The following is a 52,947-nucleotide window of genomic DNA, read 5'->3' as shown; positions in this document are numbered from 1 at the left end:
TTTCATGACCTTTCCTAGATATGTGCGTTCTACCCCCCAGTATCCTTACATTTTCAAAATCTAGCTAGTATAAAGTTATTTTGCAGTATTTGTGTGTGTTTGTGTGTGATTGTTTTTATATCATCTGTGTGAATATGCAGCTTGGAGTATTCAAAGCTGATACAACATGAAATTAATTAAATGACAGTACTATCTATGGGTCATCGTGCATTAAATCAAGAATTTAATCATGCTTGTAACATGTGTACTTTTAAAAAACGTATAGAAAACACACTGCCACCTAGCGATGTGACGGTGTAATTGCAGCGCGGCCTACGCAGAAGTGTAAAGTGCGAGAGCCCTTACGTAGGGAACGTAAGCACGTAAATTAAAAAAAAAAAAAAAAAAACTTAAATAGGCCTTTCGCAGCAATACCAAGCGGGTTAGCTGTCTTGGTGTAGTGGTTAGAGCGGTCGGTTGGTATGCGGGAGATCGGGGTTCGACTCCCGCATGGAAGGAAGTGAATCAGCTCCGCCAAGGGAGTAAACTCTTTTGGTGTTTTTAACTCTTTTGGTGTTGTGGTAAGCGCGGCCGGCTATTGCAAAACGTCACGTTTGACGTCAGGCTTAACAACCGGATAGCAACGCATTACATTTGCTCACCTCTAATAGATAGATATAGATAGACTTTATTTGTCATTGTTACAGTACAGCTACCAAACAACGAAATTTAGGAGGGGAGGCTCCCCTGGTGTTTAAGAAAAGGAAAAAGAAACACATTTTGGAAAAAGCATAGATGCATAAAATCACAAGAAGATAAGGAGCTGGTTTACATCAATAGAGGCTATGTACACAATCCACTGTACTATACTGCACAGATAGTCAACTAGGGTTGTCATATTGCACAAGAAAGTATTTTTTCACATTTTTTTAAAGTGTCACAGTTTGCAGGCTTGAAAATGTACATGTTTGTGCCTCAGCACTAGCTGCCATTACAATCCGTCCGGACTTGTCCTGGGCCCAGAACTTAGGCCTTTTCTGTGTTCAGGGCCTTGACGGCCCTGTGGTAGAAGCTGTCCTTCAGTCTGTTTGTCCTAGCGGCCGGGGTCCTGTACCTCCTGTTCGAGGGCAGCTTGACAAAGTGTTCGTGCCCAGGGTGGGTCGGGTCCTTGGAGATCTTGGAGGCCCTCCTGAGACAGCGTGTTTCGTACAGCTCCTCCAGAGAGGGGAGGGTGGCGCCGGTGATCCCCTGTGCTGTTCTCACGACTCTCTGTAGATCGTTTCTCTCCGCTGCCGTGCAGCTGTGGTACCAGTTGGAGATGCCGAAGGTGAGGATGCTCTCCACTGCGCCGTGGTAGAAGGCCACCAGCATCTCCTGCTTGCTGTGTTGTTTCTTGAGGCATCTCAGGGTGTATAGCCGCTGTTGTGCCCTCTTGATGGTGCCTTTAGTGTTGTCCTTCCAGGCCAGGTCATCCCGTATGATGTGTCCCAGGAAACGGAGGTTTGAGACCATCTCTACGCTCTCTCCGTCGATGAGCAGGGGCAGGATCTCGGACTTTTTCTCTAATGGACTTTTTTTATTTTATTTTTTTAATCCTTTTGTTATCAAAAAATACATTTTACATTTGATAGTTGACAATGATTTACAAAAAGACAGTCAATGACGCAAAGCATAAAGACTTTTGACGACTGTGAGTAAAAATAAATCTTTGCACTCGATCAAATTTCAGGACCCTCCTTTCATGACCTTTCCTAGATATGTGCGTTCTACCCCCCAGTATCCTTACATTTTCAAAATCTAGCTAGTATAAAGTTATTTTGCAGTATTTGTGTGTGTTTGTGTGTGATTGTTTTTATATCATCTGTGTGAATATGCAGCTTGGAGTATTCAAAGCTGATACAACATGAAATTAATTAAATGACAGTACTATCTATGGGTCATCGTGCATTAAATCAAGAATTTAATCATGCTTGTAACATGTGTACTTTTAAAAAACGTATAGAAAACACACTGCCACCTAGCGATGTGACGGTGTAATTGCAGCGCGGCCTACGCAGAAGTGTAAAGTGCGAGAGCCCTTACGTAGGGAACGTAAGCACGTAAATTTAAAAAAAAAAAAAAAAAAAAAAAAAAACTTAAATAGGCCTTTCGCAGCAATACCAAGCGGGTTAGCTGTCTTGGTGTAGTGGTTAGAGCGGTCGGTTGGTATGCGGGAGATCGGGGTTCGACTCCCGCATGGAAGGAAGTGAATCAGCTCCGCCAAGGGAGTAAACTCTTTTGGTGTTTTTAACTCTTTTGGTGTTGTGGTAAGCGCGGCCGGCTATTGCAAAACGTCACGTTTGACGTCAGGCTTAACAACCGGATAGCAACGCATTACATTTGCTCACCTCTAATGGACTTTTTTTATTTTATTTTTTTAATCCTTTTGTTATCAAAAAATACATTTTACATTTGATAGTTGACAATGATTTACAAAAAGACAGTCAATGACGCAAAGCATAAAGACTTTTGACGACTGTGAGTAAAAATAAATCTTTGCACTCGATCAAATTTCAGGACCCTCCTTTCATGACCTTTCCTAGATATGTGCGTTCTACCCCCCAGTATCCTTACATTTTCAAAATCTAGCTAGTATAAAGTTATTTTTCAGTATTTGTGTGTGTTTGTGTGTGATTGTTTTTATATCATCTGTGTGAATATGCAGCTTGGAGTATTCAAAGCTGATACAACATGAAATTAATTAAATGACAGTACTATCTATGGGTCATCGTGCATTAAATCAAGAATTTAATCATGCTTGTAACATGTGTACTTTTAAAAAACGTATAGAAAACACACTGCCACCTAGCGATGTGACGGTGTAATTGCAGCGCGGCCTACGCAGAAGTGTAAAGTGCGAGAGCCCTTACGTAGGGAACGTAAGCACGTAAATTTAAAAAAAAAAAAAAAAAAAAAAAAAAACTTAAATAGGCCTTTCGCAGCAATACCAAGCGGGTTAGCTGTCTTGGTGTAGTGGTTAGAGCGGTCGGTTGGTATGCGGGAGATCGGGGTTCGACTCCCGCATGGAAGGAAGTGAATCAGCTCCGCCAAGGGAGTAAACTCTTTTGGTGTTTTTAACTCTTTTGGTGTTGTGGTAAGCGCGGCCGGCTATTGCAAAACGTCACGTTTGACGTCAGGCTTAACAACCGGATAGCAACGCATTACATTTGCTCACCTCTAATGGACTTTTTTTATTTTATTTTTTTAATCCTTTTGTTATCAAAAAATACATTTTACATTTGATAGTTGACAATGATTTACAAAAAGACAGTCAATGACGCAAAGCATAAAGACTTTTGACGACTGTGAGTAAAAATAAATCTTTGCACTCGATCAAATTTCAGGACCCTCCTTTCATGACCTTTCCTAGATATGTGCGTTCTACCCCCCAGTATCCTTACATTTTCAAAATCTAGCTAGTATAAAGTTATTTTGCAGTATTTGTGTGTGTTTGTGTGTGATTGTTTTTATATCATCTGTGTGAATATGCAGCTTGGAGTATTCAAAGCTGATACAACATGAAATTAATTAAATGACAGTACTATCTATGGGTCATCGTGCATTAAATCAAGAATTTAATCATGCTTGTAACATGTGTACTTTTAAAAAACGTATAGAAAACACACTGCCACCTAGCGATGTGACGGTGTAATTGCAGCGCGGCCTACGCAGAAGTGTAAAGTGCGAGAGCCCTTACGTAGGGAACGTAAGCACGTAAATTTAAAAAAAAAAAAAAAAAAAAAAAAAAACTTAAATAGGCCTTTCGCAGCAATACCAAGCGGGTTAGCTGTCTTGGTGTAGTGGTTAGAGCGGTCGGTTGGTATGCGGGAGATCGGGGTTCGACTCCCGCATGGAAGGAAGTGAATCAGCTCCGCCAAGGGAGTAAACTCTTTTGGTGTTTTTAACTCTTTTGGTGTTGTGGTAAGCGCGGCCGGCTATTGCAAAACGTCACGTTTGACGTCAGGCTTAACAACCGGATAGCAACGCATTACATTTGCTCACCTCTAATGGACTTTTTTTATTTTATTTTTTTAATCCTTTTGTTATCAAAAAATACATTTTACATTTGATAGTTGACAATGATTTACAAAAAGACAGTCAATGACGCAAAGCATAAAGACTTTTGACGACTGTGAGTAAAAATAAATCTTTGCACTCGATCAAATTTCAGGACCCTCCTTTCATGACCTTTCCTAGATATGTGCGTTCTACCCCCCAGTATCCTTACATTTTCAAAATCTAGCTAGTATAAAGTTATTTTGCAGTATTTGTGTGTGTTTGTGTGTGATTGTTTTTATATCATCTGTGTGAATATGCAGCTTGGAGTATTCAAAGCTGATACAACATGAAATTAATTAAATGACAGTACTATCTATGGGTCATCGTGCATTAAATCAAGAATTTAATCATGCTTGTAACATGTGTACTTTTAAAAAACGTATAGAAAACACACTGCCACCTAGCGATGTGACGGTGTAATTGCAGCGCGGCCTACGCAGAAGTGTAAAGTGCGAGAGCCCTTACGTAGGGAACGTAAGCACGTAAATTTAAAAAAAAAAAAAAAAAAAAAAAAAAACTTAAATAGGCCTTTCGCAGCAATACCAAGCGGGTTAGCTGTCTTGGTGTAGTGGTTAGAGCGGTCGGTTGGTATGCGGGAGATCGGGGTTCGACTCCCGCATGGAAGGAAGTGAATCAGCTCCGCCAAGGGAGTAAACTCTTTTGGTGTTTTTAACTCTTTTGGTGTTGTGGTAAGCGCGGCCGGCTATTGCAAAACGTCACGTTTGACGTCAGGCTTAACAACCGGATAGCAACGCATTACATTTGCTCACCTCTAATGGACTTTTTTTATTTTATTTTTTTAATCCTTTTGTTATCAAAAAATACATTTTACATTTGATAGTTGACAATGATTTACAAAAAGACAGTCAATGACGCAAAGCATAAAGACTTTTGACGACTGTGAGTAAAAATAAATCTTTGCACTCGATCAAATTTCAGGACCCTCCTTTCATGACCTTTCCTAGATATGTGCGTTCTACCCCCCAGTATCCTTACATTTTCAAAATCTAGCTAGTATAAAGTTATTTTGCAGTATTTGTGTGTGTTTGTGTGTGATTGTTTTTATATCATCTGTGTGAATATGCAGCTTGGAGTATTCAAAGCTGATACAACATGAAATTAATTAAATGACAGTACTATCTATGGGTCATCGTGCATTAAATCAAGAATTTAATCATGCTTGTAACATGTGTACTTTTAAAAAACGTATAGAAAACACACTGCCACCTAGCGATGTGACGGTGTAATTGCAGCGCGGCCTACGCAGAAGTGTAAAGTGCGAGAGCCCTTACGTAGGGAACGTAAGCACGTAAATTTAAAAAAAAAAAAAAAAAAAAAAAAAAACTTAAATAGGCCTTTCGCAGCAATACCAAGCGGGTTAGCTGTCTTGGTGTAGTGGTTAGAGCGGTCGGTTGGTATGCGGGAGATCGGGGTTCGACTCCCGCATGGAAGGAAGTGAATCAGCTCCGCCAAGGGAGTAAACTCTTTTGGTGTTTTTAACTCTTTTGGTGTTGTGGTAAGCGCGGCCGGCTATTGCAAAACGTCACGTTTGATGTCAGGCTTAACAACCGGATAGCAACGCATTACATTTGCTCACCTCTAATAGATAGATATAGATAGACTTTATTTGTCATTGTTACAGTACAGGTACCAAACAACGAAATTTAGGAGGGGAGGCTCCCCTGGTGTTTAAGAAAAGGAAAAAGAAACACATTTTGGAAAAAGCATAGATGCATAAAATCACAAGAAGATAAGGAGCTGGTTTACATCAATAGAGGCTATGTACACAATCCACTGTACTATACTGCACAGATAGTCAACTAGGGTTGTCATATTGCACAAGAAAGTATTTTTTCACATTTTTTTAAAGTGTCACAGTTTGCAGGCTTGAAAATGTACATGTTTGTGCCTCAGCACTAGCTGCCATTACAATCCGTCCGGACTTGTCCTGGGCCCAGAACTTAGGCCTTTTCTGTGTTCAGGGCCTTGACGGCCCTGTGGTAGAAGCTGTCCTTCAGTCTGTTTGTCCTAGCGGCCGGGGTCCTGTACCTCCTGTTCGAGGGCAGCTTGACAAAGTGTTCGTGCCCAGGGTGGGTCGGGTCCTTGGAGATCTTGGAGGCCCTCCTGAGACAGCGTGTTTCGTACAGCTCCTCCAGAGAGGGGAGGGTGGCGCCGGTGATCCCCTGTGCTGTTCTCACGACTCTCTGTAGATCGTTTCTCTCCGCTGCCGTGCAGCTGTGGTACCAGTTGGAGATGCCGAAGGTGAGGATGCTCTCCACTGCGCCGTGGTAGAAGGCCACCAGCATCTCCTGCTTGCTGTGTTGTTTCTTGAGGCATCTCAGGGTGTATAGCCGCTGTTGTGCCCTCTTGATGGTGCCTTTAGTGTTGTCCTTCCAGGCCAGGTCATCCCGTATGATGTGTCCCAGGAAACGGAGGTTTGAGACCATCTCTACGCTCTCTCCGTCGATGAGCAGGGGCAGGATCTCGGACTTTTTCTCTAATGGACTTTTTTTATTTTATTTTTTTAATCCTTTTGTTATCAAAAAATACATTTTACATTTGATAGTTGACAATGATTTACAAAAAGACAGTCAATGACGCAAAGCATAAAGACTTTTGACGACTGTGAGTAAAAATAAATCTTTGCACTCGATCAAATTTCAGGACCCTCCTTTCATGACCTTTCCTAGATATGTGCGTTCTACCCCCCAGTATCCTTACATTTTCAAAATCTAGCTAGTATAAAGTTATTTTGCAGTATTTGTGTGTGTTTGTGTGTGATTGTTTTTATATCATCTGTGTGAATATGCAGCTTGGAGTATTCAAAGCTGATACAACATGAAATTAATTAAATGACAGTACTATCTATGGGTCATCGTGCATTAAATCAAGAATTTAATCATGCTTGTAACATGTGTACTTTTAAAAAACGTATAGAAAACACACTGCCACCTAGCGATGTGACGGTGTCATTGCAGCGCGGCCTACGCAGAAGTGTAAAGTGCGAGAGCCCTTACGTAGGGAACGTAAGCACGTAAATTAAAAAAAAAAAAAAAAAAAAAAAAAAACTTAAATAGGCCTTTCGCAGCAATACCAAGCGGGTTAGCTGTCTTGGTGTAGTGGTTAGAGCGGTCGGTTGGTATGCGGGAGATCGGGGTTCGACTCCCGCATGGAAGGAAGTGAATCAGCTCCGCCAAGGGAGTAAACTCTTTTGGTGTTTTTAACTCTTTTGGTGTTGTGGTAAGCGCGGCCGGCTATTGCAAAACGTCACGTTTGACGTCAGGCTTAACAACCGGATAGCAACGCATTACATTTGCTCACCTCTAATGGACTTTTTTTATTTTATTTTTTTAATCCTTTTGTTATCAAAAAATACATTTTACATTTGATAGTTGACAATGATTTACAAAAAGACAGTCAATGACGCAAAGCATAAAGACTTTTGACGACTGTGAGTAAAAATAAATCTTTGCACTCGATCAAATTTCAGGACCCTCCTTTCATGACCTTTCCTAGATATGTGCGTTCTACCCCCCAGTATCCTTACATTTTCAAAATCTAGCTAGTATAAAGTTATTTTGCAGTATTTGTGTGTGTTTGTGTGTGATTGTTTTTATATCATCTGTGTGAATATGCAGCTTGGAGTATTCAAAGCTGATACAACATGAAATTAATTAAATGACAGTACTATCTATGGGTCATCGTGCATTAAATCAAGAATTTAATCATGCTTGTAACATGTGTACTTTTAAAAAACGTATAGAAAACACACTGCCACCTAGCGATGTGACGGTGTAATTGCAGCGCGGCCTACGCAGAAGTGTAAAGTGCGAGAGCCCTTACGTAGGGAACGTAAGCACGTAAATTAAAAAAAAAAAAAAAAAAAAAAAAAAAACTTAAATAGGCCTTTCGCAGCAATACCAAGCGGGTTAGCTGTCTTGGTGTAGTGGTTAGAGCGGTCGGTTGGTATGCGGGAGATCGGGGTTCGACTCCCGCATGGAAGGAAGTGAATCAGCTCCGCCAAGGGAGTAAACTCTTTTGGTGTTTTTAACTCTTTTGGTGTTGTGGTAAGCGCGGCCGGCTATTGCAAAACGTCACGTTTGATGTCAGGCTTAACAACCGGATAGCAACGCATTACATTTGCTCACCTCTAATAGATAGATATAGATAGACTTTATTTGTCATTGTTACAGTACAGGTACCAAACAACGAAATTTAGGAGGGGAGGCTCCCCTGGTGTTTAAGAAAAGGAAAAAGAAACACATTTTGGAAAAAGCATAGATGCATAAAATCACAAGAAGATAAGGAGCTGGTTTACATCAATAGAGGCTATGTACACAATCCACTGTACTATACTGCACAGATAGTCAACTAGGGTTGTCATATTGCACAAGAAAGTATTTTTTCACATTTTTTTAAAGTGTCACAGTTTGCAGGCTTGAAAATGTACATGTTTGTGCCTCAGCACTAGCTGCCATTACAATCCGTCCGGACTTGTCCTGGGCCCAGAACTTAGGCCTTTTCTGTGTTCAGGGCCTTGACGGCCCTGTGGTAGAAGCTGTCCTTCAGTCTGTTTGTCCTAGCGGCCGGGGTCCTGTACCTCCTGTTCGAGGGCAGCTTGACAAAGTGTTCGTGCCCAGGGTGGGTCGGGTCCTTGGAGATCTTGGAGGCCCTCCTGAGACAGCGTGTTTCGTACAGCTCCTCCAGAGAGGGGAGGGTGGCGCCGGTGATCCCCTGTGCTGTTCTCACGACTCTCTGTAGATCGTTTCTCTCCGCTGCCGTGCAGCTGTGGTACCAGTTGGAGATGCCGAAGGTGAGGATGCTCTCCACTGCGCCGTGGTAGAAGGCCACCAGCATCTCCTGCTTGCTGTGTTGTTTCTTGAGGCATCTCAGGGTGTATAGCCGCTGTTGTGCCCTCTTGATGGTGCCTTTAGTGTTGTCCTTCCAGGCCAGGTCATCCCGTATGATGTGTCCCAGGAAACGGAGGTTTGAGACCATCTCTACGCTCTCTCCGTCGATGAGCAGGGGCAGGATCTCGGACTTTTTCTCTAATGGACTTTTTTTATTTTATTTTTTTAATCCTTTTGTTATCAAAAAATACATTTTACATTTGATAGTTGACAATGATTTACAAAAAGACAGTCAATGACGCAAAGCATAAAGACTTTTGACGACTGTGAGTAAAAATAAATCTTTGCACTCGATCAAATTTCAGGACCCTCCTTTCATGACCTTTCCTAGATATGTGCGTTCTACCCCCCAGTATCCTTACATTTTCAAAATCTAGCTAGTATAAAGTTATTTTGCAGTATTTGTGTGTGTTTGTGTGTGATTGTTTTTATATCATCTGTGTGAATATGCAGCTTGGAGTATTCAAAGCTGATACAACATGAAATTAATTAAATGACAGTACTATCTATGGGTCATCGTGCATTAAATCAAGAATTTAATCATGCTTGTAACATGTGTACTTTTAAAAAACGTATAGAAAACACACTGCCACCTAGCGATGTGACGGTGTCATTGCAGCGCGGCCTACGCAGAAGTGTAAAGTGCGAGAGCCCTTACGTAGGGAACGTAAGCACGTAAATTTAAAAAAAAAAAAAAAAAAAAAAAAAAAACTTAAATAGGCCTTTCGCAGCAATACCAAGCGGGTTAGCTGTCTTGGTGTAGTGGTTAGAGCGGTCGGTTGGTATGCGGGAGATCGGGGTTCGACTCCCGCATGGAAGGAAGTGAATCAGCTCCGCCAAGGGAGTAAACTCTTTTGGTGTTTTTAACTCTTTTGGTGTTGTGGTAAGCGCGGCCGGCTATTGCAAAACGTCACGTTTGACGTCAGGCTTAACAACCGGATAGCAACGCATTACATTTGCTCACCTCTAATGGACTTTTTTTATTTTATTTTTTTAATCCTTTTGTTATCAAAAAATACATTTTACATTTGATAGTTGACAATGATTTACAAAAAGACAGTCAATGACGCAAAGCATAAAGACTTTTGACGACTGTGAGTAAAAATAAATCTTTGCACTCGATCAAATTTCAGGACCCTCCTTTCATGACCTTTCCTAGATATGTGCGTTCTACCCCCCAGTATCCTTACATTTTCAAAATCTAGCTAGTATAAAGTTATTTTGCAGTATTTGTGTGTGTTTGTGTGTGATTGTTTTTATATCATCTGTGTGAATATGCAGCTTGGAGTATTCAAAGCTGATACAACATGAAATTAATTAAATGACAGTACTATCTATGGGTCATCGTGCATTAAATCAAGAATTTAATCATGCTTGTAACATGTGTACTTTTAAAAAACGTATAGAAAACACACTGCCACCTAGCGATGTGACGGTGTAATTGCAGCGCGGCCTACGCAGAAGTGTAAAGTGCGAGAACCCTTACGTAGGGAACGTAAGCACGTAAATTTAAAAAAAAAAAAAAAAAAAAAAAAAAAAACTTAAATAGGCCTTTCGCAGCAATACCAAGCGGGTTAGCTGTCTTGGTGTAGTGGTTAGAGCGGTCGGTTGGTATGCGGGAGATCGGGGTTCGACTCCCGCATGGAAGGAAGTGAATCAGCTCCGCCAAGGGAGTAAACTCTTTTGGTGTTTTTAACTCTTTTGGTGTTGTGGTAAGCGCGGCCGGCTATTGCAAAACGTCACGTTTGACGTCAGGCTTAACAACCGGATAGCAACGCATTACATTTGCTCACCTCTAATGGACTTTTTTTATTTTATTTTTTTAATCCTTTTGTTATCAAAAAATACATTTTACATTTGATAGTTGACAATGATTTACAAAAAGACAGTCAATGACGCAAAGCATAAAGACTTTTGACGACTGTGAGTAAAAATAAATCTTTGCACTCGATCAAATTTCAGGACCCTCCTTTCATGACCTTTCCTAGATATGTGCGTTCTACCCCCCAGTATCCTTACATTTTCAAAATCTAGCTAGTATAAAGTTATTTTGCAGTATTTGTGTGTGTTTGTGTGTGATTGTTTTTATATCATCTGTGTGAATATGCAGCTTGGAGTATTCAAAGCTGATACAACATGAAATTAATTAAATGACAGTACTATCTATGGGTCATCGTGCATTAAATCAAGAATTTAATCATGCTTGTAACATGTGTACTTTTAAAAAAACGTATAGAAAACACACTGCCACCTAGCGATGTGACGGTGTCATTGCAGCGCGGCCTACGCAGAAGTGTAAAGTGCGAGAGCCCTTACGTAGGGAACGTAAGCACGTAAATTTAAAAAAAAAAAAAAAAAAAAAAAAAAAAACTTAAATAGGCCTTTCGCAGCAATACCAAGCGGGTTAGCTGTCTTGGTGTAGTGGTTAGAGCGGTCGGTTGGTATGCGGGAGATCGGGGTTCGACTCCCGCATGGAAGGAAGTGAATCAGCTCCGCCAAGGGAGTAAACTCTTTTGGTGTTTTTAACTCTTTTGGTGTTGTGGTAAGCGCGGCCGGCTATTGCAAAACGTCACGTTTGACGTCAGGCTTAACAACCGGATAGCAACGCATTACATTTGCTCACCTCTAATAGATAGATATAGATAGACTTTATTTGTCATTGTTACAGTACAGGTACCAAACAACGAAATTTAGGAGGGGAGGCTCCCCTGGTGTTTAAGAAAAGGAAAAAGAAACACATTTTGGAAAAAGCATAGATGCATAAAATCACAAGAAGATAAGGAGCTGGTTTACATCAATAGAGGCTATGTACACAATCCACTGTACTATACTGCACAGATAGTCAACTAGGGTTGTCATATTGCACAAGAAAGTATTTTTTCACATTTTTTTAAAGTGTCACAGTTTGCAGGCTTGAAAATGTACATGTTTGTGCCTCAGCACTAGCTGCCATTACAATCCGTCCGGACTTGTCCTGGGCCCAGAACTTAGGCCTTTTCTGTGTTCAGGGCCTTGACGGCCCTGTGGTAGAAGCTGTCCTTCAGTCTGTTTGTCCTAGCGGCCGGGGTCCTGTACCTCCTGTTCGAGGGCAGCTTGACAAAGTGTTCGTGCCCAGGGTGGGTCGGGTCCTTGGAGATCTTGGAGGCCCTCCTGAGACAGCGTGTTTCGTACAGCTCCTCCAGAGAGGGGAGGGTGGCGCCGGTGATCCCCTGTGCTGTTCTCACGACTCTCTGTAGATCGTTTCTCTCCGCTGCCGTGCAGCTGTGGTACCAGTTGGAGATGCCGAAGGTGAGGATGCTCTCCACTGCGCCGTGGTAGAAGGCCACCAGCATCTCCTGCTTGCTGTGTTGTTTCTTGAGGCATCTCAGGGTGTATAGCCGCTGTTGTGCCCTCTTGATGGTGCCTTTAGTGTTGTCCTTCCAGGCCAGGTCATCCCGTATGATGTGTCCCAGGAAACGGAGGTTTGAGACCATCTCTACGCTCTCTCCGTCGATGAGCAGGGGCAGGATCTCGGACTTTTTCTCTAATGGACTTTTTTTATTTTATTTTTTTAATCCTTTTGTTATCAAAAAATACATTTTACATTTGATAGTTGACAATGATTTACAAAAAGACAGTCAATGACGCAAAGCATAAAGACTTTTGACGACTGTGAGTAAAAATAAATCTTTGCACTCGATCAAATTTCAGGACCCTCCTTTCATGACCTTTCCTAGATATGTGCGTTCTACCCCCCAGTATCCTTACATTTTCAAAATCTAGCTAGTATAAAGTTATTTTGCAGTATTTGTGTGTGTTTGTGTGTGATTGTTTTTATATCATCTGTGTGAATATGCAGCTTGGAGTATTCAAAAATGATACAACATGAAATTAATTAAATGATAGTACTATCTATGGGTCATCGTGCATTAAATCAAGAATTTAATCATGCTTGTAACATGTGTACTTTTAAAAAACGTATAGAAAACACACTGCCACCTAGCGATGTGACGGTGTAATTGCAGCGCGGCCTACGCAGAAGTGTAAAGTGCGAGAGCCCTTACGTAGGGAACGTAAGCACGTAAATTAAAAAAAAAAAAAAAAAAAAAAAACTTAAATAGGCCTTTCGCAGCAATACCAAGCGGGTTAGCTGTCTTGGTGTAGTGGTTAGAGCGGTCGGTTGGTATGCGGGAGATCGGGGTTCGACTCCCGCATGGAAGGAAGTGAATCAGCTCCGCCAAGGGAGTAAACTCTTTTGGTGTTTTTAACTCTTTTGGTGTTGTGGTAAGCGCGGCCGGCTATTGCAAAACGTCACGTTTGACGTCAGGCTTAACAACCGGATAGCAACGCATTACATTTGCTCACCTCTAATGGACTTTTTTTATTTTATTTTTTTAATCCTTTTGTTATCAAAAAATACATTTTACATTTGATAGTTGACAATGATTTACAAAAAGACAGTCAATGACGCAAAGCATAAAGACTTTTGACGACTGTGAGTAAAAATAAATCTTTGCACTCGATCAAATTTCAGGACCCTCCTTTCATGACCTTTCCTAGATATGTGCGTTCTACCCCCCAGTATCCTTACATTTTCAAAATCTAGCTAGTATAAAGTTATTTTGCAGTATTTGTGTGTGTTTGTGTGTGATTGTTTTTATATCATCTGTGTGAATATGCAGCTTGGAGTATTCAAAGCTGATACAACATGAAATTAATTAAATGACAGTACTATCTATGGGTCATCGTGCATTAAATCAAGAATTTAATCATGCTTGTAACATGTGTACTTTTAAAAAACGTATAGAAAACACACTGCCACCTAGCGATGTGACGGTGTCATTGCAGCGCGGCCTACGCAGAAGTGTAAAGTGCGAGAGCCCTTACGTAGGGAACGTAAGCACGTAAATTAAAAAAAAAAAAAAAAAAAAAAAAAAAAAACTTAAATAGGCCTTTCGCAGCAATACCAAGCGGGTTAGCTGTCTTGGTGTAGTGGTTAGAGCGGTCGGTTGGTATGCGGGAGATCGGGGTTCGACTCCCGCATGGAAGGAAGTGAATCAGCTCCGCCAAGGGAGTAAACTCTTTTGGTGTTTTTAACTCTTTTGGTGTTGTGGTAAGCGCGGCCGGCTATTGCAAAACGTCACGTTTGACGTCAGGCTTAACAACCGGATAGCAACGCATTACATTTGCTCACCTCTAATGGACTTTTTTTATTTTATTTTTTTAATCCTTTTGTTATCAAAAAATACATTTTACATTTGATAGTTGACAATGATTTACAAAAAGACAGTCAATGACGCAAAGCATAAAGACTTTTGACGACTGTGAGTAAAAATAAATCTTTGCACTCGATCAAATTTCAGGACCCTCCTTTCATGACCTTTCCTAGATATGTGCGTTCTACCCCCCAGTATGCTTACATTTTCAAAATCTAGCTAGTATAAAGTTATTTTGCAGTATTTGTGTGTGTTTGTGTGTGATTGTTTTTATATCATCTGTGTGAATATGCAGCTTGGAGTATTCAAAGCTGATACAACATGAAATTAATTAAATGACAGTACTATCTATGGGTCATCGTGCATTAAATCAAGAATTTAATCATGCTTGTAACATGTGTACTTTTAAAAAACGTATAGAAAACACACTGCCACCTAGCGATGTGACGGTGTAATTGCAGCGCGGCCTACGCAGAAGTGTAAAGTGCGAGAACCCTTACGTAGGGAACGTAAGCACGTAAATTTAAAAAAAAAAAAAAAAAAAAAAAAAAAAGTTAAATAGGCCTTTCGCAGCAATACCAAGCGGGTTAGCTGTCTTGGTGTAGTGGTTAGAGCGGTCGGTTGGTATGCGGGAGATCGGGGTTCGACTCCCGCATGGAAGGAAGTGAATCAGCTCCGCCAAGGGAGTAAACTCTTTTGGTGTTTTTAACTCTTTTGGTGTTGTGGTAAGCGCGGCCGGCTATTGCAAAACGTCACGTTTGACGTCAGGCTTAACAACCGGATAGCAACGCATTACATTTGCTCACCTCTAATGGACTTTTTTTATTTTATTTTTTTAATCCTTTTGTTATCAAAAAATACATTTTACATTTGATAGTTGACAATGATTTACAAAAAGACAGTCAATGACGCAAAGCATAAAGACTTTTGACGACTGTGAGTAAAAATAAATCTTTGCACTCGATCAAATTTCAGGACCCTCCTTTCATGACCTTTCCTAGATATGTGCGTTCTACCCCCCAGTATCCTTACATTTTCAAAATCTAGCTAGTATAAAGTTATTTTGCAGTATTTGTGTGTGTTTGTGTGTGATTGTTTTTATATCATCTGTGTGAATATGCAGCTTGGAGTATTCAAAGCTGATACAACATGAAATTAATTAAATGACAGTACTATCTATGGGTCATCGTGCATTAAATCAAGAATTTAATCATGCTTGTAACATGTGTACTTTTAAAAAACGTATAGAAAACACACTGCCACCTAGCGATGTGACGGTGTAATTGCAGCGCGGCCTACGCAGAAGTGTAAAGTGCGAGAGCCCTTACGTAGGGAACGTAAGAACGTAAATTTAAAAAAAAAAAAAAAAAAAAAAAAAACTTAAATAGGCCTTTCGCAGCAATACCAAGCGGGTTAGCTGTCTTGGTGTAGTGGTTAGAGCGGTCGGTTGGTATGCGGGAGATCGGGGTTCGACTCCCGCATGGAAGGAAGTGAATCAGCTCCGCCAAGGGAGTAAACTCTTTTGGTGTTTTTAACTCTTTTGGTGTTGTGGTAAGCGCGGCCGGCTATTGCAAAACGTCACGTTTGACGTCAGGCTTAACAACCGGATAGCAACGCATTACATTTGCTCACCTCTAATAGATAGATATAGATAGACTTTATTTGTCATTGTTACAGTACAGGTACCAAACAACGAAATTTAGGAGGGGAGGCTCCCCTGGTGTTTAAGAAAAGGAAAAAGAAACACATTTTGGAAAAAGCATAGATGCATCAAATCACAAGAAGATAAGGAGCTGGTTTACATCAATAGAGGCTATGTACACAATCCACTGTACTATACTGCACAGATAGTCAACTAGGGTTGTCATATTGCACAAGAAAGTATTTTTTCACATTTTTTTAAAGTGTCACAGTTTGCAGGCTTGAAAATGTACATGTTTGTGCCTCAGCACTAGCTGCCATTACAATCCGTCCGGACTTGTCCTGGGCCCAGAACTTAGGCCTTTTCTGTGTTCAGGGCCTTGACGGCCCTGTGGTAGAAGCTGTCCTTCAGTCTGTTTGTCCTAGCGGCCGGGGTCCTGTACCTCCTGTTCGAGGGCAGCTTGACAAAGTGTTCGTGCCCAGGGTGGGTCGGGTCCTTGGAGATCTTGGAGGCCCTCCTGAGACAGCTTGTTTCGTACAGCTCCTCCAGAGAGGGGAGGGTGGCGCCGGTGATCCCCTGTGCTGTTCTCACGACTCTCTGTAGATCGTTTCTCTCCGCTGCCGTGCAGCTGTGGTACCAGTTGGAGATGCCGAAGGTGAGGATGCTCTCCACTGCGCCGTGGTAGAAGGCCACCAGCATCTCCTGCTTGCTGTGTTGTTTCTTGAGGCATCTCAGGGTGTATAGCCGCTGTTGTGCCCTCTTGATGGTGCCTTTAGTGTTGTCCTTCCAGGCCAGGTCATCCCGTATGATGTGTCCCAGGAAACGGAGGTTTGAGACCATCTCTACGCTCTCTCCGTCGATGAGCAGGGGCAGGATCTCGGACTTTTTCTCTAATGGACTTTTTTTATTTTATTTTTTTAATCCTTTTGTTATCAAAAAATACATTTTACATTTGATAGTTGACAATGATTTACAAAAAGACAGTCAATGACGCAAAGCATAAAGACTTTTGACGACTGTGAGTAAAAATAAATCTTTGCACTTGATCAAATTTCAGGACCCTCCTTTCATGACCTTTCCTAGATATGTGCGTTCTACCCCCCAGTATCCTTACATTTTCAAAATCTAGCTAGTATAAAGTTATTTTGCAGTATTTGTGTGTGTTTGTGTGTGATTGTTTTTATATCATCTGTGTGAATATGCAGCTTGGAGTATTCAAAGCTGATACAACATGAAATTAATTAAATGACAGTACTATCTATGGGTCATCGTGCATTAAATCAAGAATTTAATCATGCTTGTAACATGTGTACTTTTAAAAAACGTATAGAAAACACACTGCCACCTAGCGATGTGACGGTGTAATTGCAGCGCGGCCTACGCAGAAGTGTAAAGTGCGAGAGCCCTTACGTAGGGAACGTAAGCACGTAAATTAAAAAAAAAAAAAAAAAAAAAAAACTTAAATAGGCCTTTCGCAGCAATACCAAGCGGGTTAGCTGTCTTGGTGTAGTGGTTAGAGCTGTCGGTTGGTATGCGGGAGATCGGGGTTCGACTCCCGCATGGAAGGAAGTGAATCAGCTCCGCCAAGGGAGTAAACTCTTTTGGTGTTTTTAACTCTTTTGGTGTTGTGGTAAGCGCGGCCGGCTATTGCAAAACGTCACGTTTGACGTCAGGCTTAACAACCGGATAGCAACGCATTACATTTGCTCACCTCTAATAGATAGATATAGATAGACTTTATTTGTCATTGTTACAGTACAGGTACCAAACAACGAAATTTAGGAGGGGAGGCTCCCCTGGTGTTTAAGAAAAGGAAAAAGAAACACATTTTGGAAAAAGCATAGATGCATAAAATCACAAGAAGATAAGGAGCTGGTTTACATCAATAGAGGCTATGTACACAATCCACTGTACTATACTGCACAGATAGTCAACTAGGGTTGTCATATTGCACAAGAAAGTATTTTTTCACATTTTTTTAAAGTGTCACAGTTTGCAGGCTTGAAAATGTACATGTTTGTGCCTCAGCACTAGCTGCCATTACAATCCGTCCGGACTTGTCCTGGGCCCAGAACTTAGGCCTTTTCTGTGTTCAGGGCCTTGACGGCCCTGTGGTAGAAGCTGTCCTTCAGTCTGTTTGTCCTAGCGGCCGGGGTCCTGTACCTCCTGTTCGAGGGCAGCTTGACAAAGTGTTCGTGCCCAGGGTGGGTCGGGTCCTTGGAGATCTTGGAGGCCCTCCTGAGACAGCTTGTTTCGTACAGCTCCTCCAGAGAGGGGAGGGTGGCGCCGGTGATCCCCTGTGCTGTTCTCACGACTCTCTGTAGATCGTTTCTCTCCGCTGCCGTGCAGCTGTGGTACCAGTTGGAGATGCCGAAGGTGAGGATGCTCTCCACTGCGCCGTGGTAGAAGGCCACCAGCATCTCCTGCTTGCTGTGTTGTTTCTTGAGGCATCTCAGGGTGTATAGCCGCTGTTGTGCCCTCTTGATGGTGCCTTTAGTGTTGTCCTTCCAGGCCAGGTCATCCCGTATGATGTGTCCCAGGAAACGGAGGTTTGAGACCATCTCTACGCTCTCTCCGTCGATGAGCAGGGGCAGGATCTCGGACTTTTTCTCTAATGGACTTTTTTTATTTTATTTTTTTAATCCTTTTGTTATCAAAAAATACATTTTACATTTGATAGTTGACAATGATTTACAAAAAGACAGTCAATGACGCAAAGCATAAAGACTTTTGACGACTGTGAGTAAAAATAAATCTTTGCACTCGATCAAATTTCAGGACCCTCCTTTCATGACCTTTCCTAGATATGTGCGTTCTACCCCCCAGTATCCTTACATTTTCAAAATCTAGCTAGTATAAAGTTATTTTGCAGTATTTGTGTGTGTTTGTGTGTGATTGTTTTTATATCATCTGTGTGAATATGCAGCTTGGAGTATTCAAAGCTGATACAACATGAAATTAATTAAATGACAGTACTATCTATGGGTCATCGTGCATTAAATCAAGAATTTAATCATGCTTGTAACATGTGTACTTTTAAAAAACGTATAGAAAACACACTGCCACCTAGCGATGTGACGGTGTAATTGCAGCGCGGCCTACGCAGAAGTGTAAAGTGCGAGAGCCCTTACGTAGGGAACGTAAGCACGTAAATTTAAAAAAAAAAAAAAACTTAAATAGGCCTTTCGCAGCAATACCAAGCGGGTTAGCTGTCTTGGTGTAGTGGTTAGAGCGGTCGGTTGGTATGCGGGTTAAAGTGTCACAGTTTGCAGGCTTGAAAATGTACATGTTTGTGCCTCAGCACTAGCTGCCATTACAATCCGTCCGGACTTGTCCTGGGCCCAGAACTTAGGCCTTTTCTGTGTTCAGGGCCTTGACGGCCCTGTGGTAGAAGCTGTCCTTCAGTCTGTTTGTCCTAGCGGCCGGGGTCCTGTACCTCCTGTTCGAGGGCAGCTTGACAAAGTGTTCGTGCCCAGGGTGGGTCGGGTCCTTGGAGATCTTGGAGGCCCTCCTGAGACAGCGTGTTTCGTACAGCTCCTCCAGAGAGGGGAGGGTGGCGCCGGTGATCCCCTGTGCTGTTCTCACGACTCTCTGTAGATCGTTTCTCTCCGCTGCCGTGCAGCTGTGGTACCAGTTGGAGATGCCGAAGGTGAGGATGCTCTCCACTGCGCCGTGGTAGAAGGCCACCAGCATCTCCTGCTTGCTGTGTTGTTTCTTGAGGCATCTCAGGGTGTATAGCCGCTGTTGTGCCCTCTTGATGGTGCCTTTAGTGTTGTCCTTCCAGGCCAGGTCATCCCGTATGATGTGTCCCAGGAAACGGAGGTTTGAGACCATCTCTACGCTCTCTCCGTCGATGAGCAGGGGCAGGATCTCGGACTTTTTCTCTAATGGACTTTTTTTATTTTATTTTTTTAATCCTTTTGTTATCAAAAAATACATTTTACATTTGATAGTTGACAATGATTTACAAAAAGACAGTCAATGACGCAAAGCATAAAGACTTTTGACGACTGTGAGTAAAAATAAATCTTTGCACTCGATCAAATTTCAGGACCCTCCTTTCATGACCTTTCCTAGATATGTGCGTTCTACCCCCCAGTATCCTTACATTTTCAAAATCTAGCTAGTATAAAGTTATTTTGCAGTATTTGTGTGTGTTTGTGTGTGATTGTTTTTATATCATCTGTGTGAATATGCAGCTTGGAGTATTCAAAAATGATACAACATGAAATTAATTAAATGATAGTACTATCTATGGGTCATCGTGCATTAAATCAAGAATTTAATCATGCTTGTAACATGTGTACTTTTAAAAAACGTATAGAAAACACACTGCCACCTAGCGATGTGACGGTGTAATTGCAGCGCGGCCTACGCAGAAGTGTAAAGTGCGAGAGCCCTTACGTAGGGAACGTAAGCACGTAAATTAAAAAAAAAAAAAAAAAAAAAAAACTTAAATAGGCCTTTCGCAGCAATACCAAGCGGGTTAGCTGTCTTGGTGTAGTGGTTAGAGCGGTCGGTTGGTATGCGGGAGATCGGGGTTCGACTCCCGCATGGAAGGAAGTGAATCAGCTCCGCCAAGGGAGTAAACTCTTTTGGTGTTTTTAACTCTTTTGGTGTTGTGGTAAGCGCGGCCGGCTATTGCAAAACGTCACGTTTGACGTCAGGCTTAACAACCGGATAGCAACGCATTACATTTGCTCACCTCTAATGGACTTTTTTTATTTTATTTTTTTAATCCTTTTGTTATCAAAAAATACATTTTACATTTGATAGTTGACAATGATTTACAAAAAGACAGTCAATGACGCAAAGCATAAAGACTTTTGACGACTGTGAGTAAAAATAAATCTTTGCACTCGATCAAATTTCAGGACCCTCCTTTCATGACCTTTCCTAGATATGTGCGTTCTACCCCCCAGTATCCTTACATTTTCAAAATCTAGCTAGTATAAAGTTATTTTGCAGTATTTGTGTGTGTTTGTGTGTGATTGTTTTTATATCATCTGTGTGAATATGCAGCTTGGAGTATTCAAAGCTGATACAACATGAAATTAATTAAATGACAGTACTATCTATGGGTCATCGTGCATTAAATCAAGAATTTAATCATGCTTGTAACATGTGTACTTTTAAAAAACGTATAGAAAACACACTGCCACCTAGCGATGTGACGGTGTCATTGCAGCGCGGCCTACGCAGAAGTGTAAAGTGCGAGAGCCCTTACGTAGGGAACGTAAGCACGTAAATTAAAAAAAAAAAAAAAAAAAAAAAAAAAAAACTTAAATAGGCCTTTCGCAGCAATACCAAGCGGGTTAGCTGTCTTGGTGTAGTGGTTAGAGCGGTCGGTTGGTATGCGGGAGATCGGGGTTCGACTCCCGCATGGAAGGAAGTGAATCAGCTCCGCCAAGGGAGTAAACTCTTTTGGTGTTTTTAACTCTTTTGGTGTTGTGGTAAGCGCGGCCGGCTATTGCAAAACGTCACGTTTGACGTCAGGCTTAACAACCGGATAGCAACGCATTACATTTGCTCACCTCTAATGGACTTTTTTTATTTTATTTTTTTAATCCTTTTGTTATCAAAAAATACATTTTACATTTGATAGTTGACAATGATTTACAAAAAGACAGTCAATGACGCAAAGCATAAAGACTTTTGACGACTGTGAGTAAAAATAAATCTTTGCACTCGATCAAATTTCAGGACCCTCCTTTCATGACCTTTCCTAGATATGTGCGTTCTACCCCCCAGTATGCTTACATTTTCAAAATCTAGCTAGTATAAAGTTATTTTGCAGTATTTGTGTGTGTTTGTGTGTGATTGTTTTTATATCATCTGTGTGAATATGCAGCTTGGAGTATTCAAAGCTGATACAACATGAAATTAATTAAATGACAGTACTATCTATGGGTCATCGTGCATTAAATCAAGAATTTAATCATGCTTGTAACATGTGTACTTTTAAAAAACGTATAGAAAACACACTGCCACCTAGCGATGTGACGGTGTAATTGCAGCGCGGCCTACGCAGAAGTGTAAAGTGCGAGAGCCCTTACGTAGGGAACGTAAGAACGTAAATTTAAAAAAAAAAAAAAAAAAAAAAAAAACTTAAATAGGCCTTTCGCAGCAATACCAAGCGGGTTAGCTGTCTTGGTGTAGTGGTTAGAGCGGTCGGTTGGTATGCGGGAGATCGGGGTTCGACTCCCGCATGGAAGGAAGTGAATCAGCTCCGCCAAGGGAGTAAACTCTTTTGGTGTTTTTAACTCTTTTGGTGTTGTGGTAAGCGCGGCCGGCTATTGCAAAACGTCACGTTTGACGTCAGGCTTAACAACCGGATAGCAACGCATTACATTTGCTCACCTCTAATAGATAGATATAGATAGACTTTATTTGTCATTGTTACAGTACAGGTACCAAACAACGAAATTTAGGAGGGGAGGCTCCCCTGGTGTTTAAGAAAAGGAAAAAGAAACACATTTTGGAAAAAGCATAGATGCATAAAATCACAAGAAGATAAGGAGCTGGTTTACATCAATAGAGGCTATGTACACAATCCACTGTACTATACTGCACAGATAGTCAACTAGGGTTGTCATATTGCACAAGAAAGTATTTTTTCACATTTTTTTAAAGTGTCACAGTTTGCAGGCTTGAAAATGTACATGTTTGTGCCTCAGCACTAGCTGCCATTACAATCCGTCCGGACTTGTCCTGGGCCCAGAACTTAGGCCTTTTCTGTGTTCAGGGCCTTGACGGCCCTGTGGTAGAAGCTGTCCTTCAGTCTGTTTGTCCTAGCGGCCGGGGTCCTGTACCTCCTGTTCGAGGGCAGCTTGACAAAGTGTTCGTGCCCAGGGTGGGTCGGGTCCTTGGAGATCTTGGAGGCCCTCCTGAGACAGCGTGTTTCGTACAGCTCCTCCAGAGAGGGGAGGGTGGCGCCGGTGATCCCCTGTGCTGTTCTCACGACTCTCTGTAGATCGTTTCTCTCCGCTGCCGTGCAGCTGTGGTACCAGTTGGAGATGCCGAAGGTGAGGATGCTCTCCACTGCGCCGTGGTAGAAGGCCACCAGCATCTCCTGCTTGCTGTGTTGTTTCTTGAGGCATCTCAGGGTGTATAGCCGCTGTTGTGCCCTCTTGATGGTGCCTTTAGTGTTGTCCTTCCAGGCCAGGTCATCCCGTATGATGTGTCCCAGGAAACGGAGGTTTGAGACCATCTCTACGCTCTCTCCGTCGATGAGCAGGGGCAGGATCTCGGACTTTTTCTCTAATGGACTTTTTTTATTTTATTTTTTTAATCCTTTTGTTATCAAAAAATACATTTTACATTTGATAGTTGACAATGATTTACAAAAAGACAGTCAATGACGCAAAGCATAAAGACTTTTGACGACTGTAAGTAAAAATAAATCTTTGCACTCGATCAAATTTCAGGACCCTCCTTTCATGACCTTTCCTAGATATGTGCGTTCTACCCCCCAGTATCCTTACATTTTCAAAATCTAGCTAGTATAAAGTTATTTTGCAGTATTTGTGTGTGTTTGTGTGTGATTGTTTTTATATCATCTGTGTGAATATGCAGCTTGGAGTATTCAAAGCTGATACAACATGAAATTAATTAAATGACAGTACTATCTATGGGTCATCGTGCATTAAATCAAGAATTTAATCATGCTTGTAACATGTGTACTTTTAAAAAACGTATAGAAAACACACTGCCACCTAGCGATGTGACGGTGTAATTGCAGCGCGGCCTATGCAGAAGTGTAAAGTGCGAGAGCCCTTACGTAGGGAACGTAAGCACGTAAATTTAAAAAAAAAAAAAAAAAAAAAAAAAAACTTAAATAGGCCTTTCGCAGCAATACCAAGCGGGTTAGCTGTCTTGGTGTAGTGGTTAGAGCGGTCGGTTGGTATGCGGGAGATCGGGGTTCGACTCCCGCATGGAAGGAAGTGAATCAGCTCCGCCAAGGGAGTAAACTCTTTTGGTGTTTTTAACTCTTTTGGTGTTGTGGTAAGCGCGGCCGGCTATTGCAAAACGTCACGTTTGACGTCAGGCTTAACAACCGGATAGCAACGCATTACATTTGCTCACCTCTAATAGATAGATATAGATAGACTTTATTTGTCATTGTTACAGTACAGGTACCAAACAACGAAATTTAGGAGGGGAGGCTCCCCTGGTGTTTAAGAAAAGGAAAAAGAAACACATTTTGGAAAAAGCATAGATGCATAAAATCACAAGAAGATAAGGAGCTGGTTTACATCAATAGAGGCTATGTACACAATCCACTGTACTATACTGCACAGATAGTCAACTAGGGTTGTCATATTGCACAAGAAAGTATTTTTTCACATTTTTTTAAAGTGTCACAGTTTGCAGGCTTGAAAATGTACATGTTTGTGCCTCAGCACTAGCTGCCATTACAATCCGTCCGGACTTGTCCTGGGCCCAGAACTTAGGCCTTTTCTGTGTTCAGGGCCTTGACGGCCCTGTGGTAGAAGCTGTCCTTCAGTCTGTTTGTCCTAGCGGCCGGGGTCCTGTACCTCCTGTTTGAGGGCAGCTTGACAAAGTGTTCGTGCCCAGGGTGGGTCGGGTCCTTGGAGATCTTGGAGGCCCTCCTGAGACAGCGTGTTTCGTACAGCTCCTCCAGAGAGGGGAGGGTGGCGCCGGTGATCCCCTGTGCTGTTCTCACGACTCTCTGTAGATCGTTTCTCTCCGCTGCCGTGCAGCTGTGGTACCAGTTGGAGATGCCGAAGGTGAGGATGCTCTCCACTGCGCCGTGGTAGAAGGCCACCAGCATCTCCTGCTTGCTGTGTTGTTTCTTGAGGCATCTCAGGGTGTATAGCCGCTGTTGTGCCCTCTTGATGGTGCCTTTAGTGTTGTCCTTCCAGGCCAGGTCATCCCGTATGATGTGTCCCAGGAAACGGAGGTTTGAGACCATCTCTACGCTCTCTCCGTCGATGAGCAGGGGCAGGATCTCGGACTTTTTCTCTAATGGACTTTTTTTATTTTATTTTTTTAATCCTTTTGTTATCAAAAAATACATTTTACATTTGATAGTTGACAATGATTTACAAAAAGACAGTCAATGACGCAAAGCATAAAGACTTTTGACGACTGTGAGTAAAAATAAATCTTTGCACTCGATCAAATTTCAGGACCCTCCTTTCATGACCTTTCCTAGATATGTGCGTTCTACCCCCCAGTATCCTTACATTTTCAAAATCTAGCTAGTATAAAGTTATTTTGCAGTATTTGTGTGTGTTTGTGTGTGATTGTTTTTATATCATCTGTGTGAATATGCAGCTTGGAGTATTCAAAGCTGATACAACATGAAATTAATTAAATGACAGTACTATCTATGGGTCATCGTGCATTAAATCAAGAATTTAATCATGCTTGTAACATGTGTACTTTTAAAAAACGTATAGAAAACACACTGCCACCTAGCGATGTGACGGTGTAATTGCAGCGCGGCCTATGCAGAAGTGTAAAGTGCGAGAGCCCTTACGTAGGGAACGTAAGCACGTAAATTTAAAAAAAAAAAAAAAAAAAAAAAAAAACTTAAATAGGCCTTTCGCAGCAATACCAAGCGGGTTAGCTGTCTTGGTGTAGTGGTTAGAGCGGTCGGTTGGTATGCGGGAGATCGGGGTTCGACTCCCGCATGGAAGGAAGTGAATCAGCTCCGCCAAGGGAGTAAACTCTTTTGGTGTTTTTAACTCTTTTGGTGTTGTGGTAAGCGCGGCCGGCTATTGCAAAACGTCACGTTTGACGTCAGGCTTAACAACCGGATAGCAACGCATTACATTTGCTCACCTCTAATAGATAGATATAGATAGACTTTATTTGTCATTGTTACAGTACAGGTACCAAACAACGAAATTTAGGAGGGGAGGCTCCCCTGGTGTTTAAGAAAAGGAAAAAGAAACACATTTTGGAAAAAGCATAGATGCATAAAATCACAAGAAGATAAGGAGCTGGTTTACATCAATAGAGGCTATGTACACAATCCACTGTACTATACTGCACAGATAGTCAACTAGGGTTGTCATATTGCACAAGAAAGTATTTTTTCACATTTTTTTAAAGTGTCACAGTTTGCAGGCTTGAAAATGTACATGTTTGTGCCTCAGCACTAGCTGCCATTACAATCCGTCCGGACTTGTCCTGGGCCCAGAACTTAGGCCTTTTCTGTGTTCAGGGCCTTGACGGCCCTGTGGTAGAAGCTGTCCTTCAGTCTGTTTGTCCTAGCGGCCGGGGTCCTGTACCTCCTGTTCGAGGGCAGCTTGACAAAGTGTTCGTGCCCAGGGTGGGTCGGGTCCTTGGAGATCTTGGAGGCCCTCCTGAGACAGCGTGTTTCGTACAGCTCCTCCAGAGAGGGGAGGGTGGCGCCGGTGATCCCCTGTGCTGTTCTCACGACTCTCTGTAGATCGTTTCTCTCCGCTGCCGTGCAGCTGTGGTACCAGTTGGAGATGCCGAAGGTGAGGATGCTCTCCACTGCGCCGTGGTAGAAGGCCACCAGCATCTCCTGCTTGCTGTGTTGTTTCTTGAGGCATCTCAGGGTGTATAGCCGCTGTTGTGCCCTCTTGATGGTGCCTTTAGTGTTGTCCTTCCAGGCCAGGTCATCCCGTATGATGTGTCCCAGGAAACGGAGGTTTGAGACCATCTCTACGCTCTCTCCGTCGATGAGCAGGGGCAGGATCTCGGACTTTTTCTCTAATGGACTTTTTTTATTTTATTTTTTTAATCCTTTTGTTATCAAAAAATACATTTTACATTTGATAGTTGACAATGATTTACAAAAAGACAGTCAATGACGCAAAGCATAAAGACTTTTGACGACTGTGAGTAAAAATAAATCTTTGCACTCGATCAAATTTCAGGACCCTCCTTTCATGACCTTTCCTAGATATGTGCGTTCTACCCCCCAGTATCCTTACATTTTCAAAATCTAGCTAGTATAAAGTTATTTTGCAGTATTTGTGTGTGTTTGTGTGTGATTGTTTTTATATCATCTGTGTGAATATGCAGCTTGGAGTATTCAAAGCTGATACAACATGAAATTAATTAAATGACAGTACTATCTATGGGTCATCGTGCATTAAATCAAGAATTTAATCATGCTTGTAACATGTGTACTTTTAAAAACGTATAGAAAACACACTGCCACCTAGCGATGTGACGGTGTAATTGCAGCGCGGCCTACGCAGAAGTGTAAAGTGCGAGAGCCCTTACGTAGGGAACGTAAGCACGTAAATTTAAAAAAAAAAAAAAAAAAAAAAAAAAAAACTTAAATAGGCCTTTCGCAGCAATACCAAGCGGGTTAGCTGTCTTGGTGTAGTGGTTAGAGCGGTCGGTTGGTATGCGGGAGATCGGGGTTCGACTCCCGCATGGAAGGAAGTGAATCAGCTCCGCCAAGGGAGTAAACTCTTTTGGTGTTTTTAACTCTTTTGGTGTTGTGGTAAGCGCGGCCGGCTATTGCAAAACGTCACGTTTGACGTCAGGCTTAATAAACGTTTAGCTGTGACATTCGACACGCCGACTTCCGTCTCTCGGCACTACACTGGTGACCCCGACGTCAGTCCCGTTGAAGTATCCGAGACTGAACCGAACATGGCAAATAACGCCGTTATTTATTCTCAAATTGTCGGAGTTTTAGGAGACGTCCGCGGCAGCATGGTTCGCGCAGACGGAGGCGCAGTTCTCCCTCCGTGGGATTGCAGACGACGCCGCACGCTACTACCATGTCGTCTCGGCGCTGGGGAGCTCCACTGCAGCCAGAACGATGGGCTTCATTACAGCTCCCCCTGCCCTGAATAAATATACAGCATTTAAGGCTCTCCTCCTCAAGACCTTCGAACTATCACGGTCAGAACGAGCCCGACGTCTGTTCGCAATTCAGGGGCTGGGAGACAGCAAGCCTTCCCAGCACATGGACATGATGCTGAACCTGCTAGCTACGGAAGAACCACATTTTCTATTTATTGAACTGTTTCTTTGGCACATGCCCGCACATGTACAGACAGCGCTCGCTAATACGACTATTACGGAACCCCGTGAGTTAGCAGAAGAGGCTGACCGCTTCTTCCTAGCTACCCAGCGTTTTACCCCTGAAGTGCTAGCCCCGACACACCACTCCCCCTGGCAGAGACAGGCTAGCTAACAAGGGCCCACCTACCACCGATAGCCGTGCTAGCCCAGGCATGTGCTATTTTCACTCAGGCTTTGGCGCGAAAGCGAAGAGGTGCCGCTCCCCTTGCAAAGATGTGACCTGTGGCATCTGCATGGACAAGGTATATGAGAAGACGTACTGAGGACCGTCGTTTTGGCATCCTACCAAACTGCAGTAATTCCTTCTGCCTGGAATGCATCGTTACCTGGAGGAAAACCAAAAACTTTCAGGAGGAAGTTATCAAGTGAGAGGAGGGGGGGGGGGGGGGGGGGGCCTGCAACAGGTTGTGTAGTTTTCATTTTAAACCAACTCAAAAGAGAAAGAAAAACTAACATTACCTGCTATTGGTGTAAATATTTGTTTTCTGCCACTTTTTGCTAAAGTAATATTGTATCTTAATATGCAGTTATATATATATATATTAATATGCAGGATTAAATATATATTAATATGCAGTTATATATATATATTAATATGCAGTTATATATATATTAATATGCAGTTATATATATATATATTAATATGCAGAATTACATATATATTAATATGCAGTTATATATATATATATGCGTATAACTGCATATTAACAGAGAAGCAACAACAGTAGAGTCTTGTGAGGGAGGACCAGCCAGCCGCATACAGGATGTCCCAGACAGTCAGTCACCCTATGGACCCTAACGACTGGCGGGATTGGAGGCGGAATGGGGGTGGAGTGGGGGTGGGGGTGGGGGTGGAGTAATAGATCCGCCCCACCCTGAAGCCCCGAACCCCCCCGCGCCCCCTCTCGAGGAAGAGGACTGGGAGAAGGAAACGAGCAACCTCTCACCCCCGGACTACCAACAGTGGCTGTATGGACTGGATCCCTACGGCCCTGAGGATGTGGTGTCTTTCGCCCTCCGGGGGGGGAGCCTGCAACACACCGAGCCCCACCGCCACCTGCCAGGTTATGCCTACAGACCAGCGCGCCACCACGTCCCCCCGGTGGTGGTCCCCTGGGTCCCCCGCCGCGGCCGCATCGTGGACGGCCAGTTCGCTGACACTGAGGAGTTAAGATGAGGAGTGACGGTTGTGTTTCGGTTTCCGACCCAGTGGTCCCGGGGGGAGGCCTCCCAGAGGGACATACCTAACCTATGGGGGGAGGCAGGAACTTCTACAGGAAATTAATATGAGGATCATCTTAAGTCTATATGAAGGATAATCTTTATTATCATAATTCATTCTTTGTCAACAGCGGGAATCTCCTCACTCGCGGTCTTTCCTGAGGGGATTTAGGAGAATCATAGCAACTAATTTGAAACCTGAACAATTAATTAATTCCGAGATCAACCCCGTTTCCTTGGCATTTTTGTGAGAGTTGGATGGTAACAATGGCCAGAGAAAGAGAAACTACTATTTTGCCAAATGTTATTCGATGTCGCAGCGGCTGCTTTTTCACCATTTGGTAAGTCCATGACAAAGTGTAGCTAGCTAGCTAAGAGTTTAGCTTGATGTTAACAAGTTACCTCTGTAGCTAGCTTCTCATAAAAACCTCAATGAAAGGGATCTTTGTGTATCGTGCTAACTCAACTGGAAACTGAAGCCTGCACCTTTTCAGTTGCACATTTATTTATTATTATATTATCACTTGGTGGGCAACAGAGGATGTGGATCTATTGAGGCTGTATCTGCTGAGGGGGCATTATTGCCATGCCGAGTTTGCACATACGTGCACTAGAACCTGCCAAGATGGGGCCATCCACTTTGTAGGACTGGATGTGCTGTTAGAATGGATGCACATATCTGAAAGCTTTCGTACTACCTGGATGCATTTGATCGTAATTTCTGGCGTAATTTCTGATTATTTTTGTATGTTACTAAGTTTGATTTTCCTCTTAATAAATAAATGCTATGAAACTTATTTTTGGATCTCAGCAAATTGTTTTGGCTCGTCATTCAAGCACCATCAAGATCCTCCTTGCGTCTCTCAGCGACTTTTACGTGTGGTTCCATCTAGTCGCGACAAATATCCTCATATCCTCTCACACAGAGAGTAACGGTTTTCTTGGTTTTTTCTCTGAATGAATCATAGCAACCGCAAACTGGTGTTAAATACTGACCAAAGTTAGACAATTCGGAGAAACAAAACGTATATTTCATTGAAGATGCATTTACTGATGATAGAATTTGAAGATTTCCTAGTGAGTGCTGTGTCCTGGATTCGTCTGTCCGTCTGCTGGGTCCTTTGGAGTAAGAACCAGAAGTGAAAGACAAAGATATAATTAAAAGGGTGCTTTCTACAGAGTGCAGAACCGAGCCGAGCCTGTCCCGTAGCGGTGTGAAATGCGTGTGTCTCATGCCCAATGCGTGAGACTTGAGAGCCCTGCTAACCTATGCTGTTCCACCAACCCCCCCGGGGAGAGGCCGACCCAGTGGTCCCGGGGGGAGGCCTCCCAGAGGGACACACCTAACGGCAGGAACTTCTACAGGAAATTAATATGAGGATCATCTTAAGTCTATATGAAGGATAATCTTTATTATCATAATTCATTATTTGTCAACAGCGGGAATCTCCTCACTCGCGGTCTTTCCTGAGGGGATTTAGGAGAATCATAGCAACGAGTTTGAAACCTGAACAATTAATTAATTCCGAGATAGCTACCCATCAACCCCGTTTCCTTGGCATTTTTGTGAGAGTTGGCTGGTAATTTCTGATTATTTTTGTATGTTACTAAGTTTGATTTTCCTCTTAATAAATAAATGCTATGAAACTTATTTTTGGATCTCAGCAAATTGTTTTGGCTCGTCATTCAAGCACCATCAAGATCCTCCTTGCGTCTCTCAGCGACTTTTACGTGTGGTTCCATCTAGTCGCGACAAATATCCTCATATCCTCTCACACAGAGAGTAACGGTTTTCTTGGTTTTTTCTCTGAATGAATCATAGCAACCGCAAACTGGTGTTAAATACTGACCAAAGTTAGACAATTCGGAGAAACAAAACGTATATTTCATTGAAGATGCATTTACTGATGATAGAATTTGAAGATTTCCTAGTGAGTGCTGTGTCCTGGATTCGTCTGTCCGTCTGCTGGGTCCTTTGGAGTAAGAACCAGAAGTGAAAGACAAAGATATAATTAAAAGGGTGCTTTCTACAGAGTGCAGAACCGAGCCGAGCCTGTCCCGTAGCGGTGTGAAATGCGTGTGTCTCATGCCCAATGCGTGAGACTTGAGAGCCCTGCTAACCTATGCTGTTCCACCAACCCCCCCGGGGAGAGGCCGACCCAGTGGTCCCGGGGGGAGGCCTCCCAGAGGGACACACCTAACGGCAGGAACTTCTACAGGAAATTAATATGAGGATCATCTTAAGTCTATATGAAGGATAATCTTTATTATCATAATTCATTATTTGTCAACAGCGGGAATCTCCTCACTCGCGGTCTTTCCTGAGGGGATTTAGGAGAATCATAGCAACGAGTTTGAAACCTGAACAATTAATTAATTCCGAGATAGCTACCCATCAACCCCGTTTCCTTGGCATTTTTGTGAGAGTTGGCTGGTAATTTCTGATTATTTTTGTATGTTACTAAGTTTGATTTTCCTCTTAATAAATAAATGCTATGAAACTTGTTTTTGGATCTCAGCAAATTGTTTTGGCTCGTCATTCAAGCACCATCAAGATCCTTAATAATGTGACGAGGCCAAGGCTGCAGACCTGCCTCACATGGACATAGAGGCCCTCAAAAAGCTCAACAAGAACAAGAAGCTGGTCAAGAAACTAGGTAGGGAGATTAATAGCTAGTCGACTTCTATTTCAACAGCACTTACAAACTTACTTATTTTGAAGGCATTTTTATTTATTGCCACAAAAAAGTTTATCACACAAACTGTGTGAGTATTAGTGATGCTTGGTGTTGCTTGAATTTAGAGGGTTGAGGGTGGATTAATAACCCCTACTTGCATTTCTGTCTCATAGCCAAGAAATATGATGCCTTCCTGGCCTCTGAGTCTCTGATCAAGCAGATCCCTCGTATCCTGGGCCCTGGCCTGAACAAAGCCGGCAAGTTCCCCTCCCTGCTCACCCACAACGAGAACCTCAACACCAAGGTAGACGAGATCAAATCCACCATAAAGTTCCAGATGAAGAAGGTATGTCACTCCTGTCTCAATGCTTACACCTACAATCATGTCAGTGATCCATTCAAACTATGACTGTATTTTTAAGGTCACAAATGAATGCTTGTACAGTAGTACATAGGTTTTATTCTAAACCTCGATTCATGTGTGTGCTAGGTGCTGTGTCTGGCTGTGGCTGTGGCAGGGTTTCCGTTAGAAAAAATTGCCGTCGGACATCGTGTCCGGGAAGATTTCGATTTACCGGACAAACGTCAGATATTCCGGTCATCATATTAAAATATAATATAGCTGTTTGTCGCGGTGATTACTGTTGTGTAGCGGCCTATATATGCCAATTAATGTCTATTTCTCATCCGATACGATTAGATGCGAGCTATATAATATATAATAATATAACATGATTGTTGGGTTCTGGTTAGGGTTAAATGCTATATTCTGTTCAGCTTGGTTGTAAAGCAAGCCATGCTAACCCATCGCTAGTTCAAACAGACCGTAGTAGACTTTAAACAACAAAGAGACACGGAATCAATCATGATTATTATTTACTTGCAAGGAGGACGAATATAAGGCCTCTCCTGAGAGAGAGACCCCATATTCATACTAATCTCTCCTCCTGTGAGCCAGTCTTTTATTATCATACAGAAAGGAAAGGAGGAGGCACTTTTCATGAGGAAGTGCAGCGTAAGCACGAACACTTTTCATGGGAAAGTCATCATAAGCAGGTTCTCTGCTGGGCGACTCAGGCAATACAATGCCAGGAACACACATGTTCAGGAGGAGGGGGTTTCATGGACATTTACGACAGGGCCCCTCTGACAACACAATGCCAGGGCCCCTCTGACAACACAATGCCAGGAAAGGGGAGGCACAGCTGGGACCGAAGATAAGGTTTTGTATAATGATGAGCCCGCAAGTCTGTGCCCAAGAAGCACACAGTTGAACTCTCAGAACAGAACAGGAATGCATAGAGTTCATGCACTCCTCAAAATGTACTCTTCATTATGTACTCCTCAACAGACATTAAACATTTATGAAAACCTCATTCAGCCCTATCAATGATTCGCATGCGCGCTATGCCATTATGTCCAGCGCTGAACGGGCGCCTCACTGGGAACTGAACAGACAGCATCGATCAATGAACGGACTCCACATTACGTTAACTGAAGTTTGTTAAATTGTTTGGGATTAATGTGAGTTTTCTATTTTCTCTTTCCAGTTTTACCCTTTTTTTATCAATAAAACAACGTCATTTCTATAACCAGGTCTCGCTGGTTGGGAAGGCATTTCGTTTAGCTGCCTGTCAAATCATACTTAATCGGACTCGGGAGTATGACAATGAGGAGAACATAACTGTTTATTGAGAAACGATTGATAGGCAGGCTGGGATACGTATATAAAGAAATACCACAATGTCTAGATGTATAACATTTTGCTCAAATATGCAACCAGCAGTAACTTGGGAGTGTCCAGTTCACAAACTCAAAAATGCTCAGTCCACTGATTCACAATCAATTCAACAGTTCATCAAATCCCCAAAAGTTCAGTTCAGCTCAATCACAGTCAATTCAACAGTTCATCAAATCCCCAAAAGTTCAGTTCAGCTCAATCACAGTCAATTGTATCCAAACAGTTTCACTCTTCACCCCGCTCCCACACAACGAACGCAAGACTTACAGTTTTTAACAGTCTGTCAGTCCGATAGGCTTAGTGGTGTCGGGTTACCCGCGCTGCTTAAGATGAGCAGCTCCTGCTCTCTCCCCAGCTTCGGTGCAAGCGTATGACATTCCCAACGGCCTTGTATCCAACTGTATCCTTACGTTTCATCCAGCTCTTCACGGTCCGAGTAGGCTAAAACATTTACCGAGACGCAGACAGCGGACGCGACCTGCGGCACAAACACGAACGGACGGAATAATCCACTTCCTGGATTGTTTGAATCATCCCGCCCTCAGCACTCGGTGAGAGACACCTTATCATTTCGCGTCGTCTGTAGAGAACGGGGATTGGATGATTTACGATTGGATACCGGCAGCGTGTGACGTGTGACAGCGTGTGAAAAAATCGTGGAAGTGACAGTCGGCGGCGGAGACATGGCGACTTCGGTCCGCAGTTTTAATTCGGTTACAGGCACACTGGAGAATACGGGGATTTTTTAAAATAGAAGGAATCAGAATGTGAACTTAGAGGGAATTATTTTCACCGGACATTATGTCCGACGAGTTTTCAATTTGTCGGACTTCAACAAATTTTACCGGACAAAGACCGGTAATTACCGGTTAACGGAAACCCTGGGCTGTGGGTCATGTGAAGATGACTGAGGAGGAGCTTGTCTACAACATCCACCTGGCGGTGAACTTCCTGGTGTCTCTACTGAAGAAGAACTGGCAGAACGTGCGTGCTCTCTACATCAAGAGCACCATGGGCAAGCCCCAGCGCCTCTACTAGAGAATCAAATGGCCCCTTGTTTCTGTCAATAAACCTGTGGAAACCTATCTTGTCTTTGATTTGGTTTTGAACGACTATCTGCTTTTAAGGGCCTCTGTCCTTGTGAGTGCTTTTCGTCCAAGATGCAATATCTTCACTAAAGTAGACAGATGGGTGTCATTGTAGAGACATTACATTTCACTTTTACATGGTCACGTTTGAATATGTTCATCATGTTCTTATTATCGAAGATATACACAAAGTCTTAAGGTTTTGGATGGCTCAATGAACATGTTAGATCGAATGCATTCTGAAATATCATGATTCTATTACAAATGAAATCATTAAGAAAGGTCACTTTGCCCTTTACATTGTGGCCTCTCCTCTTTGTCAAGCCTCTGACCATCAATAATGTCACTATGGGTGACTAAGATGTCAAGCTATGTCCCACATATGGTATGTTTATTATAAGATATAGGGTAAACACGATGTGTTTCATATGATCTGGAGAAAGGAATTCTAACAGTATATTTTGTCACCTCTTACAGTGTTCTGCGAATTCTGTGGTAATCATATCAAAGTGGATTTTTGTAATGTGTTTACAGTTTTATGCTGTGATCCTTCTAATAGTAGTGGGAAGTATTGGTAATATAAAGAATGTGGAAAAGGATTACGTATATATTTAATTCGTTTTTATTTTGTAAGATAATGAAAATATGCTCATGCCCATTCACATTATTGGTAAGAAATGTAATAAGTTATCTATCCTTCTCAAATTAAATATAGGTATAATACAAAAAACAACTTGCATCTATTTTAACATTGTTTGAGATTTGTGCTTGGTCAATCATGATGGGCCTCATTATAATATAAATTGTGAACAAGCACATCCTGGTCTCTTCACACAATAAGCAATTGCAAGTGGCACCAGACCTTACAGTGCTATAAACTGAAATATAATATGTCCAAGGGAAATAAGATTAGTAAGGAGGAGGAAGACAGTTCCTTGACTAATTCTCTAGGGTCAACCCTGCTGTCTGTGGTTATGTAACTCAGATACACCACAACAATCTCTGAGCTGCTTTAGGAACCTGTCCTGGTCCTTTATCCTTGACGGTGGATCTCATAATGAGATTAGCTACGTCCTGAATGCAGTTCTGGAGAGAGGCAAAGGGAGAAATCAATACACGACTGACGGTAAGATATTGCAGATATGTGACATATCAGCAGATTCATTCTCAAATTTGAACTGTTCTGAGCTGACCGTATAGAATGGGTGTCACATCCTGTGTCTCTGCCATTAACCTGTAGGATCATTCTGCTTGTCTGCTGCCAGACTACTATGAACACTTCATAGAGCATGAGTCAGACTGTCTGTCGTTCTCTGATGCTTGGTTTTGCTCTATTCCTCAAGCCTGAAGGAATCAGACCAGGATGCCCGCCAGTGAAGACAGCGAGGAAGGTAGGCTATAGAGTAGCCTTTCTCTAGCACATCCTCATTCTCTTATGGATGTTGTTGAATGTACAGTATTTAGGACCACTATCGCATCATTGTGAACCACACTCTGACATGTAATCTGGAATGTTGTACTCTTTCACAGAGTCCAGTCCAGATGACCAACCTGTGACATCTTGGAAGGACATGTCTATTATAGAGCGCGTCGGCCTCAACAGGTGATGTAATTTAGTGAGTTATTGTCCACGTTGTCAGAATGATTGGACCAGAAGTCACATCACAAAAACAAAATGTGATATACAGTGCCCACCATAAGTATTGTAAAGAGTCTTTGTGTTCTTACCTCATAATACCTATACCTATAATCCCAACGGTTTGGATGAAATCCAAAACTACTATGAGCTTAAAGGGAGCTTTAATTCAAAGTTGACATTTTTCCGATTGGTTTCATATTTAACATATTAAAACTTGGCTTGATAGATTTTTTCTTTTCAAATTCTCCAAATTCATTGGCTGGCGTCTGATCATACTGCAAGACAATGACCCCACACACACTGCCATAGCAACTAGGGAATTCTCCAGCATCAAAAGGCAGAAAGTACATGTCAATGGTTCATGAAATTGTTGTGTGACAATCCTGCCTGCTGGTTAGTTGTTTGTCTGTCTGTGTTTGTGTTGCTTGCAGGTTGGGCGTGGAGTTGGATGCGCTAATTGTACACAAGTACACAAGTACTTGAACGTCATCTTTGACTTTCACGTAAGCACATTTTTCTAAACGGACGTAAGCATTATTTATAAAAAAAATAAAATTGCGTACGTGCTTCCTTCTATAAATACCACATATACTTTAAATTGAACGCAGGTGAATAGCGGCTCAATTATAGAAGCTGAATTAAGCCAAGTGCTATAATATAGGGTAGGCGTTCGTCTGGAAGCGGGAGGGGGCAGAGAAGGGTGACTTAACTTTTGATCATGACAACTAACCAGGCAAACGCTTATACTCAAGTTGTAAAAGAAAATCAGGGGAGGTGGTGGATTTTATCATGAGGACAATTTTAGCATCCCTTCAGCGTCAGTGACTTCATAACTTGGTAAAAATGTCATTGCATGTGTGCGTGCCCCCTCGCCCACAGTATTTTATCAATATGCGCAAAACTAAATGTTGAAATAGCAGTAATACCACGTTCATTGATAAAATGACATAAGGTATGGAAAAGGGGGATGGCAGTGTTAGAAGGAGGGGGATGATTTTGACCGTTTTTATTTCGGGGGGGATGCTGCACTGCTTATACTGTAATAATATAATGGTCTTATTCTTATTAGGTGAAAAGAATAATCCAGTATAATTTAGCGTGTGGCCGGGCAAGGTCCGTTGTGGAGCGCACTAGGGGAGATTGACAGCTCCGGAGGGATATAAAGAAAGACTGAAATACAATCATAAACATCAGTTCCCTTTAAATCTTGAATTAAACGAATTTTCTCGGCTGATAACAACATCGTTAATTTTATTACGAGTCACATTCACTTCGTATGAATTACAGTATAGGCAGTGCGGATCACATGGCTGTAATAACTCTGCATAACCAGTAGGTAATGTGCGTACGCAAGGTCAATACCCGACGTAGAGCTACGATCGTTTCCACGGTCAAATCGACTCACATTGAAATTGTATAAATCACTACGTTGACGTGGTTTTTCTACGTACGACACGGGTAAGACCAGATTTGATCCAAAGTACTTTCTATAAATGAGGCCCCTGGGCACCGTGTGTCCTTGCGCATAAAAGCGAACACCTGATCATTCCTTCACTCTCTTCCATCAGTGGCATTTCAGTTTTGTTTGGTTTCCCACCTTACAACACTACCGCACTACACATTTCACTGCATCCACATATACTGTACACTACTGATCTACTGATAAGCATGCCTCATTTCATTATCTTTTCTTTAGTTGTACATTGAGTAAATTCAAATTCCTTGATTATTTGATTTTCGTTTCCCGTGTTTCCCAGTTTTGTTCCAACCTCTGAGCCGGGTTGTAACAAATGTCAGATTTAAATTAAATTGAACATGCATTTCATTTTCAGATGATTTTAGGCAAAAAGGCTTCAAAACAAACAGCAACTGAAGATGGCTCCAGTAAAGGCCTAACAGAGCATCACCAACATCTGGTGGGGTCAATGGGTCACAGACATCAGGCAGTTATTTTACGCAAAGGATTGTTGACCAAATATTAAACATGAGTACATTGTATGTAACATTATATGATTTTTCCCAATGCTTTTGGAGCCCTGAAATAAGGAGAGTATGTTTAAAAAATGTTGTGCTTTCTAAACGGTGAGAATGCTGAGAAAGCTGAGAATCTCTACCTTGACCCCACAGTAATAGTTTGATTTCAAATCCAAGCTATTTGAGTACAGAGCTAAAAGAAGACAACATGCTTCCTTTTTCTAATACATATGGAAGGCACTGTATAAGAACACCCATTGAGTACAACATTGCTCATTGTTGTTTATTGTCATTTTTGTTATTTACATTAGTCACTATGATTCTCTTATATTTCTCTCTCTTTTCTAATCTACCTCTCCCTTTATCACAGCATTAACATGACAGAGGAAGAAGTGGAGGTGAGGCCATTCATCTTATTAACTCTTTTATATGATATCATTATGAATACATATTGTGATCATAGATCATACACTTCCAAAATGCTTTTCCTATAGTGTCCCCCCACCCCCCTTCCCCCTTTCAGACTGCTTTCTCCAAGATAGCCATGGCATTCCGCTGTGACCAGTACACCCTGAAACAGAGGCTGCAGGCAGAGGAGCATGCCCGCAACCTGGCCGAGGAAAACATCCAACTAGAGCTGACGAGAAGCCGGGAGACTCTGGAGGTAGGTCAGGGGAGGCAGGTCAGGGGAGGTAGGTCAGGGGAGGCAGGTCAGGGGAGGCAGGTCAGGGGAGGCTAGTGGAGGTAGAGATCGGAGAATGGGTTCCTTGTAATGCATGGAATGGAATGAGGAATGGGGAATGCTATCCTCAATACCATTCCTCCTTCCATTCCATGCATTACAATGAGACCTCTGATTTAGTGCTGCTACAGGGCCAGCTTTAGTTGCTTTTTGTTCTTAGATTTGTACTCAACACTTTCTCCTGCAACCCACAAGTTTCTGTGAAATTTATGAAAAGTGATAATAAATAATAATAATAAAGTGACAATACATGGCATGTTGTGTTTAGAAGGATATACGTATGGTGGCCAGGACGACAATGATTGATCTACAGTACCCCTTAAAATTGACTTTTTTCAGAGTTGGGTTTGACCATTTTTTATCTTGCCTACAGTATCACACTGTGCCAAAAGTTTACAAGCTGTAACAGCACAACACATTGTGAACTTCTTTCTGTGTGCATTCAAGAGGCTCAGTCTTTACCAGTGGTCTACATGGAGTTTTAACCTGTTCCTGTGTGTATTTTCAGACTCTAAAGGTTCTCTGTCTGGACAGTAAGCGCCATAAAATCCTCCAGAGACTGGAGCTCTGCCTGCACATCCTTGGGGGTACTGTGGAACGGATCTCCAACACTGCAGAGGTTCTAGGAGCTGTGCATCAGGTAAACATCATAGGACGCCCTGGCCGGCAACATCTATGGCCAAAGTCAAAGAATAAACTATGACAATAGAGTAGAATAAATTCCTTGCAATTCCTTGATGTTGTTTATTAAATTTACTGCCTGAATGTATACTCCATGAGAGCATAGCACACATACTCAGCTAAACTGGGGGGATTAACTATTTGTTGTAGGAGGCACGAATGAGCCGAGCAGTGGAGCTGATGGTGGAACATGTTGAGAACCTGCAGAGGCGTCATGAACGGGACAATGCTGAGCTGGAAGAGACGAGGAACCGGATCCAGAAGAGCACCCACCGTGTCTTCATTGACCCCAGAGGCAAGTCTACTGTACATGAACATGCTCTGGTTGGCGTGTATCATGCTGATGCTTTTATTTAACTGATGGGTCTCTAGTTGCAGATGAAAGCGAGATTCTGCAGAAGGTCCATAAAACCCCTCAGAAGGTAAAAACATGCCTCTGCTCTGATTTAGATTCATTTGAATATATACTCAATATAGGGTCTGTTTCCTGAACAAAGATTAAGGATAGTCCTGGACTAAATCACACTTCCACCTTTTAGTCTAGGTTTAGTCTTAATCTATGGCCAGGAAACCGGCCCATATATTATAGTCTTACTATATTTTTTCCTTCAATCTTCCTCCTGACACTCGTCTGTCTTTAATTGTCTTGTATACAATTTATTTTCTAGCATCATGGTCGTCGTAGGGTCAGCATATCAGTTGTCTCCAAACAATCTCAGGTCTGTTAACTTCTGTGCTTTCTCTCAAAAGTTATACACACCACATTCCATAGTAGTATGTAGTAATGTCTCTTTTGCGTTAGGAAAAGCGAAAAAAGGAAAGAGACTCAAAGAAACAGACAACCCTAGGAGAGGGGCCAAGCAAGAAGACGGCACTCTCAACCCTGTCCCCATCACAGACTCAGAGCTCAAAGTCCAATAGTTCAATCATGATCAAGACGAGACATTACACCTCGCAGGATGGCAGGTAATTTTACAGCCATGAACCATCCATTACTGTCCTGTGTGTTCCTAAGGGCCTATCACTGCTGAGCAAGGCACTTGACCAAAATGGACAATAAAGTAATCTAACTCTTCTTCTTTTTTTGCAAGTGGCATCAAGCCAGGAGCTGATGTCATCCAGTTGTCACAGGACCCCTCTCTCATCTCCATCTCTGGCTGCCCCACACATGAGCCACATGAGGAGGTCATCAAAAAGATACAGAGCAACAGGTATTACATGCCTTGGAATCATACCCTCAGCTTTATATCATGTTCATGGGTACAATATCAATTTACAATGTTGTGTCCTAATATATCTTGATGATATGTGTGTATTTGCAGTTCCCCCCTGGTCACTCTCAGCTCTCTCAGGCACAAACACAAGAGCAAATCAGTGCTGGAGAGTAAAAAAGAGAACAGAGAGAAAAACATCACATACTGGAACAAATGTGCCATGGGAACGTAAGCCACTCACAGTGAATCTTCTTTCTTTACAGGTCAGTAGTCAATTATATTGTGATATGACATGATTTTAACATGATTTTCTCCACCTCCTCTCTCTAGGTGTGGCCCTATATGTAGACATCACCCTCTGGCACATTGGCTGTACCACTGGGTTCTACTCTGCATATACCTCCTCCTGCTTGGCTGTGTAATAGGGGTTTCTGTCTTCCTATGGAATCTGTATGGCTCTTTGACAAGAACTCAACCACAAGAACATTCTGAAGAAGATAGACGCAGCAGTTACTGGTTCCAAACATAGCATTCAGTCATTGAACAGCTTCATCCAACATTCATTCATTGTCTCCTAAAGGATAAGTTATATCTGTTTTCTGTGATCAATCCGTTTTTAAAAATACTGTAATGCTTGTAATGATTTAACAATCTGACTGGCATGTGTGATTTTTTTTTTTTGTTTAAACTGGCAACAGTTGCACAATGTATGTTATGTTGGGTGTGCACCTTTTTAATTGCATGTGGTAATTTGTCAAAATATTGTAAATATTACACATTCAGTAGCAGACGTGATATGGTGATGTCATACATTCATTTTGCATGCAGTAACCTGCTTCAAGCCTGTAAAACAATCAAATATAAAACCTTTTATTATAAATATACAAACAATATAAAAACATACAATCACTTGGTTAGTAGTAGCACAACAAGACCATAATGCAGTGAGAACATCCAAATCACAAAAACAATCATGCTTCAAACCACTTAAAAATAAAGGCATCTTAGGTTAATATGAAATAATAATAAGGTTAACATTCATCTTATTTCATGTCATCGTTATTCTTCTACAGCTGTTATACTTAAAAAGAGAAACAGCAATATTCTAACATTTTCTAATGCTATTTCCAAAAGCTACTTTCAGTGATAGTTACTTTCTGCCTATACTGATAAAGGAAACAGGTAATAGATATATTTAGATAATAGGGTAATGGATAGAAGGATTATATTAGGAATGCTGTAACTTTATTTGGAAACTAGGTGAACCTGTTGTGCAAAATGTGTACCAGACACAAAGAGATTCTTAGAACTACAGTAAATACTTATTGAAATGTTATAGACAGTGACAAATTTATGAAACTTGTTTTAAAAACATATAATATTCATCCTGTAGAAAATAATGTACTTAACTCACCCGAAACATATCATAGAGACAAATATGCTTTCTTTTGAAATAAATAAACTGGCATAATGCCAAGTAAAACTTGCTTCACAGAAAGCATTAAATATAATAGGTCACAAGTAGTAGATGTGGTTAACATGGTACCCATGGGTCCAAGGTTTTCTGCATTCTGTCAAGCACAGTGTCCCTCTTCCAGGACATACAATCTCACAGAGTCCATTGACTCAATAAATACAGACATAAATAGAGAGGATTCCTCATGTTACACCTGACTCACTATCTCAGAGTCCTCTTCAATAAACCACTGCACTGGAGTTCCGTCTGGAGCCCTCTGAAGGATCACCTTCTGGGGACCCTGGAAAACACAACACATATTTTAGTTCAGTCAGCCAGTATAATAATACCTTCATTGATCTTATGTGGGTATTTATTTAAAACGTTGATTCCAAAATGTCAATCTTGTACAACAAAAGTGTAATTTATGTTCCAGTGTCTGCAAACAAGTCTTACTGAGGAGTATGTGTTATGAATATGTGTTGTGGTAATGAGTGCAGGCATTCTAACCTCTTTATAGGGGGGGAGGTGAGGGGAGGTGGGGCTCTTCACTCTGAAAGACCCCTGGCGTTCTAAGAAGCCTGGGCCTGTCTTTTGGAGCTGGTTCCGCTGATGCCAGGACTTGAGCTCCTCTGACACCAGCTCCCTGGGTAACACCCGGGTGGCATGGTTTGGATACTCCCTAAGCGAGGGCGTACGGACCAGCCTATTGTAGGGGGGCGGTGGCTTCAGAACTCTCCTAGGGGAGGACAGCCCCTCTGGCCAGTGTCTCTGCTGGGGTGCCCGGGTCACAGGTGGAGGGGGCGACAGGTAGAGTTTCCCCATGTCCAGGTCCTGTGGAGAGCAGAGTTCCTCTGCCATGCCCCTGCAGAAGCTCTGGGATGATTTGTGCTGGTTGTTCTTATACATGCTGTGGTGGTTGTTGTTGTTGTTGTTGAACGCTGAAGGACCTTTGTTTTGGGCACCAAAATGGTAGCCATAGGGAGGTGGGCAGAGTTTAGGTATCTCTGTGGGGCCCTCTCTGCTGGGGGAGCTGGTATCGGAGGGGACAGAGTGTTCTGAGCTGCTGTCCTCAGAGCTTGACTGGTACAGGCACTGGAGGGAGTACTCTGGTGACTTCACCATGAACTCTGCCACTCGGCATCTTGGCAACATGGCTCGACCGCGGCTCTGATTAGAGCTGAATCTCTCCAGGTCGTGAGCAGGCTTACTTTTGGGAAGCCTGATGGAGGAAATAACATGGGGAGAAAAAGTCAGAAAAATGCTTGCATTTAGATCTATTCAATACATTAGATCATGTTGTATAGATGTTCTTTTAGGGGCATGGTATGAACAATTACAATGTAAAAAGAAGATCATATGAAGTAATGTTAAATAAAATATTTTTGACAATAACAAAAGTATGAAATGCTAATTTATTTGATCACCACACTCATGCCAGATAAAAACACCAAACTGACTATAAAAAAACGATTTCCTTCAAAGCTGCATTTTGTGAACACAAGGCGTCACAATTGACACGCTGTTACGGCGGTGACATTCTGAAACCTTACCTGAAGGACTGAGAATACTGGCGGCGTACATGCAGCTCAGGGGTGGAGGGGGCGCTGTTGGAGTGAGCATGGCGCAGAGCCAAATTCTTGATAGAGGGGAACTGGAAGGGGAGAGCACGGCTGTCTCCAGACACTGGGGTTCCCACTGGACTGCTACTCACACAGAGAAGTACCGCAGTTAAACAACTGAACTGGATATATAATATAATACCATCAACAATACACGCAATCAAGCAATCAAGCAATCAATCATTTTGTAAATGATGTCAAAGTTCAGGTTAGGCCCTTCATATTTACTTGGTCAGTGGGTTTCTTACCTGGACCTGCTGCTGCAGGCAGAGAGGGGTTTGTTGAGCTTCTGGTAGGGCTGGTCCAGACTGGACTCTCTCCAGGGAGAGTTCTGAATGGGAGAGCGCTCATACTCCACGCTGGAGCTGGAGCCCATGGTCTGGGCAGAGAGAGACTGCTGGAGACTACCCTGGGAGGACTGCAAGGAGCTGGATGACGACTGGAGAGGATCTGCAGATGGGGAGCCCAAGGCTGGTGGAGAGAGGGGGCTGGAGTCTACATCTGTGGAAAGATAGAGGAAACACAATAGCGAGAGTGCGAGTTGTCAAAGGTGTTGGTGTTTTATTTACATATCTATTGAATTCCAATTTCCACAGAAAATTGTTGACAGGCAGTTGTGGCTCCACTTACCATCATCCAGGGCCACTGTGTCAGACAGGGAGCTATCGTCAGATATGCACAGATCTGGGGACAGAAGCAGAAACAAAAACCTTCAGCACTTAATCCATCCCACCTCTATCTAATTTGAGCATATGTGACACGGTCTGGTGAAAAGGGTAACAAGTCGGCAGCCGATTTAATGTTCAGATGATACACTCGCTAGTCAACTAACACATCTTGTTTTGTGAGCTTGACAATAACTAACAATGTAAAGTAGTGTTATAGTTAACTAGGTAGCAGTGGGGATTACTCACCGAATCCATTGCATTGCAGTATTTTGGCATAACTAGTAAGTGTGTTGTTATTTTCAACAACGTTGAAATGTATTTCCATGTTTCAAAATAAAAGTCCTTTTAATTTGGACTTGTTACCCTTTTCACCAGACCGTGTCATATATGTCACATGTTCTAGTCTTTTGGTCCGCATATCGGCAACCAATCAAAATGTTCAGACTTTTCTTTTGAAACACAGAACTAGGTTTCAACATTGTTGAGAATCACAACACAAACTCGCTAGTCAAGCCAAAATACTGCAACGCAATGGATTCAGTGAGTAATCCCCACTGCTACCTAGTTAACTATAACACTATATATAACACATTGTTAGCAGGCTCACAAAACAAGCTGTGTTAGTTGACTAGCGATGTGTCATTGATTTTCAACAACCCTGAAATGTATTTACATTTTTAGAAAGAAAAATCAGATCATTACATCAGGTTCCGATATGCAGACCAAAGCATTAGAATGTGACACATATGAGCTCCCTGCAGAACATAAAGTAGCCTGAGAGGGGCAGTAACAACACTCACCTCTATGGTTGGCTTTGGTGTTGGTCCTTGGTGAGGCACACTCATGCTTGATCCTGTGCTGAAACACTACCTCCTGCAGATCCTTCACTTTTCTCTCCTCCCGCTTGCATTGCTGCAGTCGGCTCTTCTTCACTGACTTACTCAGGTGCTCCTCCACAGAGAGTCTACGGGCTGCCTCATAGATCTGTAGCTGCAAGGCCAGGTCTGCCTCAAGAGAATGCAACTCTGAATCCTAAGGGGGAGAAAGAAGGAGCTATATCTTAGACAAAATGAAACTCCTGATTGAGCTAGGCTTGAATGAGTAAATAGTCTGTGGTTAAGTCTTTCTGTCTTTTTTGTGTATGGGGCTCGGTACCTCTCCATTCTGGTGGATCAGGTCCAGCTTGAAGGCAGCTCCTATTCGCCGGCGAACACGAGGAGGATTCTCTTCAGGCATTAAAGGGTAATCTGAGGACAGTTTGCCTGTCAGTTCCTGAAAAAGTAAAGAGAGTCAAGAGATTAACTTGAGGGAATAACCCTGCTTAATTGTTAAGATTAATGCTGAAAGAGAAGCTTGACAAAAATTACCCTCTGATCCCTTTCTTTGCATATCACTCGTATCAGCATGATAAGTGGGGTTGTGCTTATGAAAGCCACACAGTGTTACCTACCGCCTCTCTGATGCAGAGCTTCTTGAGCTCCACCAGACACAGTTCCAGACGGTCCTCCAGAGACTGGTTCTTCAGCTTCATGGCCCTGGTGTGTGTGGTCAGATCCTTGATGGGGGATGTTGGGCTATCTGGACCTGTAACATACACAGAGAAGATTATATCAAAGGTACTTTTCAGAACACAGGCCATACTAAAGAGTAGAGCTTATTCAACTTGGGTTACGGTCCTACCAGAGTGCAGAATGATCCCGCTGTCAGTGTCGCTGATCTCCTCTTTACTCTCCATGGCTGTTGTGAGGAATTCTTCAGTGTTAGAACAATAGCTATTGGAGGGAAATATTTGAGATGGGTAAATATCATTACTTTTTTTCTTTATTTTCTGTTCAGATCACTGAAGAAAGTGCCAATCATATTTGCAATCAATTTACGTAATGTCAGACAATATACACACCATCTGAGTTACAAACCCTGATGCTACTCTTCTCCTCAACAATAGTGAATACATGCTGAATATCTATTTTCCACTGCTCCCCTAACCAACTAATGTTGCCCCTCCCTTGCTCTCATCACAAAGGCAGCAGCCCCACGCTTGACTCGGCACATGTGCAGGGGTTAATCCGAAACAGGGCGCCATGGAGACGGGGCACACTGCGGCTGGCCTGGGGAGTGTGTCGCCATGAGGCGTGTCAGAGGGCGTTTAAAGAGACGGAACCCCCAAAAGAAAGCAGATGGCTGCAGGAATTACCCCTTCTCATGGACTGCACCTGTTCCCCCCTTACACCCCTCCCAGAGCTCCCATTCAACCAGTGTCCTGAAACCCTCTAGGGCTTTGAAGTGGAAGAATGTCTCAATGCTGGGCTTGTCTATGCAGCATCAGCTCACATAAGGCAATCAATGATTCAATATACACACACACACTCACAAACCAGAAAGCTAAATTAATGTTGTATATCCACTCCTTTTCATATCAATGTTTGACATTTTCTACATCATTTGTGGACATATTTAAAGCAAGAGTCTAAAAGTGACTTCTAAAGTCACTAAGCAGCATGGCAGCATGGATATCCTGTTTGAGTTTCAGAAGTAGTAGAAGCTGAACGACAGTGTATCTATCTGTGATATGGGGTGAGTTGAATAAGAGTTGAAAAAGTCATCTAAGGATAAGATAGATCTTTATTCAGTCAGTTTTTGGTGTATTACTTTGTTTCCATTCTCACATGTCTGTTATCAGTCAAGGCTCTCCTAAAATGATTTTTTATTCTTTCATATTAATACAGTGAATCCTTTTACACATTCGGATTCATATATCTCTGTTTCCCCAACTCACCTTATTTCACTATGCATACCCACCTATACCATTACATTAATTCACACACAACCCCCCTCCCTGACTTCTATCCCCCCCCCCCCCCCAACCCTTTTTGGTTGTCGTTGTTGTTTTTGTTTTGTTTGTTTTTCTTTTAATTATTTATAAGCCATACCATATATGTACAGCGGAAAGAACAGAAAAAACAGTAGACAAAATTGTGGATATGATTGTATATTTTGCTGAAACTGAAATAAAAACTAAGTTAAAAAACAAACAAACAAAGGACTGCTTTAGGCCACTAACGAGATTAGTAGATATCATTACCCTTCCTTGTAACAGGACAACATACACCACTGCCACACAGGAAATAACAACTCTTAGACTGGATATAACTATTGTGACTGCTCACATGCTTGTGTTTCTGTGTGTAAAAACACAACTTCAATGTGTCTACGGAACTGACATTTCAGACAATGGATCCATCCTTCTAAGAACACACACACACACACACACACACACACACACACACACACACACACACTACACACACTACACACACACTACACACACTTCTCTACACTGGGTCATGTAGCCTTAGCTGCTATAGATTAACAAGGCCCTATAATCCACTGGTCCTATCTAATGCAGTATGTTTAGAGATGGGTATCAGGCCTTTCCCGAGTGACGGAGGACACAGCCAGTCTGCATGAGCAACTCTTGACAGGATGTTATTGTGTTGATCACACAGGCTCTGCCCATTCAGGACAGTAACTCATGTGAACTGATGCAGCTTTGAGCACACAGTAGGACAATGAGGAACAGCATGCTCTACTGTGCACCACCGCTTACTGAAAACACACCAACAAAGGCCCTGTATCCACCCACCAGTCTGGGTAATCTGCTAGGGGTACAATATCTGCTGACACCTCTAGCTTTATCCCAGGAATATTGGGCACAACAGTGAGACAGGCAATAGGACCCCCTTCTCAGGGAGAGAAAGGAACAGGGCTGAGTGGGTGAGGTAGGTAGGGGCCTTCATAGGGGACTGCAATATAAAACTGGGACGGCAACAGGAATTCAGCCTGGTAATCAGAGACAGGCAGCGTAGTGTGGTGTTTGCCCACTTTCACTCCATAACTCTCTGAAGACTTTCACAATGTCTGTGGTCGGAGGGCTGCTTGGTGGGTGGGTGGGTTGGGGTTAAACAGCAGACTGTTCAATAAATTGTAGCCTTATGCCTCGACATTGACATCATTAGCCATAGTCTTCAGTCATCCTACTCATATGACCGTTAAGGATGGGCAAAAATCTACAAATGACACCATTAAGTCAGGAATCTATTTCCTGGAGAAATACTACTGTTACCACCCAACAGACTATGACTTAATTGCTGTCATCAAAACAACCTAATTACAGCAAAAATCTTCTGTGAACATGACAAACGACAGCCATCACAGGACTGGTCAGGATAGCAGCTGAGTGTTACACCCATCCTCACAGCATCCTCACAGTTCGCTGTACCATGAAAATGTAACATCTACGGAAATGGGTGTTTATAGCATGAGATTATGATGTGGAGTGACTGTCTCCCAGACTTCCCCACCACCCTTTCCCATGAGCCTTAGGAGTTGTGATCTCCTGGAATGTAGCCACCACCATACTCATTACCACTGTGGTCGGGCCTGGAACTACCAACGGGGCTAGCCTAGGAAACAGTGAGGGATGCCTGAAACCAAACCAAGACCTGAATGTGAAGCCTGTAATTAAGATTCTTAAGTGAATGCTGATACTATGGAAGAAACCAAACGACTTTACAGTATGCCTTATTGCAGAGTCTGATGAGGAGCCAAAATCCATTCAGCAAAATGTATCCATTCTGTGTACAGCATGGGCTGCTGGGGGAAAGGGATTCAATGTGGGGGAGCACAGGGAGAGAGAAAGGGGGAAAAACCTTTCTTTCATCATCCAGACCCAAAATACTGTACTCAAACATAAACTCATGAACACAGTAGCAAACAATGGGCCTGATAGGAAATGATCATCTGAAACAATGGCATGGAGGACATTAATCCTTCTTTAACTCCAATACATGCTACACCCTGATACTAGCAACATGTTTCATTTGACAACTTTCATTCAGAACAACTGAACATTAGTGTCTTAAGCCTGGTACACACATAAAGATAATCTGGCCGATTTCGGCCCGATTTCCCCCCTTCCAACCAAGGACAGCAAACACCCGATTATCGTATGGCTCTAAAGATTATCCTACAAGATTATCCTGTGGTATGAGGTGTGTTAAGAGTCGATTTCTCCCGACAATCTGCTTGGGAAATGGTCGGGGCCGACGATCGTAAATATTAAACGTGTTCAATATTTACGATCAAAAGTCCTCTTGTGTGTGGGCGAAACTGACAACTCGCGAGTCCGATTGTGACGTGGAATGGAATGTAGCCGATCAACAAGCGAGTTGACTGACGTGTCTTCTTCTTTTCGTTCTTCAGAACTTGATTTGCCCTGTCGCACATGGCTGCCTCGTACAGGTCAGTCAGGGTACTACTACCCTGATAACGTGAGATTTCTGGCTTGGGGGACGAGACTCTAGAGTCGTAGGACAGATCTTTGTATATGTGGTGTGCTGTATTGGGAATATCGGAGCACACCACACACAATACGATCAAAACTGTTCAATCCATGATTTTTTATCTTCATGTGTGGAGTCTCTCTCAGATAAAACATCTGTTAAGATTTAGAAAATCTTTATGTGTGTACCAGGCTTTAGTTTTCCAGTAGAGACAATGAGCAACACACCAGTCTACTCTCAGTCATCCCTGGTATTGGGGGCCATGTCAGCCAGACACATAAGCTCTGTTATAGCCCAAAGACAACATAAATAAAGAGGGCAAGAAGAGATGCTTGATTGTTCTTTCATATCAAGAGTCTCAAGACACATGCTATTAGAACCTTCAGTCTTCAAGACCACTGCAATTTAGCAGGATGTGATACTTGGTCTACATAATTTGTATTTACTCACCCAATGTCAATCCATGTGTTTATCACCAACAGATAAGAGGAACTGTAGCACCAGTGGTGAAAATGTTTGGTGATAATTGATGCAAACAACTGACCATCAATCAGTGTGTTTTCTCCTTATACGCAAATACACATATATTATGTGTAGACCATTAGCCCCTTTTGTCTCATTTCCTGTGTTAAGACTAAATGGCCCTGGCAAGTGGCAAGATCAATTAATTGTATGATTGGATTGACTTGTATGTAAACACACTCAAGACTGCTAAACACATGTCGTAGTATTTTTTATTCTGGTTTAGGGGTTTGTATAGTGACATTTAAACATATTGATGATGATACTCATCTGATTGAACAAGCTAAAACATGTCATAGGGACACTGCCTGGAATAAAGACAACAAAAAGTTAAGAAGACTTGGGCTTTGCCAACTGCATTTGAGTTGTGTGTTCATCCAACACATAAAAAACATTAAAAAAAACATTTAAAAATGTAAGTAAAAAATACTACGGTAACACATCCTCAACAATAGCTGACATTCACATCGGATACGAGTGTTGCTCTGCTGGGAGAATACATTCAGCTGATACTTTCTGCCTTCTGTTGTTTCGCTGTAACAAAACGCGAATATTACATTTAGTAGGCTAAGGCGTCCTGTTACTCAGTTATTTCTTCTCGAAATGTTCTTACCTTTCAGTGCGTTGGTGAGTCCTCTTAAGTTCAAAGCATCTCGTTGTAACTTAGAGCGAAGAGTCACTGAAGTCAGATGTGATGATGGACATCGGGGGCGTTTCGTGGTGGGACATCTGTCCTCGGCTCGTACCATTCTCCCAAGAAAAAGAGGGGTCGAGTACTTGAGTTGATGAGCAGTTCTTTTAAATGTATTCTTAAATAAAAAAACAAATGATGTGCACTTAGGTGAATTATAACGTTTTGCAAAGATATTTTGAAAAAATAAATTAAGAAAATAAATATCATTTGGAAATTTCAGCATAGCCTATTTGCAGAGGACGTTTTCACCCGACAATACTTCTTTCCAGACACACTCTGCCCCATTGACACAGCACACGACTCACCGAGGGGGGCCAAGGCGGCATTATTAGTCTGAAAGGGGAATATAGAAGAATGGCCCGACTGCCCGAGAGAAACAAAGTTTGGGGAGATGGCGAGTGCCTGGGACAGCTGGCTGGTAGGCCAGTCCAAGAAATGACGAACAGCTTCCCAGAATCCCAGGCCTATAGCGTAGGCTTAACACTGAGGCTTAACACAGGTTTTAATTTTGAAAATAAAAAGTTTGTTAAATTACAAAAACTGAAGTTACATCATTATAGACCAAGGTCTTGGCTGTTCAGCAATGTACCGGTGCAACCTCCTCATTTTGTATTTTCTTCATAAAATAGGCGTTTTTCCAGTCATTACTTGGTTTTTGTCAACACCGTCACACACAATAAAACGTTTTTATTTTTTATTTTTATTTAGTCTAATATGTATTTAGAGATTTTAAATCATTATCTGGCATTCTAAGTACACATATATGCTGTTAAATGTTGAATATTCACTTTCGGTAATTTTTTATACTGTTTCACGTGTGAGATCTTACATCATACAACATTTACTTTTAGCTCAAACAGACAAAGTAATGCTTTTTTTTTTTTACTTCAAAGTAACATTTTTGTATTAAAAGAAACTATTACTTTAATAACTCAACACAGCACGGAAGAAACAGATTACAAGCATATTCATTTAAAACAAATAAAACTCCCTCTGACGGTGGTGACTTTAGAACTGACGGTGGTGACAGTGGCCTCATTACAACATACAATTCCAAAATGTATACCACTCAAGTCAATGCCTTCTTGCTTAACAACTTTATCTAACAATTTGGTACAACAAATAACAATTGTGAGCACTGTGATGAACATTTAATAAGGAGCATAAGGTACAATTAAGCAATATCATTATTACGTATTATGTACAGTACTTAGGATAAATTACATAAAGAAGAATAAAATAGAGGTTAATGAAACATTATAGGCCATATTGGTATTTATTGCTGTTCTGTTGTGGATCGTCTAAGTATAATAATAATAATAATAATAACTTTTTATTTGTATAGCGCTTTTCCTGCAAACGTTGCAGCTCAAAGTGCTCCAATCATTATATAATCATAATTTAATTATTTAGCCATTTAAAGGCAATATTAAAAAGATGGGGGTTTAGTCTTGACTTAAACATATTTGCTGAGGTTGCATCCCTAATGTAAACTGGCAGTGCATTCCACAATTTGATATATAGAATATGAGAACATGATGTCTGTTTTTCTTTATTGACAGAAACTTGAACCTGTTGACGAGCTGTTCCTATTTCTGATGCACCTTTCGGTGGGCATGACGCTCAGGGATCTGGGCCATCGATTCAACATTCACCGCACCACAGCCAGTAGGATTGTCGTCACATGGGCCAACTTCCTTTACAACCTGCTGGGGTCAGTGTGTCTGTGGATGTCACCGGAAGCTGTCAAAGCTAATGTTTGCAATGGTGATAACTGAAAACGGATTGCAGAATAT

At 42.2% G+C, this 52,947-nt stretch overlaps 2 protein-coding genes across 2 annotated transcripts; one reads left to right on the top strand and one right to left on the bottom strand.

Moving 5' to 3' along the window:
* Positions 1-31,656: 31,656 nt before the first annotated feature.
* rpl10a (ribosomal protein L10a) lies at positions 31,657-34,547 on the top strand (the record flags this gene model as incomplete). The annotated part of the gene is made up of 4 exons (XM_080534573.1): positions 31,657-31,747; positions 31,942-32,114; positions 32,259-32,279; positions 34,398-34,547. Coding segments are annotated over 4 exons (435 nt in total), but the record flags the coding sequence as incomplete, so codon positions are not given.
* A 7,964-nt stretch (positions 34,548-42,511) lies between these two features.
* Positions 42,512-46,328, bottom strand: inavaa (innate immunity activator a; the record flags this gene model as incomplete). The annotated part of the gene is made up of 9 exons (XM_080535331.1): positions 42,512-42,604; positions 42,814-43,525; positions 43,857-44,009; positions 44,174-44,426; positions 44,556-44,609; positions 45,394-45,625; positions 45,749-45,865; positions 46,044-46,177; positions 46,274-46,328. 9 exons carry the CDS (start codon positions 46,326-46,328, stop codon positions 42,512-42,514), a joined length of 1,803 nt encoding a protein of 600 aa, XP_080391457.1.
* Positions 46,329-52,947: the final 6,619 nt, after the last annotated feature.

Source organism: Nansenia antarctica (assembly GCF_963989245.1).
Source record: "Nansenia antarctica genome assembly, chromosome: 6".
Taxonomy (NCBI): Eukaryota; Metazoa; Chordata; class Actinopteri; order Argentiniformes; family Microstomatidae; genus Nansenia; species Nansenia antarctica.
This window is presented reverse-complemented; position numbering and strand designations above follow the sequence as displayed.